Source organism: Triturus cristatus, chromosome 4_1 (assembly GCF_964204655.1).
Source record: "Triturus cristatus chromosome 4_1, aTriCri1.1, whole genome shotgun sequence".
Taxonomy (NCBI): domain Eukaryota; kingdom Metazoa; phylum Chordata; class Amphibia; order Caudata; family Salamandridae; genus Triturus; species Triturus cristatus.
In genome coordinates, this window is record NC_140585.1 from 1,015,425,597 (window position 1) to 1,015,497,685 (window position 72,089).

The 72,089-nt window shown below is 44.4% G+C and overlaps 1 protein-coding gene across 1 annotated transcript; it reads right to left on the reverse strand.

Annotated features, from left to right (window-relative positions):
- Positions 1-47,874: 47,874 nt before the first annotated feature.
- Positions 47,875-56,342, reverse strand: LOC146855987 (tetraspanin-7-like). Its single transcript, XM_085653942.1, has one exon. The coding sequence runs from the start codon at positions 56,098-56,100 to the stop codon at positions 55,027-55,029; it is 1,074 nt and encodes a 357-aa protein (XP_085510068.1). The 5' UTR covers positions 56,101-56,342; the 3' UTR covers positions 47,875-55,026.
- Between the last annotated feature and the right edge of the window lie 15,747 nt (positions 56,343-72,089).

Here is a 72,089-nt window from a genome sequence, read left to right on the forward strand (position 1 = left end):
ACATGGTTTCAGAAAATTACATAGCACAGAGTCTGCACTCACTGTTGTGACCAACAACATCAGGATGAATGTAGACGAAGGTCAGACCACGATACTGGTCTTACTGGATCTGACCACTGCATTCGACACCCTTTCTCCCTCAGTCTTAACATCCCGACTAAGGGAGTTGGGGGTGGAGGGGTCCGCCCTTAACCTTCTCTCCTCCTTTCTAGACCTTAGAGAGCAGAGGGTCAAAATGGGCAAATACCTCTCCCCTGTAAAGTCTCTGCAATGTGGGGTGCCACAAGGGTCGGCTCTAAGTCCGACCCTATTTAACATCTATGTGGCCCCACTCGCTAGACTAGTAAGATCTCAGGGGATGGAGGTAGTGTCGTATGCAGACGACACTCAGATCATGGTGTCCCTGTCACGGTCTGTCAGCGCCTCAGCGTCCGGGTTCAGGAGTTGCATGCAGTCGATTGCCGAGGTTGAATGGCGACAAGACTGAGGTGCTGATTTTCGGAAAGGACAGGGACGCCTGGTCGAGTGAATGGTGGCCGCCATCATTGGGAACCTGTCCGACCCCTTCACAGTCGGCAAGGAACCTGGGGGTCATCTTTGACACTGAGCTGGCCATGAACCTACAGATCAATAGAACTGTAGGTACCTGCTGGGGAGTTCTAAAAATCCTTCGCAGAATAGCTCACTATTTCTCTCCACAGGCAAGAAAACAAACAGTTGTAGCATTGGTTGGATCTCGCTTAGATTATTGCAATGCACTATACACTGAGATTAACAAGGGATTGGTACTTCGCCTACAAGTAACACAGAATGCAGCAGCGAGATTTGTTCTTGACCTTCCTTGCTCGGCCTCCGCCACATTAGCCAGGAAGAATCTTCATTGGCTACCCATTGAACAACGCATTTCTTTTAAAATTGTTTGCCTAGTCCATAAGGCTCTCACAGCAGGACCGACCGATGGACTGGGATCTCTGCTTTTTAAATATGTACCCAGCAGATGTCTCAGATCGTCACAACAGAACCTCCTTGTTATCCCCCTCACCAAAAAGACAAGATGGGGAGGTAGAGCCTTTGCATCAGTGGCCCCTCGACTGTGGAATGCCCTCCCCTTCGAGCTCAAGGCCCTATCATCTTTGCCCCTCTTTAAGGGAGCTCTCAAGACTTGGTTTTTTAGGAAAGCCTATTACTAAGCATTGTAGGGCTACTCAATATATTATGTCAGGCGCCTTGATGCCCACTGGGCTGAGTTCTGCGCGATATAAATTTATTTTCATTCATTCATTCATTCAATCTTATTTTCCAGACCATTGACATTCCAGGTCAGCAGTAACAAGCCTTGTTGTTGTGTAATCTGGTCTGTCTACTTTCCAGCCGCATCTACCTGCCCATGGAAGTGGACCTGCTCCCTATCGCTGTGGTGAGTACCCGGTAACTGTGTGTGTCAAAATCGACCCCTCCCCCTAGCCGTACTCCCTACCTTACCGTGCTGTGATCCTAAAACTGACCACCACCCCAATTCATGGTATGTGTGTTCCCAAACCAAAAACAACATTTAACAATGCAAGTCGCCTTGTGTGGGTGACACTGCTCCTGGCACTGTTCTTACTCTAGGCGCGGCTCCCTGCTTCGCTTTCCAACGCAGTGCCTGCAAGCCATACTGTGCCCCCAGCCAGCATCCACTGTCTAGTCCAATGGTCTGGGCCCCTAGGTGGGCGGAGGCCGCCCCCATTGGTGTGGGTCAGCACAGTCCTGTTAAGCGGTCTGGCAGACAAGGTTCCCCACCGTCATCGGGCTGACATCCGGCCACTTCTCCTCCTCATTGTCCGGTCCTGTTCCCGAGACCTCGGAGCCAATGTCGTCGTCTTCCACCACCAGCGATCCCCATCTGTTATTGTCAATGGCTTTTTGATGTTGCTGAACTTCTTGTACAGTTTTGATCCGTGCAGCCTGCATATGCTCCTCAGCTGGGGAGGCAGTATGTTTGTTGCTGTTCTTCGTCCTGGGAGGAACTTTGGTCCAGTTTACAGTATTCTGAGACCCAGCAGGCATCTCCGACCCCAGCCCCTGCTGTTCGAGCCAGTTCCCTACCTCCTGTGCCAGGTGAAAGCAGTGAGCCCTTTCCTTATGTATGATTCGCAGCTTGGCAGGGAAGAAGAGTGCATATTTCATATTGGGATGTCGGAGTACCTACTTGATCGGTACAAAGGACTCTCTTTGTTTCTGCAACAAATTAATATAGCACAGGTATATGCTGACTTCACTCCCTTCAAGAGTCCAAGGGTCATGTTTGCATGCCATCTGCAGGATGTTATCACAGTCCCTAAATTTCATCAGCCGGGCTATAATTGGTCTGGGAGCTGCTCCCAGTGGAGGTGCCAACCCCGGTAATCCTATGGGTTCTTTCCACTGGAAAGAATTGTGTGGGCTTTCTCTGCACCACCGTCTCTGCCAACCATTCTTCTACATAGAGGTCTGTGTTGGGGCCTTTGGCCTTCTCTGAGACCCCAGCCAGTCTGACATAGAGCTTTCTCGACCATCCCTCCTCATCTTCCAGGCTCTTGAGTTCTTTGGCTATGGTGGCGCATTTCTGCGTCAAATCTTTCACTGTTGGGCAGACCTCCTGAAGTTGTGCTTCAGAATCTTTCACACGCACTGTCAGTTTCTTGTGGTCATCCCTCAGAATCCCTACCTCATTCACCACTCCAGTTATTTGGGCCTCCAGCGCCACCTTGGCATCTTTAATCATCACCACTATCCATATTAGTCTCCAGCGAGTTGCTTGCACCTTCTGCTGACATCATGTCATCAGCACCCCTTGCCATCAGCTGATCCTGCGGTCACCCCTTAGCGGACTGGGGTTTCTCCATCACCATTTGGTATCTCCAGGTATTACCACAGCACCACTGCCATCCACTGAGGCTTCCTCTGCTCTCAAAATTTCCCAACATCCCAAGGCGTCTCTTCCACCAGTACGCCTCTTTCCAGTTCAACAGGGAAATAGAGCTCTTTCACCAGGCTCAACAATGGGAACCTCTATCCCCTGCTGTTGAAGAAGCCTGCAGGCCATGACCACAGAGGCAGACGTTCCCACTCAGGCACGGCATATCTCTGTCAGTGGGCTGTGTGGGGTCCATGTGGGCCCCTGGTACATCCCCAGAGCCACAGCGCACACCTATAAAATAGTCACTCTCACCACCCCTGTGGGAGGAATCCAAGCCAAGCTCTGCCTTCTTTATCTCTGGGCTAAAGGGGGTAACAGGGAGCAACAGTCAAGGGTCAGGGGCCGCACACTCCCTAACATGGATGGCCCAGCCCTGGTGCTCACTATTAGTGTCCCAGGGGCATTCGCTTCTGCCCCCACTCAAAGCACACCTCAGGTTGCTGGGGCAGGGCCAGGATCAGTGCATGCAGGCCACAACTCCCTCTGGCCTCCTGGAAGGGTCCCACAGGTCTCGCCCTCAGTCCGCATTAGCGTTGCTTCCTCCCAACAGTCAGCCGCACCACCGCTGCTGCTCTTCAGGCTCTCACGATTATGAGCAAGATATCTCCTGATCGTCGGGTCTGCCCGGATCACGGCTCCCGCTGCATGCTCTACAGGGCAGGAGGGGGGCGCTCCACTCCTGTCTCCCCCGGCCTAGCGCACAGCACATGACTCTTTGCAGCGTTCAGCTCTGGGCCATCATTATCCCTCTCTCTAACCGCCCCTGTTACAGGGCGTTATGTGCCATTTTGAGCCTGCATTGATCCAAAGCAGACTCTCCCCCACAGGTCCCAGGAGGCTTGGAATCTGCACCTATGCACCCCAGCGGGTAAACCACCACTGCAGGGAGCATGCCGCTCGCCCAGCATCTGGCAGGCAATTAAAGCAGGATTTGCGACTTTGGGTGCATTGCCGCTTATCGCATCCTACTCCTTGACCTCTCCAGTCTCAGTGTGTGTGTACTGTTGAAGTCCCCATACGTTCTATGAAGGGCACTTAATTATTTGCATTGTGGTGCTTCCCAAGCAAAATAGAATCCCCTCTGCCCTGACACCAGGCAAATTAAACTTATGAGAGGCAAAGAATGTAGAACACCCAGGAGTGAGCTATGTTTTGCACCCTCCTCCTTCTTGCTCCATGCCCTCAAGGGGGAAGGCAATTGAAAGGGACCTTCTGAGTATTCAAGATCTACCTCAGACAAGGAGGGGATTCCTGATGCAGTATACAGGGGACCCCTGATCAAGTTAATTGACAGCCACAATCGAAGAATGACTCTTCAGCATTGGATGCCTCATTCCTCCACCCAAGTGGGAGGAGTGACAATACTTTGTGTGGGTGCACTTATTCAAAATCACTCAATGTCAATCTGGAGAACTCTATGCTGATGTGCAGCAGACACATGGGTATTCCCCTTACGATCCCTCCAAAGCATACACTCCGGTCCCAGCCCTTGAGGCTGTCACAAAGGCCAGAATTCCTAATGCTAAGGCTTACATCTGCGATAGATAAAGTGGGCCAACTCCATCACTGCAACAAGTGTAGACTACAGCTTTGACTCTACACTACAAACACAAGCATACCTGCAATACAAAAATGAATACCCTCTATCTAATGAAGTCAGGTCTATTGATCAGGATGATTACATCATCTATACTGATGGTTCTGCACAGCCTGCCGTAGGGACAAAACACCAATACTCTGCAGCTTGCGCAGCTATTAAGGGTAGAATAGAGAATGGTGAATGCCACCCTCACCAGACCTACAATGCAGTCCCTATGTGAATGCACAGCGCAGCTTGTAGAACTCATGTCTCTAATTCTGGCAATGGAGAATACTGATTCCGGATTCCTCACACTGATTGTGTGTGATTCGTATTATTGTGTCCAGTTTTACAACGAGTATTTACACTACTGAAGCCAAAATGGATTCAGCGATTCCAAGGAGTACACTATAAAGCATAAAATGCTTTGGTGACAGGTGGCAAAACTCAAAGAGTGTTTGCCACAGACTCATGTAATGCACACACTTAGTCATCAGCGTGTAGGAATAAACGTTGCAGGGAATTCCATGGCTGACGATGCCTCAAAAGCAACAGTGCAAACTCGCTACAATTACTCATTTAAGTACGAGGATAGATCAAGACCTCATGGTGGCTGTCAATGCTGGGCCTGTAAAGTACTGCTACCAGTTGAGTGCACAAAACATTCCGTTTGCTCAGATTCGCGGAGTAGGGGATCGAGTGATACCAAATTCAGATTGCAAGTTAGGATTGATTTTAGTAGCACACAAGGGCCAAGCATCTGTTCATGCAGGGGTGGCAAATACAATTTCATTATTTCAGCAACGCTATTGGTGGCCAGGTCTCTACAAAGAGAACAAGGACTTCGTCCTTAAATGCCACATCTGCCAGCAGATGAAGGGTTCCCCAGTGGTGCATCCACCACAGACGCCTCTACTGATCTCAGACAAGCCTCTCCCTTGTATTTACTTGGACCACTGCAGCCCCTTACAATAAGATGAGGCTTCCAAATAAATGTTGGTTGAAGTGGATTTCTGCTCTCGATTCCTATGGCTTTGGTCGCAGTGATCAGCTGACGCCTGAACTGTCATAAAAGATTTTCAGGTCTTTATCGGGAGATACACAGTAGCCACACTCCATTCAGACCATGGTCCGGCGTTCACCTCAAAGACTTACAGAGACATCATTGGAAAATTGGGTGTGACCTTCCAGAGAGAAACGCTGTTGAAAAAAGGAAGAAACAGGACTTAAAGCAGTGTTTAACAGCTAGGGTATTAGGTTCTCCCCTAGTTCTATCTCTGATGATTGGAACATTGACACAGTACATGAAATACTAGATGATCTGCAGCATTCAACAGTTTTAATAATAATGAGATGTATGAGGACATGGCTAATTATGATGATCTGTTCTGTCTTCAACATTATGGTTACCATTTCCTCATCAAGCAAGTACTCCGCATGCTGTATTTAATTATACACAATGGGAACACTACCCTACACCACCAAAGGGTAGCTCAAATGAATTTGCACAGACATTTGCATATTTTTTAGGTCATAATATAGCTAACCCAGAGTCTTATTTTTACAAATTAACATTCTCAAGGGCTTAGAAATGTATGCTCACTAGCACAAAGCTGATCTATTCTGCATCAGTCATTTCCCAGTTGTCTGTACACAGGTTTGACTTTTGGAAAGACAATGTTGATTTAAAGGGGAAGTATAGATTGGCAGGATCAGAGAACCAATGCTTATTTAGAGCATGCCTTATACCACAGCAAATTATTTTCCTGAACAAAACTGAGCAGCAAATATCCTGTCTTGGCTTGGCTAGGATAAAAGATTTAAATAAACCAAACATTCCCACATTTGCACAGTTTGCAGACTGGCAACGGTTCACAAATTACATGGAGAAAACATTAGACATTATGCTTCGTAATGGCTCAATAATTCTTCAGACACCAAACAGAGGGGATGGCTAGTGTGGAAGATAGCTACTATTGGATGTCAGGCTCATTTTCTGGGTGAGACTGACAGGTTTAAGATCAGTAGACCCGACCAAAGATACGCGAAGCCACAACACTCAGTGATGGGAACAACTTCCAGTGTTGAGAAGTTGTGTCTTGATTGACTTTAAACCTCAAAATTGTCTCAGGTGAAAAAACGCTTATTTCTTCTTTCTGATCACATGAGATTACAGGACTTTTTAATTGGTCCTCGAAGACCATGTCAAAAGCGCTTTCTGTATGTAATATACACGAAGTGTGGAAAATTCCACAACAGAAAGCTGCTGAGAGATTGTGCGAAATTGACTGAGCAAATTTAGAAAGGACTCTATCCACCAGAACATACTCTCTGGGTAACAAAATGTCATCTGCAATTGGCTTCATTCAGATTGACATCTTCTGTACAACATGGGCAGTCGCAGCTTAGAGCTATAATGTTACTGAGTTCGACTCTGCAGACACTTCGAACTGGTCGAGTTCCATTGCGACACCTTAATGCCACTACCTTGTTTTTGTCATATAATCTTACTAAAGAACAGACAGTCATGGCAAAAAAGGACGCAACTTATACCATGTCACAGATAGAGAAGCTAGAGAAACTGCCATTCACTGTTGCTGAAACACCTTCCGCAGATTGGATAATTCACGGATTCATTTCTCTGCCCATTTCAACTTTTCACTTCCAATACTGCTTACAACACCATCAAGTGGGCATATATGAGGAGCTAGGAGAGGGGTATGTACATGAGTCATGGAACTTACCATTCAAGTTCCGATGTCAGAATAGGGAGACTGATTTTTTTTTTGCTGGACTGACTGCAAGTGTACCTTGGCATTCATTAGTTTGCTGGGAAGTTTTGTTTCATGGCGCATGTAATGTGTCCAAGGCAAACTTTTCATGTTACTAGAAAGATACCCCAGCTGCTGTGATCTATCCAGTTTTCAGATTACTATTGAATGCGAGTTACTTGACACTGAATGATCAAGGCTGCTGTGGGATGAGACCGGGTGTTGCCTATCTGGTAACAATCTCTGCAGTTGTGACTTGCTGTACATAAGTACTGTTTCAACCTGCCCACACAGTTAGGGATGCATGATTTGACCTTCGATAAAGCTTCCAAATGTGCACTATGATGCTTTAAGCAGACTGAAAGCCTATTGCTCCAGAAAGATGTGGCCTTAACATTTGCAAGGGAGACATTTGATCTTCAAGTTACAAGGCCCTCTTCTGAGAAACAGTCGCTACTCAACACTAACTCCCCACACCATTTTGGGGAGCTTGTACACCGCATTTTTAACGTGTTTAATACGGTGGGAGTGGTGCACTTTCTAAAATTAATTAGCTCTGGGTTGATTAGCACCTTCCAGACAATCTTATGAGTTATTCCATCATTCATGCACTCATTTTTGGAGGCTTACCGCTTGTCTGGTTCCTAGGTGTCGGGACTGTGCTTTTAATTTTTGTGCCCCGTAATGGATGCCCCACTACAAGGTCAAATGAGGATAGCACTACCACACTTGCTACTGTCGTGAATGCATGATACACTGCTTTGGTGCACTCTCACTTCACGAATGGAACAACCATTGGTTCTTGTACTTTCTGCCTGTTTGGCTACACTGCATTCAGCCCATTTTCCACTGTCTGCTGTGCACTTTCGAGTGTGCCTTGGACATATGCTTGGGATCGCAATTGGTTCAATCACCAGACAGTGTCCTACTGGTGGGCCCAATAACAGCTCACTTGTACTGTTGTCCCTCGCCATTGCTTCTGAATGCATATTATGAGCCCTCCTGGGATGCTTCGGCTCCTGGTGATCTGGATCCTGGCTCTTCATCAGCTCCGGCTGTACCTCCCTTAGCAGACTCTGAGGGGGATGAACTGGAAAAACTTTGCTCGATAGACATTATGCATTGGGTGTCTCTGGGATCATCGTCTGCGGTTGCTGGGGACAGCAATGTCTCATCTACTACTCGGAAAACATAAACAATCTGGAAGTTTCGAGTTGTGGGAACTTTTTTTAATTTGGACTTATTTTTTACATCCTAAAGTTGTTTTTAAATTGTTTAAATTTTTTTTATTGTCTTATACACATGAGTGTTTGAGAAATCGGATTGGCTAATTGCTTTCATTTGTAGGACATTGACTGACAAATTTTAACAGCTACTTTACTTTGGACTTGGTAGAGAGTAGCGGGGGCTCTGTCATTGTATAACTTGTTTATTAATATCACTGCCTTGTTAACTAAGGTGTTTCACAAGGTTTATTTTGGGGGCAGTGGAGGATGGCATACACTTAGCAGATCATTTATATTGCTTAAACATGTTACAAAACCATAGAGCCCTCCTTGGGTTTCAAACCCTGCCAACCATTGATTCAAGCACACTGAGTTCCTTCTACAGAGGATATGTGATAGAAGTGTTAGACATAAGAAGTAATGGTAAAGCAACAGCTGGCCCCTTGAAAAGGCAAATGCTGACCTATTGGCTTTGCCAGTGCTTATTTGCATTGGTGCTTCGGTGTCACAATGCATGCATGAATACCGGCCATTTTGGAACTGTATCGTATCGGTGGCAATTTTGGCTTTTTTGTACTGTTCCAACAAGGCAGACAGCCATTTTAAAACAGTAAAGTAAAAATAAAATAAAATAACATGTACGGGAGTGCATAAATGACAGGACAGCGACTGGCCACACTATGCAGCTTCTTGGCCCTCTGGGAAAAAAGTGGACTAGGACAGGGATGGGTTTGGAGCAGGACAGGCAAGGGTGGGGTGCAACGGAAAGTAACAGATGAGCCAGGAGAAACCGGGGTAGCCAGATTTTGTGGGGGGCACTATTTTTCAGATGTTCACATCCACTATATGCCATGCTCTGATGTTAAAACTCATGAGAAGGCTTGTAAGTCAATACTAGTTGGAACTAGGGGTGCAACAGATGCTGCAGCATCCCCGGACCTCGAGGCAGATCAGAAATATAGAAAACAATGAAGACTTTCAGGTTTTTTCAGCAACATTAGCTGCTTCCTTCTTTTGCTCCTCACCTTAGGGCTGAGAGGGGCGTTCTTTGGTGTTCCCGGAACATCACCAATTTAAGTGCTTCATTTTGGGCTGACCTGCCCTTCTCTTCAAATCTACTTGAGTAAAGAAAAGATATTATAAACACACACGGTTTCTTGAACATGTGATGAAAGAGTCTTTGCTTCTTCTCATAACACCTTGATGTGACATTCTAAGAATCTCCGTATCTGCATTGACGGTCCAATAGACGTACCACATGTGGTGCAAAACAGAACCACACAACAGAATTTCTGACTCCTGTTGTGCCCTGAAGAAATCCATTTGTATATGGACCAAATGCGTTGACTGTCTTTTTTTGATTATATATGTGAAGAAATCACCAGAAAAAGACAACAAAGGAGAAGATAAATCACCTTATCGACTTGATCAATCATTCTTATTTGTCATATATGTTTTGCACCTCTGTTGTTTATATTCATAAATTTTCCCCAGTTGAGGGTGGCATCTTTTGGCAGAGGATACTCATAGGGAGTGCACACAGCAGAAGGTACACTTTGGGAATTGTAAATAAACATCGAGGAAGATTACTGTATAGGTGCGGCACACCTTTCGGGTTCTCTGCCACCCTTCTTATAACATTAGCTGCTTGTTCAAATGCAGTAAAGCTCCATAGTGATTGTGGAGACCCCAGAGAACAACTTCTAGCAAACCATTGCACATTTGCTTGTCATTTATGTTTAAGTTTACTTTACGTAGCTTCAAAGAGATAGCATTTGATGACAAAGTTTTGTCACTCTTGTGATCAGGTCCTATACAAGATGGAACAATGAGGTATGCTAAATGCACCAATGTAAAAATGAAGCTCAGTAGGACCTTTTAATGTGGAAGGTGGTGGGAGACAAATTTCGAAGTTAGGCGAGAAAAAAAACATATATTTAAATCCACCCTGAATTTTATAAATAACTCCTTTTTTAGTAAACCTTGACACAATGTATTCTTCCATTTAAGAGTGTTAAATCATAATGCACCATTGAAGTATATTTTTACCAAACATATCTTGGACTACCACCTCCTTGCCTCCCACAAACACAAGTCCCTGATTATTGTTTTTGCCATTATCTGAACTTGCTTGTACAGTAACAACAAGAAATATTTAGAACCCCTTTAACTTTAGTGAGCTGATGACCCGGCCTGTTGTGTGTCGATTTAGATACTGTATATAGGGTTCCCGATTTATGTCCTTATATAGGCACAATTCGCATTGCCCATATTTAGACATAGAAATCCTACCCTTATTTAGGCATTATCCATGCTAACCAAATACAGGCATGGCCACCTATATCCGTTCATCTACGTCACAACGAGTTCTTGGAAAACCAGACTCTGCTTGGATATTGATTTCTCCAAGAACTCATTTATTATGCATGAACATCTATTCCTTAGGGGTTCATTCATGACGTTCTTCTGCCCGACTTTTACGTCAATACTGGCATTCCTAAACACCTTCAAGGTATAAATATACCTTCACTTACCATGACAAACCACGGTTCGGCTGCCTACTTGCGCGACGCGGCTCGCCATGGCAAGTTTGGAAGGAAGTCAAGTGCTCGCCTGACGCACTGACCAGACGCTGTCATCCTCCTCGCAGAGTATCCAGCTCCAGTGTTTCTGACTCCCCTTGAAAGGTGTTAGAGATCGAGACTTGGAAAGAGATTCCAACCTCACTCATTCTAAGGCAGGGGTCTCCAACCTTTTCTGTAGTGAGAGCTACTTCTGCTCAAGGAAAGTCTGCCCGAGCTACTAGCAAATTGTATAACTGCAAAATAGGGACTACACTAGGGCCACCCTAAGCAGGATTATCAGTAGTTACCACTCAAGTATTCCAAGTGCAGGTAACAGCAGAAATGTCAGGAAAATGTTCATTGATATAAAATGCCTCCACCTGACTTATGAAGTAACATTCAAATCTTATCATGCCCTATGACACAAAGGACATGAATAAAGCAGTAGGTCTCCCCAGCTCAGCTTGAATTATCATTCATCAGTTTCTTAAAATGCACATTTTTCTATCATAAACCACTTTCCACTGTGGGCGAACAAACTCAATTTTCCAGAAGAAAACCCATTTTTGAAAACAAAAACTGCCTTTAAAATATCTGTATTCAGATTTTAGGAAATGCACAGTCCCAAAACATCAGCTCGTCATTCATTACGTACTCCCATGTAAAAATGCCTCATATGGACAGACTACTTTGCATACCCAGGTATTACAGTTATATGTCATGGATGCTCACCACAGCACCACGGATGCCTGTATTATGCCAGTAATGCCCACCATTACACTACGGCCACAGTTGTGCCAAGGCTGAAATCCATAAGGATCAGGGCAGAGACCATATATCAGTAATGACCATTATTATGCTAGTAATAGGTTAATGTAGGCCAGTCATGCTCCTAGTCTGTAAATGATGGCTGCCAGTATACCACAGCTAGACCAAAAATACCCCAAATAGTCAAGGATGACCATTATTATGCCATTGAACCTATTATGCCAGGAACAAGCACAATTATGTCGGAGATAACACCCTTATGATGGGGGCTAACATACACATTTGGTGGTCTTGGACACCAGGCATAGCTTTCAGGAAGCAATAGTGTATATTATGGACACACATAAATGCTGATGAGTTTCTTAATTTTCTCCAGTCTGGATCATGCCCTCTTCTCCTCAGGTCTTGAGCTGATCATGCACCCAACCGACGCATTTTCACTCTGACTCCTGCAGTCCCGCACTTTGGTGGGTCAGCACTGACTACTGCTCAGGCTACTGCTGCAATGCTTCTTTTATGGTCCACTGTTCACACACATGTTGTGTTTGATACAGCAGGGACTACAACATGGTCCATCTCCTTGTGGCTTAGTTATATTGAGATTGGATACAGACTGTCATGTGACAGGCCCTATAGGCTGATACTGTGTGTTAGTATGAGTTACTGCCAAAGGTTCGGCTGGCTGTCATTTTAAGGGTCTTAAAATGAGCAGTGCTGCCTTTTTCAATGGGCATCTACTTTCTGAATTTGATACTAGGCTTGACTTAACCCGTGAGAGCTACTTTGAAGGTGCTGGCGAGCTACCAGTAGCTCCCGAGCTACTCATTGGAGACCCCTGTTCTAAGGTATGGAGCAAACTAGAACTTAGAGAAACTTTTGGCAACTCTTGGCAAAACTAAAACTATAGCTAGCTATACTTTAGAAAACAGCACCTACTTCTTACCTCGTACTACACTTAGGTTAGGTACACTGGAGTAGAACTATTTAGAAGCATCGGATGAGTATTCACATTTTAGCCTGTGTTATTTATGTAAGTATTTTATGAATATATGTCATAGCTACAAACCATGCTATTGCAGTATTATTTTATCTAACTGCTAAGCCTGTACGTATTGTACTTCGCATCCTGTTTTACGATTGTAGCAGTTCATATCTCTTGCATGAGAAATAAGACTGTTCAATAAACCCTTTTAATTGAAGCGCCCGTCTCTCTATTTCTGTGCAACTTTGTAGAAACGAAGCATGCACGATTGACTGAGTGAAACTGTTATCTATTGTTTCCACGAGTCTGAGATTGTTCCGACTCTAAGGGAAACAAAGTTGTCATGTTTATGCGGTTGTCAGAAACTAATCTCTTCTTGTTTATTCGAGAAGTTTCTAGTGACCTCTGAGTTAGCTGACACACACAAGTAATTAAGTTTAATGTACTCGATAGAGACATACTGACCTCAGTCCTATGTCAAAACTATAGTGTATATTATTCCAATGCGCAGAGCCTATCAGGGATATAGGAACTACACTACAGGCCAGCACCCTCCATTCAGAAAATTGTTCCAGCACCTCTACTAAAACTTAAAGACAGCTGAATCGCAGTGGCTGAAAAGGACTGTTCAAAAGCCCATTTCTTTATTAGTATATGAATGTGTGTGTATGTTGTGTGATGACAATAGCTTTCGCCACACAGCTAAAGCTGTCTGTAGGGAATTTACCCTAACCCATGTTTGAATCACAAGTAAATGAATCCGCCTAAGTTGTGAAAGATGGCAGGTTTTTAAAAGGAGTAGAAGTGGGTGGTGAGACAGAAACAGTAAAAGGAATTCACTAACTGAAATGGGTTCTTCTTGGCAGGAGAGGGCTGTTAAGTTAACAATATGCTGTGCACCCGTCAACATGTTCTGGAGGGGGTCGTGACATCCTTCCCATCCTCTTGTATGTATTGAGTCTCTTGTGTGATGACTCTTAGAACTGGTCTCTTGATGACTGACATGGCAGCCTTTGGTCTTAGAATATAGAGGTACAGAGAAGAAAGAGACATGCAGAGTATGGTTATATAGTTTGTGTATCTGTTGGTAGCTTGGTTGTTAGCCATGTAGTCAGAAGAAGAATGGGGTTTGAGATAAGAGACTCTAAAAAATGTCAGAAGTTGATGGGGCTTTCCAACATGACATGGCCCTATTCCAACGTGGAATATTGATAGGGTGCTTAATGCACTACATGGTACAGTAATTACCGTATACTTTTCCCATGTTGAATTTCAATAGGTTTGACCTGCCAAAACTTAACAGGAATGAGGTATTTAATGCACCCTGTACTTACCAGATGCACCAAACTTATAATTTCAACCCCAGTGAAAACAGAGGTTTGCATGGGGATTGGAAAACAATGACCCACTCGTAATCAGTGCCTTGATGTTTTTTAAGGACACATATACCTGGTCTAAATCTTGTGATAGAATTGATGACAGTGGAAGGAGCTCCTGCTGAGGTTTACCAATCTGTAGCTTGAATAGTTCGAATTACTGATAGATGCAGAAGGTTATGAAGTAAATTTGGTCAGAATGCAAATAAGACCGAATTGCGCTCTATGTCTGGCTGGGTTTTGGCAACTTATTCCTGATAGGATGGGAAATGATAATACTATCCAGAAACCTACATTTAGGCCAAATGGTCGACACTGAAGGCTATTTCTGGATGCTGTATATGCTGCAGGCTCTTCTTTATTAGAACTGGATGTATTGTAGAACTACATTGGAGACAATAAAATGACACTACACGTTTTGCTGCTTCTGGCCTTTGAAGATACTATTGCACAGAACAACTTCAAATTGTAGGTCAGTAGCTTGGTGAAGGCACAAACGAACAAAATTGTAGCATGACAAAATTAGGGTGACCAGACGCCCTGGTTTTCTCCGGATAGTCACGGTTTTCAGTCAACTGTCCCGGTATGCCGACACATTTCTTCATTTTGAATAAATGTCCCGGTTTTTGGGACAAAGGTCAGGTAATTGCGATTTTAAGGAGAATTGGGCACTTTAGAAGAATGAAAAATTAAGCAATGTATTCAATTTCCATCAGGCATCACAAGAGGAGTTTGGCTGCATGCTCTCAGCAGTGGGGAGACAGGTTGGGAAGAAGGGCAGGGGGCATAGATTGGCGGTCCTGACGAAAGATGATTTTAAGTAAATATAGCATTGTAAATGTGTTGCTTTATATGGAGTACGAGGCCTCTTTCACGGAGCAATTTGGAGGTGGTATATGAATAGAAGAGGCTCGACTCACTCGTTTTCTTTCCTGGACAAAGAAGGGAATTCACAATGAAATACCAGCGAAATACAAGTAAGGGAAGTGAGCTGAAATGCCTTTCAAGCTCACGGTTCCAAATGGATGCAAGATGCAAAGTTTAATATTTGGTTGTGATTGCCTGCAGCCTGGTGAATATGATTTTTATTTTTGCGCACTGAATTGGCATGAAATAATAATATGGAAGCAATGCGTGCAAGGACGTTAGAAGCTATGCTATGCAAATCATGCAATTAAATGAGCCGTATATGAACATGGGCATTTCTGGAAGCAAGTTTGTTATTTCCCGTGAGCAAGGCTTGATACCAGAGCTGAAACGCGTTGGAACAGATAATGTTTGCAGGCAACATGGATACTCTGTTTAATGAAGCGCTTTGAACTCCAAAGAACCAGGCGTCAATGGCTTTTCCTGCTTCAGAGAAAGGTGTGTTTGGATTTAATGCATGAAGTTCCGTGCCTGCCACATTGAAGCCGCTCTGCCAGAGTATGAGGCCCCTTTATATAGGCACTAAGCCAAATACCAAATAAAATCTCTCTCTCAGAAGAGGTGGATATTTTTTTCTGGGAAAGAAGACAAACGTTACGTCCCAGAAACCAAACCAACAGAACCCCTTCGAATAGAACAACTTAAACGAAGAAAGAGGAGACAAGCCAAACAGCGGAGAGACAAGAAAAACAGCACAAAAATCAAAGAAAAAATGGAGACGGTAAATAACACAAAATATGAAAACAACCAGACTATCATTAATTTGACTGACATCAAGCTCAACGAAACAGAAAAACAACTTTTGAGTCTAGGATTATCATATTGCCCACAGTCCAGTTTCAATTACGCAGACACAAGGGTAAACATTTATAAAAGCGTGAGAAAACTTAAATTGAAGAAACACTTTAAGTTAAATTAAAAAACAGATAGGGAACCCTTAACTCAGTCAATTGGCCCCTTGAATTTGTCACCTTCGATTAATCTCACGCCCTCCAATGCTCCTATATACAACAACTTATTGGATCTAGCAGAGGAAAGTAGAATTCCAACACTCTCCAGCGGACAGGGTACATCAACAAGAGAAACAACCCCATTCAAACCACGGTCAACATTTAACCCCATTACCACTAGAGACGCAATTGATATTTTCCAAGAGCACGTGATTTCTGACATCAAAAAACTAAACTTTGAGGTCAATCAGATTAACAGAAACAAAACTAACAACAGAAAAGAACTAAAGTACCATCTATTGATCAACAAATTAAAAACTAACAAAGATATTGTCATCAGAAACTCTGACAAAGGGGGAAACCTAGTAATTTGGAGTAGAAAAGCATACATAGAAGAAGCTAACAAGCAATTAATGGACAGAGAATGTTACCTTCGTTGTGATCAAACATCGATCAAAACAATGCAGAATAACTACTATAGTAAATTACTAGCTTGGAAATCTGCAGGTCTAATCACAACACCGGAATACAAATTTCTACGTAATGATCATCCAATTACTCCCATATTATATTTTATTCCAAAAGTACATAATGACCCTTTCAAACCTCCAGGTAGACCGATAATTTCGGCCCGAGGCAGTCTATTGGAAGCAACATCACGATATGTGGATTATTTTCTTCAGGACCACGTCCAACGACTACCGTCCTATATCAGAGACACTGGAGACTTTTTGTCTAAGATTCAAGATCTGCAATGGAAGGAGGACTATTTACTAATTGCATTAGATGTAACGTCACTCTATACCTCTATTAACCATCAGGACGGACTCAGGGCCCTGGGTCTCTACCTAATAAGAGGATCCATCGAACAGGAACAACATAGCAAAATGATTATCAATATGGTCGAATTTTGTCTAAAGAACAATATATTTTTGTTTCAGAGTACACATTACCAGCAACAACGAGGTTTGGCTATGGGGGCCAGCTTCTCTCCAAGCTATGCATGCCTACATATTGTCAGGATTGCCGATATCAGACCCAAGATGGCGGCACGCTACCGCGCATGCGCGAAGAAGTCAGGCAGGTAGAAAAGCCTGACTTCCTGTGAAGATGAGGCTTCGCGTTCTAGTGTTGCCCCGCATCCAAATTCGGACTTCCTGTTGTTTCGAAAGACTTTACGGAGTTATCCTGCAGTGGTTTTGGTACAACCACGTCTTCGTCTCCTGGTTATTTCTTTCAGCTTCAGACCGAACTTCCATACATTGTCCGGAGCTCTGGACTGCCTCGTGTTCCCCTTTTTTTTTGGCCCCTCGCTCTAGGTGTAGCCGGACAATCCCCTGCCCCATTTGCCCTTTGGCAAAGCTGGTTGTGGCGTGCTTCGCCCGCCGTCCGGAATTTGTCCCGTCGGGCGGCTGGGTTTCGTGACACCGGTATTGGCCACTGTGAGCTTCAAGAAGTTCCGTGGTTCCACTGCATCTGGAGGGGGCTCCCATTTTCCACCAGTTATTTTTGTTTTCTTTCTTCCTGGGAACTATGTAGTGCCTGTGAAATAGGTACTGTGTAGTGCTTCTGGATTTGGTGCTACAACCTATTTGAAGCTCATCTAAGACCTGAGTCATCGCATGAGTCTACTCTTGGTGTTACGGTAAGAGCGCTGTAGGAGAGCAATATATATAGTATACCCTGCTTCTGTTCCTTGCCTTAATGTTGTATCTATTTTGTAGGAACAGTCTGTCGCTTGGAGAATTAACCTGGTCCACATTACCTGTATTCACTCACCTGTGATACTCCTGTTTGATGCCCAAGTCTACTGTCACACCCAGAGGCCCATTCCTGTGTACCCCTGATCCGAGGTTATAATTAAGGTTCTAGGTAATATCATTCAATTAGTTAATCCCCGGTCTCTATCTAGATTTGCTTATTAGTACACTACTCATTGTTTCTTTCCATTTCAGAGAGCTAAGGTCCTCCCATCGGCTTGTTTGTCCAGTGGTGGCTGAAATCCAGGGATTGTTTCCCCTTTCTGTTTCCCTTGTTTTGTTTCCCTTCTTTCCCCTGTTACCAGTGCACTCTAGTGTCTGATAGAGGCACTTGGTGATAGTGGAAGGTTGAGGCACTACCTACAGAGTCCTGGAATTCCGTGACGCTCCTGCAGAAATCTCTTCCGGTAAGATTCTTACAGAACGCGAAGCCCAAGTGGTGTGTTCTGCCCGGGAGCCATGGACCTTCAGAAGGTGACGTTGGCAGATGTGGCCAACATGATAGGTAATTTACAGGCAGAAACTCAGGCGTTAGCCACTCGAGTGAATGCTTTACAGAGGGAGAGACAGATGGGTTCTGGGGGAGGAGGTTCTAGGGATCAAACCCCAGTGATACATGTAACAACACCCTCGTCCATACCTCTAGCCCCACCTGAACGGTTTTCGGGCGAGTCAACCAGGTTTGCGGCATTCATTAGCCAGTGCCAACTACATTTTACATGCAAAGCCCATTGTTTCCCTACAGACCAGGTGAAAGTCGCTTTTGTGATTTCCTATTTAGGGGGATCGGCAGCTAATTGGGCAATACCTTTAATAGAAAGAGACGACCCCTTGTTGCAAGATTATGGAGCCTTCAAAGGAGAGTTTAAGAAATTGTTTGACAAGCATACATTTACCCACTCAGCAGATACCGAATTACTCTCTCTTAAACAAGGAACTACAGATCTTACTTCATACATTACCACTTTTCAAAGATTAGTGGTAGAGGCAGGTTGGCCAGAAGAGAAACGCAGTGCTCTGTTTTACAAGGGGCTTAGAGAAGAAATCAAAGATGCTTTAGCCCAAATAGTAGATCCACCTGAGACCTGTAAAGAGCTTATTGATTTAGTGGTGAAAATGGATCATCGTATTCAAGAGCGTAAGACAGAAAAGGTCAGACCGGAAGTTCGAGTCATAACAGCACGAGATAGGAGAATAGAAGCTAGTCCAGCAGCCGACGACAGAGAACCTATGCAGATAGGTATTGTAAGAGGACCATTAGCTCCGGAGGAGAGGCGTCGAAGACGTGAAAACAGGCTTTGTTTATATTGTGGTAAGGCAGGGCACTTTCTCAGAACATGTCCCACAAAACCCATACAGAATAAGAAGGCAGAAAACTAGGAAGCCCGAGGCCCTGTGAGGCAAGGACCCCGGGTTATTCAGGTTTAAGTGTCTCCTCTTCTGACCCTGATAAAACCACTTCTAGTCATTTCTTTACCTTGGCAGACCTCTCTTGGGAACAAGGGAAGGCCCAGGTTTTAATAATGATTGATTTAGGAGCCTCAGGCAATTTTATGGATAGCACATGGGCACAGGAACATCACATATGAAGAAGAAGAAAGGAATACCTTGAGAAGGTGACTACTATTGATGGTAGTGCATTAAAATCAGGGCCTTTCACACACCAGACAGTGTCCGTACAAGTCACCATTAAACCAGGTCATCAAGAACTGCTAGAATTCGATCTGATTAAATCCCCTCAGTTCCCTGTTTTATTGGGTTTACCTTGGCTGAGGTTACATAACCTATATATTCAAAAAAGGAGTTAGAGAGGGAAAATGTATACCAGGTCACCCTCCACTCAATCTGTACTACAACAAAACAGACCTGGTAACAGCAAGGCACACCTTTAAATTGATCAATTTCATAGGCTCATTAATAGGGTAATGTAAGAATCTATTACTCCTTCATTGGTAGTTCTAATCATGAACTATCGTTAAATCCCTGGTGCCATACAACTTAATATTTATTAATTCCCAAACAGTAGAAATACCCAACCATGTGTAAAGTCACTCAACCAACATCTATGGTACACAAACACAAAAAGTGATGAAAAAATGAGAAAGTATCTCACGTGCGCACCACCAAGGGAGCTGCTGGCAGGTTCTCACCAGTTTGCTCACGATTTCATCATCGATATCTTCATCATTGGAAATAATAATGTCCCAAACAAAGGAAAGTGTGAAAAAAAATTTAAATGAATAGTTTTGTGCAAACCAAGACCCGTGAAATCTTAAGTAAAATTAGGTATGGCTCACATATACAATTCCATTTTCTTTATTCCATTGTGTGAGTCATCCCAAAATTAAAAGCACGGTCATGTCATGTAACCACATTTAGGACTGGCCAACATGTTTCATTGTCTTATCAAATTTACGGCAAATTCGTCAGGGCATGAGAGGTCTGCATTCACTTTCCCTGAACCTTTTTCTTTTCCTTTTCAAAAGAAGAGTGACTGCAAATATGCAAAGATAAAAAAAGGAACATGGCTGGTAAATTCATGAGAGACACCATCCCTCCCACTTCATGACTAAAAAACAACACACTTATAACACCGGCCAATAGCCCTCAGTGTCGGTTACCTAATGAGAGCCACGGGCCCGCATACCAGCTCTCAATTAGTTCAGGGATTTGGAGTTGATTGTTCTTCATCTCCCAATTTTAAGCACATCCGTTGCCTACACCCTTTCTCTAAAGAGACAGATAGATCCAGTTAGTAAATTCATACGCTGTATTGAAATCATCTACTCATATCTATCGTGATCCAAATAAAGTGTATGACGCTGGTTCTCATAAGTGACACCTACAATATTAACTCCGTTCTTTATATTGCATACCCATTTACAATACCGCAATATCAGCATCACAGCGTATAACACCAACTCACAATTTCCTCGTGCTTCATTTATAAAAAAGGGGGCTTATTCTAGTGATACGACCGCTTTTATCAGCATGTTGACAAATTGGTCCTACTCTACTCTCACCGTAGGGTTTCTTCGTCCGCGTGGAAACTCGTTCCAGGATCGAAGAAACGAGGTGTGTGGCTCCAATTTAAACCGGCGGCGAATGCTAGCAGTCTTCCGGGTTTCAGTTCAGAGCGAGGCTCTGTATCAGGAAAGGCAAGCCACAACTAACAACAATAGCTATTTCGGCGGCCATCTTGAAACGGCTTTTCTCATACCAGTTTTCAATGAATAAGCTCAGCGCATTCCATCTCTAAAACATTCATAATGCTGCGCATAGTATAACCATAAGAAAGCCTATACTCAAAGACCATCAATAGCTCATTCCCAAAATTTCAAGGTTACCTACTATATACATTTTTAAAAAAGCGTATTTGAAACTCATAACAAATACAGACTAGAAAGAATTTTTATTAATATCTTCTCATTTTAAATTGAAAACCTTGAATTGTTCATACCATAGAAAAACCAGGGGAGAAAAATTGTTTTTGTCCCTCCAAGACATAATGCCTCAAAAGTGAATGAAGACAGCCTAGATCGACTTAGTTGTCCTTCTATGTATACAAAGTCAGTACATAAAAAAAAACCAATACATGGAAAAACACAGCAGGGTCTCGGTATTTATTTAGAGATCTTATTCCATTCAATTTGGTCATTAAGACCAATTTGATCTGCCTTTTCTAAATAAATCCAACGTGCCTCTTTCAATGCAAGTATTCTCTCAATCTGACTCGAGTCACCCATCTCTTTTTCCAATACAACCCATCTCACTGCCTTAAAATTGTGTTGGCTATCTTTATAGTGTTGGACCAACCTCGTAGTTAATTTCCCATTCTTAATGGTACTGAGATGCTCCTGAATCCTCACTTTAATTTTTCTTGTTGTGAGGCCAATGTAGTGAAGCCCACAAGGACATGTTAATCTGTAAATGATGTTGGTTGAATTACAGTTACTGAATTTATTCAGAAACCAGGTTCGTCCATTTTGTAACTGGACGCTTGTTGTCTTCTCAGTGAGTTCACATACTGAGCACCCACCACATGGGTAGTGCCCAGACGGAATGGAGGTGTTTTTTACTTGTAATGAGGGCCTCGTATGGACAAGCCTGTCCTTAAGATTTTGTGCTCTTTTGAACGCAAATCTAGGTGCGGGCATTTGATACTCATTAGTAGACAGCAAAGACCAATGTTTCCTAAACGCTTGACGGATTTTAGTTGCCAGGGAGTCGAAAGTCAAAACTATGGGTAAGCAATCGTCTCCACCTTTTATATTCCTTTCCAATAGAGCCTCCCGAGGAGTATTCTGAGCTCTCTTACGAGCTCTATTGACAATCCTTCTCGGATATGCTCGTTGAACCAATTTCTCAGTGAGGCTCTCGGACTGTTGCAAAAAGTCAGCAGTGGAGGAACAATTTCTGCGAAAACGCAGAAACTGGCCTACAGGGAGATTATCCCGCAATGCTCTGGGGTGAAAAGATTGATAGTGAAGCAACACATTTTTGTTAGTGGGTTTCTGATGAACACTAGAACTTAACTTGTCATCAGTTACCCTGATGTCTAAATCTAGATAAGTCACCATTTCAGTACTCATACTCCACGTGAATTTTAAACAATCATCACAGTCATTTAGCCAATTCAGGAATTCACAAAGGTGACTCCAGGTTCCTGTCCATATGCATAAAATATCATCAATATACTGCTTCCAGAGGCTGATATGCCTCTGGAAGGGATTTGATGGATGATATAAATTATGCTCTTCAAACTGACCTACATAAATGCAGGCCAGACTCGGTGCAAAAGTAGCACCCATTGAAGTACCGGATACCTGTAAAAACAGATCATTCTTGTAGGAAAAATAGTTGCGTGTTAACGCAATTTCAATGCACTGCATCACAAAGGATTGTGGAGTATCGTAAAACCAATCCTGACCCCCAAGAGCACGTGCTGCTGCCACCAGCGTAGCATCTTGGGGGATACTGGTGTACAGTGACTCGATGTCAATAGTGACTAACAATTGTTGTGACGCATCGAAATCCAAATCTTGTATAATATTCAGGATGTCCGTAGTGTCCTGGACATAAGATAACTGTTTGAGTACAGACTCTCTAAGAAAAAAATCAGCAAACTGTGATAGTGGTTCAAGCACTGATGAAATCCCAGAAACTATGGGGCGCCCTGGTGGAGGATGTAGTTTCTTATGAATTTTTGGCAAGATGTAAAATGCCGAAATTCTGGGTTTGGTATTAACCAAAAATTCTGCCTCCTTAGTTGTAATCCAGTTCTTCTCTCTGGCTTTTCCTACCATTGTTGTGATTATCCCTAGAAGTTCGATTGTGGGATCTCTGACCAAGGGTTGATAGTTCTTTTTATCGTCTAGTAGCCTCAACACCTCTCTCTCATAGTCCATGGTGTTCATAAGGACTATGACCCCACCCTTATCTGCCGATTTTATTGTAAGAGTGGTATTCTCTTGTAGAGATTTAACTGCCTGCCAATCACCCTTACTCATATTATTAAATGTTTGCTTCTGCTGTGTTTCCTCAAGTAGCCTGATTTCATCCAAGACCTTTCTCTCAAAAACAACAACTTCTGGGCCAACTGCATGAATTGGAGGGCAAAAATGTGAAGGGCGATGAAGATTAGTTGAGAAAACTGAGGGGGGATCAGAGTCCTTATGAGCAAAAAACGTTCGTATCTTTATCTTTCTCATTGCTTCTTGCAGTTCCAATCTGCATTTAAATGAGTCGTGGCAAGGAGTGGGAACATATCCCAAACCTTTGTTAAGCACTCTCAGTTTGTCTGGAGTTAGATGGTGATCTGATAGATTTACTACAATATTGTTTATGTCGGCATCCTGCCCCTGCTCCTGGTTACACGAGGGGAGAAGGATTGCCATGTCTGTGGCTGATTCTGGCGTGCTCGACCTCGACCCCTCGAACCTCCCCTGTTTCCTCTTTGAGTTTAGGCTAAAAAAGAGCATAATAATCCCCCCAAGTCTTGATTTGACTGCACTTGGGGATTGAATCTTACCCTCCCTTGTTCAGGTGCCTGTGCCCCTTCTTCTTCCTCACTGGAGGTGTTGTCAAATGTCCAGTTTTGGGGGGTGCGTCTGGTTTGTACTCGGCCTCCCCTCTGATACCTATTCTGTGGCACCTGTCCACTTCCTTGCTGGTAATATTCAGGTTACATAACCCCCTTATTAACTGGAGGCAGGCAACTATGCAGTTTAGGCCTGAGTGCTGTGAGGCTCATCTCATGGCATCTAGTCAGATGGAAGACGTGGTTGTACCTCTGAGGAAGGGAGTACATTACCTCTGGAATATCGTGATTTGAGGGCCATATTCGATGCAAAAAAGGCTACGAGCCTTCCTCCTCATAGACCCTATGACTGTAGGATTGATCTACAGGCAGGAGCCAAAATACCCTGCAGTCTGGTTTACTCCCTCACTGAGAAGGAAAACCTCTATCTGCGAGAATATCTAGACACTATGTTAGCAATGGGTTTTGTTCGTCCTTCTAGATCGCCTGCTTCCTCATCATTGTTTTTCATACCAAAACGTGAGGGTGGCCTTCGATGTTGCATTGACTATAGATCATTAAACAAGATCACTATTAAGAATAGATATCCTCTCCCGCTCATCTCCTCTCTCCTTGACAGAGTAAAGAACGCCCAAGTCTTTACTAAATTGGACCTGCGGGGGGCGTATCATTTGATGCAAGTAATGGAAGGAGATGAGTGGAAGACCGCCTTCTGTACAAAGTATGGTCTATTTGAGTATCTCGTAATGCCCTTTGGGCTTTGCAACGCCCCTTCGTCATTTCAGTTTTTTTATTAACGAGGTCCTCAAAGATGACTTTGTCATAGCCTATATAGATGACTTATTGATCTTCTCTCCTTCTCTACAAGAACATATACCTCATGTACGTAAGGTATTGGAACGTTTACAAGACAACCATTTATATTGTAAATTAGAGAAGTGTACATTCCATGTGCAAAAAGTTGCCTTTTTGGGTTTTATCATCTCACCCCAGGGTTTAAGCATGGATCCCCAGAAGGTAGAAGCTATCTCTCGTTGGCCGGCCCCCCAGAAAGTGAAGGAGATTCAAAGTTTTCTTGGGTTTGCCAATTTTTATAGGCGTTTTATAAAAGGATTTTCAGGACTAGTGGCACCCATAACAAGGTTACTGAAGAAGGGGGTTCCTTTTCTGTGGACAGGAGAAGCTAATGAAGCCTTCTCCACCCTGAAGAAAGCCTTCACTCAGGCTCCTGTACTGCATCACCCTGATCCTGTGTACCCATTTATTTTGGAAGCCGATGCTTCTCAAGTGGCAGTGGGCGGTGTTCTTTCCCAGGCAGACCCATTGACAGGGGAATTACATCCAGTAGCGTTCTTCTCACACAAACTAACACCAGCTGAGTTTTACTACGCAATTGGGGACAAGGAATTACTGGCCATTAAGAGGGCTTTTGAGGAATGGCGGCAATACCTGTTGGGTGCACGTCACACAGTTACGGTGTTCACAGACCATCGTAATCTACAGTTCTTGAAGTCTGCCAAGGCCTTATCCATGAGACAATTACGTTGGACTCAATTCTTTAGCGAGTACGATTTCACCATTCAGTATCGTGCAGGGAGTAAAAACGGTAAGGCTGACGCCTTGTCCCGATTAGGGCTTACTCACCCGGAAGAACAGGTTGAACCACCCCTCATACTACCCAGGGATAGGTTTGTTGGAGGGACCATTTCGGAAGAGGAGTTTTTGGAAAAGGTAAAGGCAGACCAATTGTCAGAACATTTGCAAGAATTAGTCGGTTCACACGACCTCATAGATAAAGCAGGCTTTGTTTATGTGCAAGGAGGGCTTGTTCTTCCAACTCCAGAATTACAGAGACACGCGTTGGAGTGGTGTCATTCACACCCCTTAGCGGGACATCCAGGTATTAAAAAGACCATAGACTCATTACGAAGGTGTTTCTGGTGGCCTACCCTGTTAAAAGACGCTGAGCATTACGTAAAGACATGCCATATCTGCGCTCAAAGCAAGGTGTCTCATCAACGTCCTGTAGGTTTACTTCAGCCCTTGCCTACGCCTCCTCGCCCATGGCACACGGTATCCCTGGATTTCATTGTAGAATTACCACTCACTACTAAAGGACATAACACATTATTGGTGGTAGTTGATCTATTCACGAAAACAGCTCATTTCATACCTCTATAGGGTCTGCCTACTTCCAAAGAACTGGCATCTATTTTCTTACAACATGTGGTCCGTTTGCATGGATTTCCCTCTGTGTTAATTTCAGACAGGGGTGCCCAGTTTTTTTCACGTTTTTGGAGACATCTGTGTTCCCTTCTTCAAATAGATGTAAGACTGTCTTCTAGTCATCACCCACAGACAGATGGACAAACTGAGAGGGTTAACCAGTGTTTCGAGCAATACATAAGGAGTCAGGCTTTACATTCACTCACTGAATGGGATAGAATGGTATGGGTGGCAGAAATCGCTTACAATAGCAATCATCACACGTCCACCAAATATACACCTTTCTTTTGTTCATATGGATATCATCCTAAAATCTTGCCCTCCATAACATATTCGGATTGTATTGCTCCTGCAGCAACTGAGTTCATTCAGAACATTCAGAACATACACAGACTTACACAGGAGAACCTAGATCAGGCAAAGGCCAATTACAAGAAAGGGGCTGATTTACATAGGCGTGCTGAACCTTTGTATAAACTAGAAGATGAGGTCTGGTTGTCATCCAAGTACATACCCCTGCGAGGCCCCTGCAAGTTTAAACCTAAGTTTATTGGACCCTACAAAATCATAAAGGTGATTATTCCAGTGGCCATGAAATTGAACCTTTCTGCATCCTTTAAGGTACATCCCGTTTTCCACGTTTCCCTGCTAAAACCTGTTGAACCTGGCACCCGTCTCCCTACGACCCCGGCTCCGGTATTTCTGGATGACGATAAGGAATATGAAGTGGAAGCCATCATAGACTCTAGAAGAGTTAGACGTCGTTTGCAATATTTGATTCATTGGAAGGGTTTTGGTATTGAGGAGCGCACTTGGGAACCTGCCGGTCACGTACATGCCCCAAGATTAGTTCGTCTGTTTCACAGAAGATATCCTGACAAGCCCAAACCAGTGGGGAGCTCTCTGGGGGGGGGGTGTACTGTCAGGATTGCCGATATCAGACCCAAGATGGCGGCACGCTACCGCGCATGCGCGAAGAAGTCAGGCAGGTAGAAAAGCCTGACTTCCTGTGAAGACGAGGCTTCGCGTTCCATGTTGCCCCGCATCCGAATTCGGACTTCCTGTTGTTTCGAAATACTTTCCGGTAGTTATCCTGCAGTGGTTTGGTACAACCACGTCTTCGTCTCCTTGTTATTTCTTTCAGCTTCAGACCGAACTTCCATACATTGTCCGGAGCTCTGGACTGCCTCGTGTTCCCCCTTTTTTTTGGCCCCTCGCTCTAGGTGTAGCCGGACAATTCCCTGCCCCATTTGCCCTTTGGCAAAGCTGGTTGTGGCTTGCTTCGCCCGCCGTCCGGATTTTGTCCTGTCGGCCGGCTGGGTTTCGTGACACCGGTATTGGCCACTGTGAGCTTCAAGAAGTTCCGTGGTTCCGCTGCATCTGGAGGGGGCTCCCATTTCCCACCAGTTCTTTTTGCTTTCTCTCTTCCTGGGAACTATGTAGTGCCTGTGAAATAGGTACTGTGTAGTGCTTCTGGATTTGGTGCTACGACCTATTTGAAGCTCATCTAAGACCTGAGTCATCGCTGAAGTCTACTCTTGGTGTTACGGTAACAGCGCTGTAGGAGAGCGATATATATAGTATACCCTGCTTCTGTTCCTTGCCTTAATGTTGTATCTATTTTGTAGGAACAGACTGTCGCTTGGAGAATTAACCTGGTCCACATTACCTGTATTCACTCACCTGTGATACTCCTGTTTGATGCCCAAGTCTACTGTCACACCCAGAGGCCCATTCCTGTGTACCCCTGATCCGAGGTTATAATTAAGGTTCTAGGTACTTTCATTCAATTAGTTAATCCCCGGTCTCTATCTAGATTTGCTTATTAGTACACTACTCATTGTTTCTTTCCATTTCAGAGAGCTAAGGTCTTCCCATCGGCTTGTGAAGTGGTGGCTGAAATCCAGGGATTGTTTCCCCTTTCTGTTTCCCTTGTTTTGTTTCCCTTCTTTCCCCTGTTACCAGTGCACTCTAGTGTCTGATAGAGGCACTTGGTGATAGTGGAAGGTTGAGGCACTACCTACAGAGTCCTGGAATTCCGTTACGCTCCTGCAGAAATCTCTTCCGGTAAGATTCTTACACATATGGGGTGGTTGGAGGAGCTGGTCCTCCATAAACACTTTGAGGAAATTTTGCGTAACAATGTGAAATGTTGGTATAGATTTATAGATGACCTCTTTGTGGTTTGGCAAGGCTCGGAAAGATCAGCCCAGGAGTTTCTAAACTGCCTAAATGTTAACAATCTAAATTTACATTTCACATCCACCATCAGTCGAGAAAGAATTACATTTCTGGATGTGGAGATTTACATTAAAGAATGTAAGTTAGAGACAACACTGCATAGGAAATCAACGGCAGGAAACTCTGTCCTACATGCGTGTAGCTCTCATCCGGCGCATTTGATCTACAGCATCCCCTACGGGGAGATGCTTAGACTGAGAAGGATTTGTAGCAATCAGGATGAGTTGAAAAAAGTACAGACAAACAGCAAACTTAGGTTCCTAGCTAGGGGCTATACATCAGCATGTATAGATGCAGCCATTAAAAAGTGCAATTATCCCTAGAACAAGCCTCCTAGAACGGAAAGTAGACAAAAGCAAACAAGTCACACAAGCGGTTGACGACACTACATTCAGTATGATTTTTGACTACAACAAACAACACAGAAAGATAAAAAATATCATTAAAAGAAATTGGCCTCTCCTATTAGGAGACCCTGTGATAGGACACTTACTGCCCAAACAAGCGTCCGTCACATTCAGCAGGGCACCTTCAATGAAGGACTCTCTGGTGTACAATGATGTAGGTACACCAGCAACTGGCTCCTGGTTATCTCAGAGGAAGGGATTCCATAAATGTAAAGTGTGTAGAGCATGCCAGTTTGGGGTAAGCAAAACCAGTTACCAGACACCCTTCAATGAAGAGAACAAATCCATCACCAAAGCCTTAACGCAGTGGTTCCCAAACTTTTTTGACCCGTGGCTCCCTTGACCTAATTGGCAGTTGGCCGTGGCTCCCCACCATTTTTTCCGGGTGGGCGGGTGGGAGTGGGGTGGGAGGGGGATGTAAGTCCGACCTCGGGAGTACTTCCTGTTGTCTTCCTTAAATTAATTGGGATGCAATGAAGGTATTATAATCATATTTGTAACAAAATACAAAGATAACAGCTGTTTAATAAAAATTTGTTAAGTGTGAAGCGATACAAGATTAATAGCCAAATATGTTTCCATGCAACTTTTTTTAACCACACAATAGTTCAAAAATTTCTATATAATAAAATATCTTTTCAATGGACAGGTAAAACAACAGAGTCTGAAATTTACCTTACAAATCCTAGTGAGATGGATGTGCTTGTTTTTCCTTACATAACTCCTGAAATCTTGGAGTTATTTTTGAGATCGCAACACGCATTTCTTTTTCAAGGTTAATTTTTGCCCTATATTTAGACTTGATCACTGCAACTGCTGAGAAACCAGCTTCACAAAGGTACGAAGTAGCAAAAGGGATCAAAACATGCAGGGCTCTCTTGCTTATCATTGGATATTCATCACCAGCTTGGCAGCAGAACTCAAGCAGTGATTGAGACTGGAACCTTACTTTCAATGTTGAGTCACCTGAAACATCAATAAGCTGTTCTGCTTCCTCATTGCTGAAATGCTGAGGTATTTCAGCATTGAAGGGGTCTCTCACCCATTTTATTGGCTCCACTTCATCCTCTGGAAAATATTTATCAAGGTAAAAACGCAGTTGAGACAAATACAGAACAAAAACGGTGCCCAGTTCCGCCTTTAACGCCATCTCATTCTCCTGCAGATACTGGTCCAATGAAGGAAAACATGTATAGTCACCTTTGCTTATACTACTTTTCCAAAGGATCACTTTCTTCTTAAAGCCTGAAACTTTGTCTGACAGTTGCAAGATGTTAGTATTATTGCCTTGCAAGGACTTGTTCAGTGCATTCAGTTTTTCAAATAGATCAGAAAGAAAAGCCATTTGTATTAGAAAGTCTGCATCAATAAACTTGTCAGCAAAACAATGTTCATCATCATGTAGATACGAGTATATTTCATTCCTCAGTTCATACACCCTAAGCAGGGAGTTACCTAGAGACAGCCACCGAGAACTGCTGTAGAACAAGAGACATGAGTGTTCCGCACCCATGTCCTCACACAGTTTAGCAAAAAATCTTGCTTTCAATGGTCTTGTTTTAATATAATTTACCACTCTGATGACAATTTTCAGAATACCATGCAGTTCTTCACTGAGGTTTCCTGCTGCCAGTGCTTCTCTGTGAATTATGCAGTGTGTCCAAACAGCATTAGGAGCTTTAGATCGTATGCGAGCTTGAAGTCCTTGGTAGCATCCTGCCATGGAACGGCCCCCATCTGTACAAACTCCAACACATCTCTCCCAGTCAATTTGATTCTGTTGCATAAAATCATCCACAACCGCAAACAAGTCTTGGCCTGTGGTTCCACCTTTGATTTCTTTACAGAACAACAAATCCTCAACAATTTGTTTTTCGTATAGAAACCTGACATAGCAAATAAGGTGGGTGTCTTTGTGGTTGTCTGTTGCCTCATCCAGCTGGAGTGCAAATTCTTTGCCTCTTAGATTACAGATGAGCTGCTCGTTAATATCTTCAGCCATATCATTTATCCTCCGGCTGATAGTATTATTAGAAAGAGGCACTTTCAGCAGCTGTTTACCCGCATCATCGCCGAGCATGATTGTTACCATCTCAACAGCAGCAGGCAAAATCAGCTCTTCTGCAATTGTGTGGGGTTTTTTACTCTGTGCAACTAGATAGGCCACTTTATATGAAGACAGGAGGGCGTTACTATTAATTTTGGTTTGTTTTGAGAAAGTGGACTTTTGTAGTTTGGCTTCTGCAACTTTTCTTACAAAAAATTCCCTTGGCTTTCCGACCACATTTGGGTGAAGACTTTCAAGATGTCGCTTAAGTTTACTTGGAAGCATGGATTCCAGAGCCAAAACTTTTAAACAGATTGCACATTGAGGACAGTCCTCGTTATTAACCTGGACACATGTGAAACCATAATCCAAATACCTGTCATCGTACTTTCTGTACTTGGCCTTTCGTTTCCCGTCCTCTTTTTTGTCAGAAGAACCTGCAACTTCACTTTGCTCAGACGAACTTGACATTAGAAATCTCTTCATTGTCAATCAGAAAGATGGGAATCAGTTCCTCTTGTCTTAATTATTCGGATTGAGAAGAATATACAAAATACATAAAGAAAGGTCTTTCTATCTGTAAAGTCCCTGGGCGTCGTTTCTTTTCCTTTGCTGAAGTATTTCCAGGTTTCTTCCAGGTCGCGCAGAGGGTTGATATGCCTGCTGCACAGAACATTTACCATGCAGATCACCAAGCAAAATTCATTTTGCCAGTTCCATCATGATTCTACCATACACTCAAATGAGAGAGATATTTGTGGGTACTAAAAGCAGAGGTTAGTCTTGCCGAATCTTCTGCCCATCCTACATTTTACACCCGTATCACCAGCATTATTTTTACTGTAAAAACGGCGCACGTTAAAAATCGGACATAAAATGTAAGCCAAGCCAAGGCCTTCTTCTCTCTGAGAGAAGTCATTGGCTTGGCTTACATTTTATGTCAGATTTTTAACGTGCGTCGTTTTTACAGTAAAAATAATGCTGGTGAAATGCCGATCACTGTTTGGGAACCACGGCCTTAAAGGTGACAAAAGGGGCAAAAGGTGAAGGTGGCAAGAGGAAAAGCCAAAGGCACAGAAAGGCAAAACTGAAAAGAGGTGCAAATCGCAAGAGACAGAGGTGAAAAAGAAGGCTAAAAGAGAGAAGCAGATGTGGGTCTCAGATTTAGTGCAGCAGCAGCTGGGGTCAAAAGGGCGAGGCCGGGACAGAGAGCCAGGCACAGCTGAGGCAGGCAGGGCCAGCAGGACTAGGCAGGGACACTTTAGGAACCACGGACCTATTGGTATTGTAAATGACAATGCCTTTTATTATTGCAGGTTTTTTGAACACATAAATAAAAGGCATTGTCATTTACAATGCCAATAGCTCAAAATCTCACAATTGCGAGACGTATTGCATTGCATTGTCTCAAGCAAAGTGAGTTACATATACATTCTGCCTCTCTCCATAAAATTGGCTGCAGTTTTTGAACAATAGAAGTACTGTGGGGGAGAGAAACCGCAGACACACCCCACAACTGTTAGTCACAGAGCCAAGCAGAGCTGAAGGCACATTCTTTGTAAGAACCGAGAAGGATGGCCACTGTCTTAAGGCGAGACCTCGAGTGTTGTGCTTGGAAAAGGGCCCTGCTCTCAGTTTCTCCTGCACATTCTAGCTTCATCCAACAAACCATAGAAAAAGATTTGGCAAATTGACACAGTTTAAAAAAAAAAAAGAAAACAGGGTAGCTTTACTGAATGGACAGTAGTGAATGAACGGCAAAATCTCAAACCTGACATGGTGGTTGAGTGGCACACTTTACAAATTAAAGAATTAAAGGTTTCTGAAGGTCCTGGAAAATTAGGCAGACGCCTGAGGTATTTATCTACCAACAGTAACAACCCCCCTCGCAAAGGAGCTATTTATTTTTCCTTTTGGAATTCTAAAAGCATCTTGCCAAGTCGGAAGTCTTCACAGCCCAGGCTTTATGTACATGCATGCAGGCTGTGTTTTTGTAGTTGCGGGCATTTTATAATCCTGTTTCGCCAAAATCAGGCTACATGCCCTGTCTCGGAGCACGGCACACATAGCGTGTTTCACTGCTGACATGTAAACACTGCCCGTTTCCTTTTGTGCTTTCTGATACTCGACAATACAGCTCCATCATGTAGAATGTACGTAATGTGTAAGCATCTCAGCAGGCTGCTGCGGAAGCCAATTATCTGCTCTGCCAGCCGGAGGTTAAATGCTATAATAGCAGCTGCCAGCCAGTATTGAGGCCTGGAGAGGAGGGTTGGCGCAGGGCTGTCATACATGTAGATTGGCCATTAACCTTACTTTGTAGTACTAGAGTCGAATATTTCGTGTAATGAATTCCAGCCCTCCTCTCCTATTCTAGGCATTTCTTATCATGGACACCTTCGCAAAGTAAGGCATTTATGTCAAACCACTTGTCTCACAAGAATAAATGCATTTCATGCTATTTAAGCGATTGCTTCTATTCCAGTCACGTCATTGCTGCTTTGATAAGACCGAACCTTAATTGGAAAATGTTACGGTTTTAAAGTTGAATGTCTATTTCCTTCTCGGGTTACTGTCACCACTGCAAGACAAACGCTATGTGTGTTTCTTTCTACATGATTACAATGCCTTTGCAAAGATTAGGCAGTAAATACTGGACACTGGAGATAGCAAATCAGAAATGTTTCCGTAATTAAATTGCGTCATATACTTATCTAATGACTCTTAGCTGATGTGGACTTCATTTACATTCTTCGCTTTGTTTATTTTTAATAATATTGTAGTGTGATTTTTGGGAACTGATCTCACTCGACAGTTACAATGCATGGACAATCGCGCAGCTAGTTGATGCATATGTTTATCTGGTAGATAAAATAGGGTTTGAAGGGCGTTTTCATACAGCCCGGCCTGCCCCTTCTAAAAGTTACGGCAGTCGGAGTGCAAAGTTATATCTGCCCCAGGCCTCAATCTGCCATACCAAGATCCATAAGACATCTTTCAACTCCTTGTTATGGCAGTTGGAGACTGCAAATGTATATCTATCCAAGGCCTCAACCTGCCATATTGAGAACCATTAAACACAAGACATCTTTCAACTCTCTAGCTGCGAAGCGCTCTGACACCTTCGCTTCGGTAAAGTCCGCGCTATATAAAAACGCATTAAAGAAATAAATAAGTCTCAACAGGACCCACAGGAATCCCTCCCAAGACAGTCCCAACAACTTCACTTACCTGATGTTGGAAGAGGGTCCTACAAGAAGACGGCGGGCGGCAGTAGACGGCGGGCGGCAGAAGACGGCAGCATTAACTTCCTGCAAACGACCGAGCTGCGTATGAGTAATGGAGACTGCATACGACGCGTATACGTACGCACGCACGCACGCAATGGCGGCAGTGCGCCTCTTGGGACAAACCATGTCCCCAGTTTTTGCAGGTGAGTTCACATAGTGGTCGCGGCGCCCCTGGCTCCTCATTACGGCGCACCGGGGTGCCGCGGCGCACACTTTGGGAACCACGGCCTTAACGTGTAAAAGTGAGTTTGTTGTCTATGTGTTGGAGTGCCCATGTGGCCTACAATATGTGGGTAGTACTATACTGCAGGGCCACAAAAGGGTACTCCAACACATAAGAGCCATTAAAAACCACGACCAATCATACCCAGTGGCGAGGCACTTTGAGGAAAAACACAATGGAAACCCGATTGGTCTAAAGTATTTTCTCATTGATGCCATCGCACATAACAAGAGAGGAGGTAACAGAGAAAAGGCACTAAGACGCTTAGAGACCCGATACATCTTGGATCTAGATACCAAGGCCCCAAGGGGCCTGAACGCTACAGAGGAGCTCTACACTTGCCTTTAAGGAATCATTGGCACTAATTTTAGCAAAAACTGCCAGCTTTTTAACAACAGTCACAAGGTCACTTGACCAGAGATAAAAGCCGCCCAACCCCAAATAAAATTTATTTTAAACACAATTATTCACAATTTAAGACGGGGTATCGATTACGATAATAGCACTCGAGCACTTTACACTGTTATCAAGTAAATACTTTTTAGCACTACGTGCAATGGATAGGATTACGTGAGGGGTTTTGACACCTTAGAGCCCGTAACAGAACAATCAAGGTAGACACAAGGGGCGTGAGAGCTACATAAGATAACAATGAAAGTTTCAACTAGGTTGGCCTTAAACCAGGTATTGAGAACTGAACGCCACATTTTAACCCCCAAAGGATACCCTAGAAAAATTAACAGCACAACCGAGTGTCAGGACAAAAAACAAAGACAAGGCAATATACCTTAAAACCAAGCAGGGACAATTTTAGATACTAAATGAAGAAATAAAAACGGGGACACCCATTAAAAAGGGTACCCCATACATTAACCTAGAACTAGACACAGCCAGACCCAAGCACTACTGCCGAAGTCCATGCAAGTTGCTAGGTATATTAAGTTATTCACAGTAAGGGTTTTTTATATTTATATTTATATAAATATATGTAAAACTGTTTTTAACTTTAACAGATAACCAACTGTGAATGTGTATCTAATTATTTATTTATTTACCTATTTATTTATTTATTCGGGTAATTATTTATTAATTGCTGCTATGTTTTTAAAGTACTTGCCTATAAGTCCATAAGGTCGCAAGTCTGTCCGCTATGTCTATTATGTACCTTATCCATTGCACTGTCACTTTAAAGAAAAAGAAAAACATGGTGAAAAAAATGTAAAAAACTTATTTAAACTTACCTGTCACCTGAGAGCGCGTCATGTGATCAAGGGCCGTGGGGCTCGAAACACGTCATGATGGCTGGTGTTAGAGGAGTCTGAATAAACACCTTTTTGCACTGATAACGTGGTCCATGCTCCGTCACTCAGATCGGCGGCAGTCAAATGCAAGCGGAGTGTGCCAATATACATATATATATATATATATATATATATATATATATATATATATATATATATATAACGAGGCCGCACTGAAGGGTCGGGGGCTCCTTAGAATTGGAGAAATTTGTTTGGATGTTTAATCGGGAGCATGACCCACTACAGTCACGCAACCTATGAGGCAATGCCACTAGTGCGATTAGCGTGACTGTTTGGAAGAAAGTTGGAGGGGTGGACATCCCGCTCTGACCATCCAGAGGAACAAACGTTTTGAGGGGGTGTACGTTTATTGTGAGCACTGGCAAATAATTCAACACATGGCAATGAGGACAGTATATCCATTACAAGCAATGCAGGTACGATGTAAATAACAGCAGAACATCTGTTTTAAAGAGAATTTATTTAAATTCCTTGCGGAACTTACCATAACTTGTACAATGCATTGTGGGACTTGTATTTCCATCTGGAGGTCATGTGACATTACGTATTTTAACCAGCACGATGCACTTTGCCTTTGATTAACTTTCCCACCTGTGACCAAGGCGAGAGCTGAAACGCGTAAGGAAAGGCAAAGGAGTGCTGCTGCCACTGCAAATAAATTGTTTTATCTCTGGAAAGAGCCTTGGTGTTTTTCCTTGTCGTGCTGACGTTGGTGGGCTGCTCCATGACCACTATGTAACGAGGCCGCCCTGAAGGGTCGGGGGCTCCTTAGAATTGGAGAAATTTGTTTGGATGTTAAATCGGGAGCATGACCCACTACAGTCACGCAACCTATGAGGTAATGCCACTAGTGCGAAAAGCATGACTGTTTGAAAGGGAGTCGGAAGGGTGGACATCCCGCTCTGACCATCCAGAGGAACAAACGTTTTGAGGGGGTGTACGTTTATTGTGAGCACTGGCAAATAATTCAACACATGGCAATGAGGACAGTATATCCATTACAAGCAATGCAGGTACGATGTAAATAACAGCAGAACATCTGTGTTAAAGAGAATTTATTGAAATTCCTTGCGGAACTTACCATAACTTGTACAATGCATTGTGGGGCTTGTATTTCCATCTGGAGTTCATGTGACATTACGTATTTTAACCAGCACGATGCACTTTGCCTTTGATTAACTTTCCCACCTGTGACCAAGGCGAGAGCTGAAACGCGTAAGGAAAGGAGAAGTAGTGCTGCTGCCACTGCAAATAAATCGTTTTATCTCTGGAAAGGGCCTTGGTGTTTTTCCTAGTCTTGCTGACGTTGGTGGGCTGCTCCATGCCCACTATGTAACGAGGCCGCCCTGAAGGGTCGGGGGCTCCTTAGAATTGGAGAACTTTATATATATATATATATATATATACACACATATATATACATATATATCCTACTGGCGGTTAGAACCTAGTTTCCATAGGGAAAGCATTTTTTGATTTGCTAATACCTTTGGCGTCGTTTGACGAATGTTTGCGAAATTCTCCAACAAAAAGGTCTATCCAGGTCAGCTCCTATTCTGAAAGTTTGGGGGTGAGTCGTCAAGCGGGGGGCTGAGAAAAAAGGGGGTCCCAAAAAGTGTTTTCTCTATGTTAATTTCCGTGGGAAATTTTATTACAGGCTACAGCCCGAACTGTTGCACAGGAACGCCTATTCTGCATATCATTAGCATTAGTTGTCGCTCTCAATTGGTGACGATGTTTTTTTTGAGGAAGCTATCGCCGGAAAACTGGCGATATCGGCCGTTTTCACCAGGTTGAGAATGGGATAATTCTTTTGCTGCGGTAAAGTGCCGATAACTCAGCGATAAGTTCTTGAGAATACACCCCATCGGTTTTTTTAATTTCTTCATCCGGATTCGTGCACCCAGCCGCTTTTTAAAAAAAAAATAGGATTAATTTTTTGGCCCTGGGGCTTTTTGTGGGATCCCCTGAGCAGGCCTAGGGGGTCAGGGTGTTTGTATCATGCCCACTTTTCTTGTTTTTTCATCTTTTTTCTAGTGATTCACATGTAGCTACAACAAAGTCCTAATAAACACCAGGGCTCATTTTAGAGTCACCCTATAACCCAACAGTTGGGACTTATCGCCGAGTTATCGTCAGTTTAGCGCAGCAAAAGTGGCAAAAGAATTATTGCCCCATTCTCAAGTTGGTGCACACTGCCACATTGCCCACAGGCTGACGGTACCAACACAGCGGACAATCAACATTGTTACGCAGACAAAGCTGCTGGCTGTGCTGTACCTGTTGGCCTCTGGTATCTTCCAACTAACAACTGCGAGAGTCGGAGGAGTCTCACAGCCAGCCCTATTAAACTTCCACACACGTATTGGATGCATTTCTACAAAAGCAACTTAGGGCCCCTGCATCCGCACCACCCGCTTGTCCCAATTCGTAGTATTCCTCCACAACCAGCTACAACCCCAGCCATTGCTTCATGCCTCTGTGCTCCAGATCCAAGATTGTAGTCACTGAAATGGGGGTGCGCCAGGTCATGAAGTGAGTGACATTGCCATTGGGGAACATCAACTTGTGGATCGAAATAACTGTAGATCGTCCTGGAAATCCCAAAAGTCCGTATTCAGAAACCTGTTGGATAAATTAAGATAATGGTCAAGCGTTAGTATGGTCACAAACGTAATATGGTACAATGTATTGCACTTGTACAAACCGGAATGCTTACAGGTATGATCAATCCTGCACAAAAAGACAGCTTGATACACATGCATGTTCACTTCACCTAAACTGCGCAGAAACAACTGGAGACCAAGCAAGGGAAACACGCCATAGCAGGCTTCCTGCACGTGTTGGGGGCAACTGACTGCACACATGTACTATCGGTGCACCCAATCACCGCAACAGAAACTACACGCATTCCAACAATATGCAGGCAAAACTGCATATTGTCGTCGCAAACTTCTCAGTCAGTGTGCATGATTCTTACATCTATCGCAAGCATCCCAGCCCTGGTCCCCAGACCAGTCCGCCGCCCAGCGATGACTGCCTGACCCTACACACCCAGACCTCAATGCTCACCTGCCGCCACCGGTGTGTCTCCAAGGGGGCCCACCACGTGCCAGAGCAACCTCCTCAGCCGTCGCTGGATTCCGCAGCACAGGCCCCCAGCGCATCCTGCTGCACCGCGCTGAGGAGTCATGTTTGGCATACACGCGGTCCAGCCGAGCTCACAATTCAAATCGGGTCTTGATTGCCAGGATAGCGTATCGAGGCCACGCATCATCGCAGGCTGCACACCTGCTCAGCTCTGGTGGCACTAACTCAGTGCAGCTCAAGTCATCGCCACGTGGCTGGAGGCCCGTGTCGGCCAAAATGCCTCGGCTGCCACCAACTCTGTGCACCTCAAGTCATCCTCACGTGAATGGAGGCCAGGGTCCGGCAAAGTGCTTCGGATGCCACCATCTCTGTGCACCTCAACTCATCGCAACGTTGCGGGAGGCCCGTGTCGGTCAAAGTGCCTCGGCTGCCACCAACATAATAAGCACACGGATACACCAAGATAGAGAGTGGAAATGGCATCGAGCACGAGCGCCCGGCCCTTTTTATTGGCAGGGTCACATGTCCTGTGATGCCTGTGCTGCATGGGTGTGGGGTGGGTGTAAAGCATGTTATCAAAAGAGGGACTGGCGGGCTTTTATTGAAGAAGGTCCAGCATACATGCCCATTTAGTCATATTGAAAAGAAAGAGTATGCAGTTCCTACGAGAGGCGGGGGAGTGTGAGTGCAAGGAAGAGATCATAAGAAAGGGGAATTCCTCTATTCGGAACTAGGGTCCTCACACACCCAGCAAGCTAGGTGTCATGCTTCATCATATGGACCTGCTCCTCGTCGGGCCGGCGCTGCAATGCCCGACGGGCACCCTAAAAAGGGGCTCTTTGGCGGAGATCTTCAGTTCCTGGCCGTATGATGCAGTGTGTGTGAGAGGAACCTAGTGGTGTAGATGTGAGTGCAGGTGAGTGGGTTAAAACAAGTTGGAGAGTCCAGAAATATAATTTTATTAAGAGTGGCTCTCCACCTGATTAAAAATGAAAACAGAGTGGCAGCAGGCTGATATTATGATTCAGCTTGGCTAAGCTCTTCTGTGGTGGTCGACATGTTTCTTGCCCGGTGGTCCTATTGATCCGTGGCAATTCCTCAGGACCTAATGAACTGTCAAAATAATCTACACAAAGTGGTAAGTACAACTGTTACCTGCCACCTGTTATATGGACAACGATCTCGCCACTCGACCCGGGTCGAGTGGCGCGAGGGTAGGTTGATAGACCTTTCCGGCAACAACCGTCAAGACACCAGAATCTTGGTGTCCCGGTGACGCCACGGCCACGGATAGGAGCAGTGTATCACACCAGAATAGGTTCCCTTAGGCATATGGCGAGATCGTTGTCCATATAACAGGTGGCAGGTAACAGTTGTACTTACCACTTTGTGTAGATTATTTTGACAGTTCATTAGGTCCTGAGGAATTGCCACGGATCAATAGGACCACCGGGCAAGAAACATGTCGACCACCACAGAAGAGCTTAGCCAAGCTGAATCATAATATCAGCCTGCTGCCACTCTGTTTTCATTTTTAATCAGGTGGAGAGCCACTCTTAATAAAATTATATTTCTGGACTCTCCAACTTGTTTTAACCCACTCACCTGCACTCACATCTACACCACTAGGTTCCTCTCACACACACTGCATCATACGCCAGGAACTGAAGATCTCCGCCAAAGAGCCCCTTTTTAGGGTGCCCGTCGGGCATTGCAGCGCCGGCCCGACGAGGAGCAGGTCCATATGATGAAGCATGACACCTAGCTTGCTGGGTGTGTGAGGACCCTAGTTCCGAATAGAGGAATTCCCCTTTCTTACGATCTCTTCCTTGCACTCACACTCCCCCGCCTCTCGTAGGAACTGCATACTCTTTCTTTTCAATGTGGGTGTAAAGCAGCCATGAGGGAGTGGCTGTGGCATGCTGACAAGTAGACCAGTGATCAGCAGATCACCACAGGGAAGACCTGGGACATGTAGCGTTGTAGTTCCCTCCCTGTAAGCGTAAGCGGAGTGGGCTGGCTGAAATGCGCATCCTTCACGACTTTACCAATATGGCGGTTTGAATCTGCACACCCAGCGAGATAGGGACACGATGGGTGCATATCTCCACTTTTTCTAAAAAATATATATTTGTTAATATTTAAGAAAACAGAAGACATAATATTTTAATAACAAACAAAAAAAATACAAAACTATTTTGGGATATTAAAGTTACAAAATATCACTAAAAAAATTCTAAATTACTGAAAAAAAACATAGCTTTAATGAACATTATAATTCGAAATTAGCATTTAAAAAACCTTTGAAATTCACTGAAAAAACCATAGGTTTCAGGCACGTTATAGTTAGAAATTAGCATTTAAAAAACCTTAGCAATTCACTGAAAAAAAACACAGGTTTCAGGGACGTTATAGTTAGTTGGACATTTCACTCGTACAAAACCAGAGAAATTCCCCTGTTATAGTTAGTTCAGCTAACTATAACTTGCGCCCCCGCAATGCACTGCTGATGACATCACATATTACATCATTCATGACATGGTCTGTGACATCACTGATGACATCACTGATAACATTAAGTGACATCACTGATGACATCACTGATGACATCATCCACGTGAAAATCTGATCCACTTCCTCACACTCTAATATAACCTTTGATACACCCACTGTAAAATACAGACTACCATTTTCGAAATCATTGACACACCAATACCAGTTACTACATATGCACTCACTGTTTCCTAGGTCTCCAAACATATCCACTCATTCACCCATACAATCACTCATACATGCAGTCACTCATCAATAGAACACTATCATATGCACTCATAAACCTATAGACACTCACACACCACCACTCATCCAGAGTTACTCTCACACCTAGTCAGTCATGCAAAGAATCAATCACACTTCCATTTACTGATATATACAGTAATACACACACCACATCACTTATTCAAACAGAAACAAATGCATACTTACTCTCTTCTACGATCACTGATACAAGTACACAATCATCCATACAGCCACTCTCACAATCGCTGACTCTCACGTATAGTCATTTATATACTTCAACTTTCACATACACTGCCTTTTACGTATGTAGTTACGTGGACATGTACCACTGAGACATCCATTCACTCACCAACACACCCATACACACACTTACCCACCCATACAGCTGTTTCCACATGCACTCTTGAACCCATACACAGTGAATTAACCACTCAAACATGTATGCACAGACTCACACACCTCCCACCCACCCACACATACACCCAGGCACCCATACAAATACTCAGGCAACCAATCGATAACCCATATAGACACTCATGTAGCTACTGACCAACCCATGCAGCAGCTTATACAACAACACACAGACTGATACAGACATTCACGCAGTTTAGTCACTAACCCATGCATTTAGTAAGACACGTTTAATCACTCACTTAAACAGTCAGTCACGCACCTACTAAATCCTCCATTCAGACACTTATACACCCACTCATTCTTCAATACACCTTGGCATATATATAATACATATTTAAACTTTAAAGAAAAAGTCACTGGATGATATCATCAGTGATGTCATCAGTGATGTCATTTGAGATGTCATCAGTGATATCACTGACCATGTCATGAATGATGTAATATGTGGCACATATATATTGTGTGTGTGCGCGCACATATTTAAAAGTCTACCATATATATGTATATATAGGTATATATTTAAAAGGCTAAGCAAAAAACGGGGACAGGCCAGATATAGAAGAGTAAAGGCTTTAGTCCACCTTTTATTTCTGGCGTGTCCTGGTTTTTGGTTCTCAAAATCTGGTCACCCTAGACAAAATGCATGTTTGTTCTTAATGTAAGGACAGCAGGAGTTACAAACAAACGTTTGCATTGCCAATAGGTCTCATCTTTGGGATTTATTAGCTTTGCCAATAGGCTAATAAACAGCAAAAAAAAGCCTTCGCATCCAGCTACGTCTTTTTGTAGGTGAGTGCACCAAGCATACTCACGCCTACAAAACAACACAAACATTTTGTTTCCTTTTGCTCACTGATCCGAGTGGTGGAGGGAAAGAACACGGTGGGGAAAGCGACACAAGGGTGGAATCAAGGAAGGCAGGGAAGCAGCAGGAGGGTGGATGAGTAACACAGAGGGCAGGCAGTGCGCAGATGGAGAAGCAACAGGGAGGACGGGGGAAGCAAACGGAGATAGAGCAGCGTGGAGGTGTTGGAAGCAAATGAACAAGAGATAGCACAACTTGCACTTAAAGTGCATGGTAGAATGGCTCCAAGGGCAAAACTGTATAAAAGTAAAAGCATATGTAAGAGCAGCTTGAAGGACAAAATTGTGGGAAATTATATTTTTATAATAGTATGTGAACAAATGTGCTGAGAGAAGAGGGCAACCATGCTGAATGTTAAAAAAGGATGTACTCTCATGAAAGGCTTAAGAAAAGCATGGTACACGTTTTTTTGAAATTATGATAGTACTAAGAAACAATATGTGCATGTACAAGTATAGGAAAAGCTCTAAATACAATGGTTTAAAACTGACAGTGCGCGGGAGAGCAAGAATGTGTATAAAATTGTAAATACACTGAGAGGGGCTGAAAGGAAAATGGTGTTGAAGGTATAACTTTCATAATGCTATGAAAAGAAATGTGGTTGGAGAAGTGGGAATACACAGAAACCAGGAGAAACGCATGTACTCTTATGGAGTCTTTCTGAAAAAGAAAGTTCCTAAGAAGCAGACACTTGTGGGAGGATAAAAAGAACCAGAGAGATAATACACAGTCTGTGCTACACGGGAAAGACGAAGACTGGATGAATGGGCGAAAACAAATAACAAGCATTTGCAATGCAATAGGACTCGCATTTACACGAGACCAATTGTATTGTAAACGGGAGTGCGTGCGGGCAAGAAGGCACAAACATAAGTATGGGGAGACACAGGGGGCGAGAAGTCACGGACTGCGGTGGGGGGAGGCACGGGAAGAAAATAGTGTTCGAAGTAAAGGGGCCAGTAGCCATGAAAGGATACAAATGAGGAGGGACTAACAAGCCTAAAACCAATCGGAAGGCAGCATTTAGGACCTAAGCCAATGAAAAAGATGGGTGGAGAGTGGGCAGAGCTTCCACGCCATACTGAATACTGCATGCCTCGCAAAGCGAGCAGCGCCTACGCGCTACCACTATAGGCTCGACCTAAAAACAGTGAATAGAAAGCAAGAAAATAAGAGTGACAGAACAAAAAGCAATAGGTATAGTTGCTTTCCACATCAGCTATCTACATGTCCCCAAAAAGCCTTTCACAAAAAGACAGCTGCACTGTCAGGCAGGCTTCGACCTAAAAATGTCCCTGCCATTAATAACAATGATCCCATAGGAGTGGCCAGCTGCATTCTGTGCATGAGATCCCCAGCTAGCGCAACCATAGTTTTATCGGTACAGTGAAGGAAGCTCAGTTGCTGGTAGCAGCTGTAAGAATACATAGAGAGGCTTTAGGCTTTTGAAACGGGGGTTTTGTATGTAGACGGGAGGTTGAGATTTGTATGGTTAGCCTCACTATGAGTCACCCACCTACCCAGGATTCAGAGGAATTATGTGGTATGGGGTGAAAGCACTGCTGGTTCTATATATTCAATGTGTGAGTATATATATCCAATGGATGTTCATGCAAAAATGTATTTACAATTTCAAGGCTTTTCTTTCAGTATATGAAGGCGAATGCAACCAATAGTCATTTTGTCACGAATATTGTCATAAAAAATCTAATTACTTTTCTGCAACCACTGATTCCGGTTTCTAGATTTGGTTTCTTGGAATACATTTTGCACTCGACTCTTAGCTACCTGTGAATATTTCCATCTGTGTACTTTCTATCATTGTCTCTAGTCTTAGCTGGTATAGCAAGAATGCATCTGCTGATGAAAGCTATGTGTAACCTGCAGATTAAAGGTGTGCACCGGCAGGGCCAACTCACCCTTTAATCAGTCAGGATCAATCAAGGGAGCATCAATGAATTGACCATTAGTTATTCCTGTTATATGAAAGTACTCTGAAGTCACAAAATTAGCACAAGCACTACGAAAAATATGTAATTATCTGATGTGCACTTTCAACTTTTAAAATCTTTGGTGGACGAGGAAGGCTCCCATTTGCTAACTGGCTTTCGTTTTCCTCTCTAGCTGCTTCTAAGATTCAAATTTAATAGTTGTCTATTTGTTATTTATACTTGCCATTTGCACCATTGGGTAATCAGGGGTATGACTTTTAAAATGTTTGAATTAGAAACCTAAGTCTGATTGAGTTGTGTGGAGGTGTGTGGTCAGTAGCATTAAAAGGTCCTTAACTTACGGGAAGAGAACGGAGTGCTGAAATAAACTGTTTACGTAGTTCATCGGTTGGTACAGATATCATTGCACAATAAATGTATACGTAGCTGGCAGTAGCAAGTGCTGTTAGATGCCTTATTAGTCAGTTATTTGCATATTTGGATGAGTCTGGTGTGTGTTAGTCAGTTCTTTGGCAATGTTGCAAGGTGATGTGGAGTAGGTGCTGATGGCCTGTGCAACTGTGAGTAAGTATAACAGCCCACTATTTGCCATGTCTTGATGTTTTGCTTGTTGGTACTGAGTTTTGTTTTAGGTGTTCCTTTAGAGGCTGTGTTAGTGCTGAGTGCTCTTAGGCCACCATGACAGCCATTAATAGCATGTCTGAGTTGTGTTGGATGCATATGGTTTGTTCTCTTCTGGAAGCAGTGTTGGACTAACCTGTGGTACATCTAAATGAAAGATATAGACTTAATGACAGGGAACAACTGTCAAGTATATTAACACTGCTTTGAAACATTAGAGAAGGCAAATACGTTCTCGACCTGCAAAACCAACCTGCTAAGCAGGAGTTCCATAACCCACTGCCCTCTGGGAATGTGGCTGCCCATGGTTGCATGTCACAATATGAGGGATAAAACGCACTCCTGATATAATATTATATCCACAGAGTCGCCTTCAACAAAATTGTGAGGGTTAGTCTACATAAGGAAGTATAGATTTACTGTTCTAACAAATACGTATCTTGACCACAATTCATAAAGGTAAGTAGATGCGGACATAAAAACAGTACATCTTTTCTTCCCTGTATCAAAACTTGGCTTTTTTTCTCAACTCTCCAGGCTGTTTACTTTCATCTGTATTTCATAGTGCTGGGACACCTTTTTCTGGGAATCAGCAGTGCTTCATACATTTCATACAGTAACAAAATTACTTACTGACTAAATTCATTTTGAGGCCATGGGGCAAGTAGGACTTACAGGACCACAACCATGATGGTTGAGTCTTTTATTCACTGCTGGCCCAGGGCCTTGTTTCCTATGGCACTACAACATCAAACACACAAAAGGTGGGAGGATGCCTGTTATCACTAGCAATAACTCGGGGTAGCATTCCAACCCATCATTCTTTTGTCCATCAAAACCTCTCTGAACCTGAACACAAGCAACAAGACAAGTTTTACCCAGATTGGGGCTCTTCTGTCTGGTGTAGTTTGGTTCCGCAGCACAGTAAGCAAGGGACCCACATCCGGGCATACCCATGGCCAATTAGAGTGGTACATCAAACACACAAAAGGTGATGGGAGGATGATTGTAATAAGTCTAACCACTGCAATAGCTTGGGGGTAGCATTCTAACCCATTGTTCTTTTGCCCAGCATGCCACCTCAGATTAGACCAAGCCATATGCAAATAAGTATTGACCCTTCTCCAATGGGAATAGTTTGCCCAAACTGCCAAGCCAGGTCCTCTCTGAACCCGCACTCAAGCAAACCAAGACCGGTTTTGCCCTGATTGGGGCTCTTCAGTGGGGTGTAGCTTGGTTCCATGGGACAGTGAGCAAGGGACCCACATCTGAACATACCCTTGGCCACTTAGGGCGGTACATCAAACACATAAAAGGTGATGGCAGGATGCTTGCAATACATCTAACCACTGCCAATCACTAGGGGTAGCATTCTAACCCATCAATCTTTTGTCTTATATAATCCTCTGCAGTTACCATGTGTATTTTCATTGTGAATAACCAATTGTTGGCCTGGCATTAACACCCTCTATCAGAGACTATCGTCATCTGCAAGAAGAAGGGAACATGTTGGTTTATGTCCACAAAAAGTCTATTTTAAAAAGCTAAAGTCCTTCCTAACACTCCCTACTGAAAACTTAGGGGTTGATTTAATTGTTGGACGACGAAGTAATCTCCATTGCCTGGCGAAGGACTTAATGACCACTAAGTTGGCAGCCGTTCCTAAAACATTGGCAGAAACCACCGTCAAGTCAATGCTGTTTACAGTTAGGTGCAGGGCTCTGTCAACATAAGAGAGCACTGCACCTAAATGTTTCTTTTTCCAAAAAGAAAATCCGGAAGCAGGATTCTCTCTTTGAAAATTTAAATAAAATGCTATCCTCGCCATGGGAATTCTCTCCCATGGCGAGGGCGAGCATTTAGCAGTTATCACTGCCTCTTAGCAATGGGCAGTGAAACTAAACTCTAATGCCGTCCACTTAAATTAGATGGGTGGCATTAAAAGTCTGCCTCTGATGGTCCTTACTCCGCAGGGCCATCCGAGGGGTTTAATCCCGGCAGAGAGGGAGCAGTCTCCCCGTGCTTAAAGCTAAGATCCGCCCACATTTATATTTGGCAGACAGCCCATTAACATGGTGGTATAGATACTCTGTTGCGACGGAGTATCTATAACGCCAAGAAATAAAACGGTGCCTTAGTTACAGAGTGACAACATTTAATGAATGGCTGCATTAGCGTGCATCGTGTGTATGTGACTGCAGAAAATGTTTTTCTACTGAGCATCGCAATAGGCAGTGCGGCCACAATTATTTCCTTGCCATAAAACTGAAAGTGATTGGTGGTATACATTTTGAAAATCGGTAGGCTTCTTTCTGTGCAAAACTATTAAGTCGAAAACATATTTGGTAGGTCAACAAATTGGTTATAAGGAAGTCTCTCCTAGTCAAATAACAAATAGTTTTTACTGCAATCACCCATTATGACAAAGTGATACAAGAAACGTATTAAAAGTATCAAAGTTTTATTCCTTAGAAATGACTCAAATATTCAGAATGGACCAATTCATGAACAATTACTCTCGTAAAAGAGAACATTGCACTGATGTAGTTACATATTGCATCACCTTATTGCATACTGACCATGCAGAAAAAATATATTTTCTACTGCTTTTTAGGTATTGCAGCAAATGCGCAGATGCTCGATAACTTCAACCAACAGTTTTCAAGAAAACATGTTAGAATGTGACAGCACACATGAAAAATAATTTTGCATATTTAATGTACTTTGCATCTCTGCAAAAGTACAGGCTGTTTGCCTCTAGGTCCCATGCCACAGATAGGGTACACTTTCCTGGCCTGCGCAGTTGCCTTTAACTGAATGCGCTCTATCACAATGAATGCTCTGTTCCCAGTTGTGATTTAAATGTGTTTTGGTCAGTCCTGTACTGTAATAATATTTATGTGGATTCAAATATAGTTTAAAAGGAAAATCATCTCTTTGTGTTTTCAAATTAATGATTTCTATATGTGTGTGTATAAAAGTGATTAAGTACAATTTTCAATAGCTTTCTAAACACATTTAATGTCATTAATCTGTATTTCAAAAAGGGCAGAGATTCTCCTGCAGGCGGGTGCAGTGAATGGCCACACCTGCCTGCAGGGAGATGCCTGAAGGTTTCATACGACCCTCCCCCTTCCAAAGGGTGCCTTGACTGTCAGCCACTCTATGTGTCGTTCAATCAGGGCTCGCCCTCCCAGCCTCTTTAAATTTGTGTCACATCTATAATACGACTTAAGTGCAAAGGAAAAATATATCATTTGCATGGGCCCTGTCCCCAATGAGGGCATGCCCAATCAGAGTTTGTGTAAGCACACATGTATCACCAGCACAGTCTTTATAACAGAAGGGGCTGCACAACTATCTGCACAACTATCTGCGGTCCTTTCTCTAATACTAAAGTGGCCCGCAAGCACATAAGGAGGGCAAACACACCGTCGATATTATGGATAATACATTCCTAGATGTTCCGTTAAACGAGGTAAGAGTAACATCTATTATTGACAATACTTAAGACTAAAAAACATGCAATATTATACACCATATGAAAAAAGTTTCAAGATCACATATAAGTGTACACATAAGCACTCTCGTAACTGTCCTTCTCTGAGATGTGACACTACAAGGACTCATTTTTAAAACAGTTGCCCCATGTATATCATGCACTGACAAATTAAAATACATGTGAAGAAGTTGCAGGTATAAAAGACCATAAACATACTAGTCACAATTTTTAACACAAAAATATTTGTTGCACAAATACGTATATCAAAAATGTTCTCTGCATTAATGCCCACTTGCCTTAAATACAGAAGTGTTCAACTTAGAGTCTGGAGGGCTGAATCCATTCTGTATTTTCAGGATAACCATGTAAGTTACATTTAAAGAAAAAAGAAAAATATATAAAGCTAGCATGGGCACAGCCATCCTGGATCTACACTGGGCACTCCTGCTTTAATTCATACCAAAATATCTACATATTAATGATGCAGAACATGCCTGCCAAAATATGATCCTTATTATTCTATGGCCACGTTCATTTACGATTCTAAATCCAGTGCCCATTTATAGAGCCGCAAATTCTTAACTTTGGAACTGCACACTTCCGTGGATTTCAGATATTCTGGTAGGTGGAAATTAAATATGTTGTAAACATTTCTGCAGAAGAAGCTTTTGCGAATGAAATTACGACAGGACACAGAGCACATACTCAAATGTCACAAAACAACTTGAACATATTTTACACACTCCTTTGAGCAAAGAGACGAGCTGATCAAATTCAGAGATTGGCCACAGTTTAATCCCAAACAAAGGAGTCCATTGAATGTGTCCTTGAGCTAATAATACCAAGCAGCTAAACAGGTAATGCGTTTCCACATGCAACCAACTGTTGTAAATCCCTAAGAATGTAATCCATTAGAAAACACATCACACGCACACCTTATCTAGCTGGTGTACTCTCTAGAAAACACTGTGAAGACATCCCTGTTTCTCAGTCAAAATGAGCATACCTATTGCTTCTGCCGTGATGCTGTGGGCAGCACATGGACATGAAACGACCACAAGGAAAATTATGCCAATATAAAAAGATTGATTGTGATTTCGAAACTGAGCCCCCTTCTTGTCCCTCAATGTCTATTATTTGACCTCTAACAAAGTCAAATACAACAGGGGCTTGGGGCGACATCTTTAAAAGAAACGACTTTGCACACTCCCCATCAGTCTAATAATCAAGTCTAGAGCAATCACAAAATGAAGCATTTGATCATTTTCCGGCAGTACGATGTTGGCAAAATGCTCCAAACACAGGGCCACTGGAATTATGCACCTGGGGTAAACAAATTATGAAGCAGGGTTGACTACATTTTGCTGCAAGGAAAGGAAATTTATGCAGTTTTGTGTGGCACATTTTTTGTCATTATTATCTAGCTATTTTGACATTTTAACACACATTGTAACTGATGTGATCCCAGTGCTAAACAATATACAGAAAGGTTTCTTGGCAGTGAAAAAAACCCACATTCAACTGATCCTTTTTAATATGTTATTCAGAATCACAGAATGCTTTTGTCATGCATGGAAGCACAGGAACGTCATTTTATTAACCCTGTTCTTTCAATCTCCCAGAGTAGAATAGATTGTGTGATACGTAAAACAATGCATTCAGCAAAAAAACAGAAGCATACATGTTTTGGTTTTATAGTGAAAATATTCCTCTTTTATCCTGTTTTCCCGAAACAAATTTTAAAAATATGCCGTCAGTTGAATGTATTCTGTGTCCATGTCTATGGACCTTTTGAATTACCTCTTTCCCATAACAAAAAAGCCATGAAAACAATAGTTTATGTATTATCTGTTTTCGCTAGGAGGTATTTGAAGATTCAAAGCATCAGACCTAAATAACTGTGTGGGATTTTCTAAACTGAGAGTCATCTTGAAATAGCTAATGCTTTCAGAACAGTGCCCGCGGGGCAGCATAAACATGCACAACTAAGGAAATAAAACATGCTCATAACAAATAAGAAATCATTATATCAACCATCCAAATTACATCTAAATATAAAAGGATGTATTCATGCTGCCGACGAAGCCTTCCCCCTCCTTCAATTGGGAGCATTAATACTATCTGTGCTATATTTTAAACTCTTTGGTACTGGGATACAGCCATCAAAAGATTAAAAGTGACCTGCTAACATTTGCTATTAAGCAGGCTTGGCAGTTCATGGAACTTTCTCGTCTAGGGATGTAAAGGATTTCTGGAAATTAGTAGTGGGTGGGTTTATAAATAATTTGTCATCAAGATGTCCACCTATTACAGCTAGCGTTTTGGACTGTTATGTGGGGACACTATGCAGACCCAAGTGAGGAGTACCATTTAGTCGCAGAATTAGGTTACCCACAAGAGTGTTTTTAGAGCAGCTGTTCATAGCCAGTTATATTGCAATCATGCTCAAACAATTTAGATCTATCTGGGCTATGATGCCAGGTGGCATTCCAAATACAGGGCCTGATTCAAAAAGGTAACTTAGCTTTTTGAGTAATTTATACTTTGAGTAAGTTTACTGCTTTTTGGCTAATCATAAATTCCAAATGTAAATGTACACGCTGTGGGCTGTTCACAAAGGTAACTTACACTTTTGAGTAATTTCCACATAGATTTTGTGGATAACTAAAAGCAGTAAATATACACAAAAGTGTAAGAGTAAATTATAGACGTAAATTACTCAAAAGTGTTAGTTACCTTTGTGAATAGCCCCTATAGTTTGCGATTAGACCCCAGGCCCTTCAAAGTGATTGATACATGTAAGTTACACTTTTAGAGTAAAATTACGTTCAGATTTTGTGAATAGCCAAAAAGCAGTAAACTTATTCAAAAGTGTAAATACTCAAAAGTATAAGTTACCTACATGTTAAATTTGAACGTATGAGCTGATTTCTCTGTCCATATTTTACTCATAGAGCTACATCAGATACTATTCCTGTAAACTGGATTAACTAATTAATATGCCCAATGTTTAAAAACAGTAATTTAAGATCCAACATCATATCAGCTTATTTCCTTGCTGGATTGGTCTTCAAAGATATTTTATAGTGTAATACTAAAGGTGTTGAAAGAATAGACTGCACACAATAATTTGTTCCCTAATAACAACTGGGTTTTCTCCTTGGGCAAAGTACATTGCATCCCATCTGTACACACTGTTATATTGTGTACAAATCTAAGTACATTTGCACCCTTGCAGTTTGCTTACTTGATTTTAAATCCACATTTGATTCAGTGAACAGTCACATATTATGGGACAGGTTTGTTACCATGGGCCTTCATGCAGGTTTGCTCTCACTGCTTGTAGCCTTAGATTTGAGAGCATGGGCTCAGGTTTATGGGGGAAACACTGGTGAGAGTACGGCGAGAACAGAAATTCAGAAGGGGTTCAGCCAAGGTTGGGTCCTTGCCCTCTTTATTCTCCCCATTCTTGAGTGATCTTCTCACTTATCTGGAGAGTTGAAAATGATGATAGCCCACTAACATTAATAGGAGGTTAATAAATATATTGTCATATGATGATGAACTAGTGATATCCGATAGCATGGCAGCCGGCCCTCAGGGACAGATGCATTGGCCCATTATTGTAACAAAAACAGTTTAACTATCAATGTTGAGAAAACCTATACAATGAATACAGGGCACAAGAAACCTACTGTATGACTGGAAATAAAAACAGTCTATGTTTCAGAAAGTCCCTTATAATAAATGCCTAGGATAAATGATTAATCTTACAAGAAATTCTAAATGTGAAGGTGCTTGAGCAAAAGGTAGCTAGAATGGCTTATTGACTTGCCCCTGCCAGTGGGTGTTGAAGCACTTTGCCTAAGGTTTGGTTTATCCTCCTTGCAATAAAAAGCATAATGAAAAAACAGACTAAACTACTTTCCAAGACCACGGACTTGTAAAAAATTAACTCTACACCGCCATTAAGGGCCCTGGCAGCATCATACAACAACGACAGCCAAGTTAGACTTAGGGCACAACCTTACCTTAACTGCACAATAGGGAAAGCTTGCCTGACCAAAATCTTGGCAGTAAGGATGCTGGCATTACAAATCAAAGACTTTAATCCTAACTGGCCGCTGCTTTCTAAAGTAGTTAAGTGTAGACTCTGCGGCTACAAATCGGAAACTCTTTTACATCTACTCTGCAGCTTTCCGATGTTGCTCGACTCCCCCCGATCCTTATTAAAGCCACTCTTCTTAATTCATGGTATAAGAACCTGCAATCATGCAATGAACTGGATTTTTAGCACCATGGTCCCTCTTGAATTGGCAAGAATAGGCACATTTTTCAAAGCAGTTTAGGACTTCCTTAAAAACTCACAACAAAGCACTGAGATGATCAAGAACCGTTAACTCTTAGCTCTTGGATCACGGACATTAATAAATTGTAGAGTTTGACCACGCTGTAATTGAGTTTTTTCTTAGTTGAAACATTTAATCCATTTTATGGTGGATTTTTAACTCATTGTTATTCATTATTTCCATGAAAGGGAAGAAGGTAGAGAGAAAGCGTGTATACCAAGAGTTTTCTTTTTTCGGGCATAAAATGCCATCTACACTATATGGTCTTGTAAGAAACCATTGTACCCTTCTGCCTTTGTATAACAAGTTTCTTCTTTTTAAATATTTTTCATTGTCATGGTTTTAAGTAATCTGCACAATAAACTTTGGATTGACTTGACTACTCTTTGAAATTGAAGTGTATAGTACTAAGTATTACGTTTCTTGCATCATTATCAAGGCAGGAGAGCAGGTCTGTTGTTGCCGAATACCTGTGATGTCTGAGCATTTGAACTAACATCTGCTATATGTGGGAGGCATAACATAATAACTTATTAGCTACATGTGATTGGAATTTCAACCCCATAATTCTAGACTGAAAGGAAGTGGTAGTAGTTGATAAAAAATGACAAACATCAATTTACATTTCTTTTACTGCTAACAGAGAATTAATTTAAAGTAAAAGGTCATTACTCAAGCTGTACAAAGACAAGGTTAATTCTGGTGCAATTATATCTTAAATTCATCAAGTCTTACTTTGTGTAGGTTGCTTGTGCTATTTCAGATGGGATTGTTATTAAAATGGTGGGAACTTAGGGCTGACCATCCATATTAATGAATTTGTGCATGTAGAATCCCTGTCATGATGCATCATATCCTACTGTTATGCAGTTTCTTTGCTAACCTCAAAGAAATTCCAGAAACCTTTGTTAGTTTGCGTGGATAGTAGAACGGTGTGGCAGGCATATAATTATTTATTTGGCTTAGGGCCTGAGATGGTGGTAACAAGAATTGCATTATTTTAAGGAATCTAGAAATTAAGTTTAAGAACAATGCAACCAATGTTTCATTAAAAATAAATATTGTATGTTAATGACCGTTTAAATGCGTTAAGATATTTATATTTACCTCTGAGTCTAAATAGGCAAAATTAATTATTCATTTTTGCAAGGTAATAGTCACTGTGTTCTACCACATGAGCCCTTTTTTGTTAACTTTTGGTCTGCCTGGATATAAACATGTAACATGTTTTAAGCTGGCAATTATGCGGCAAATGATGAATTAAGAGAATCCATAAATACCCATAAAACAACAAGGCTGCATATTCATCTAATTCCAGTGGCCATGCGTATATTAAATATGGGCAGAGCACAGCAAAAATTTGGAGGAGAAAACAAAAAAAGGTTGTGTGCACAGAGATTACTAACTGGTACATCTTTCTGCTTTGGAGAGGGCTTTCAAAATTAGGGCACCTTGTGTGAGCTAGCTACCATACCCCACAAAGGGGAATAAGAATCCTTATGTATGCTATCTCTCTGTCCTAAAGGTTCCAAAAATGGGTATATAAGGTGTTGGGTCTAAAGTCAAGGTTTTAAAAAAAATCATAATTCAAAGAGGCACATGGTCAACTGTCAAATAGAAAACAGACGGTTCGATGTCTTAAATCAATCAAAGCCAAAATGAATAGCCAAGGGCAAGTCTGTGCTCCAAGGTGAGACACTAACGCTCAATGAGACTTGTTTTATCTGCTTGAGACACACGCTTATTGCGTGGGAAGTATTTGGCATGGTGGAAAGTGCATTTTGCCCTCCATGCCTATCTAGCGCCCCCTGGCGGAGGAGCCCCGGCAGCTCGGATCCTGGAGGCCAGTAGGCAGGCCAGCACAATGCCCACCACCTGGACAAACGCCAGTCCCAGGGCGGTCGTGGCGATGTAGAACATGTTGTCGCTGACGAAGTCGTGCACCTTCCTAAAGCAGCCCTCGCGGTGGATACCGCCCAAAGCAGCTCCCTCGTCTGGCGGGGGCAGCGGGCTGTGGCGACAACTACGCCGCCTGCGGCAGCAGCTGGCCGGCACCGAGCCGTTGCCAGCCCCCGCGGAGCCTCCCAGCGCCTGCTGCTGCTCCCGGGCCCAGGCCGTGCCCTGCCAGTCTCCGTAGCTGTCCACTCCGCAGCAGCGCAGCGCCCGCTGTAGGGCATCCAGCGCCTCGGCGCGCTCCTCGTGCTCGTCGTAGGTGCGCAGCGCCTCCCGCAGGCCTCCGCGGAAGCCCTCGGCTATGTCCCGGCGGTAAAAGAGCGCAGACAGCCCAGCGCCCGCCCCGGCCGCCAGCGCCGCCGCCTGGAAGAGTCCGAAGGCGCGGAGCAGGCGGCGGCGCTCGGTGACTGCGGCGTAGCAGCCCAGGGCTCCCCAGAGCAGTAGCGCCACCCCGGCGGCCAGCAGGATAGCGGGTGCGTTGGGGTAGCTGTTGGTAGAGAGCAGCAGGTAACCCGAGAGCGAAAGGTGCGCCCAGAGCCCGGCGCTCAGCAGGCCCAGACCCGCAGCCCAAAATACGAAGCTGAAGGCCATGAGGGAGAGCTTGAGCAGAGCCACGGCGCCCCCTGCCTTACGCTGAGGCCCGCGGGGGAGGGTGGGCAGCGCCTGGGGACAGGCTTCAGGGTCGCTCTGCCGCGGGGTCCTCTTGGCTAGCTGCTCGGGGTAGGCGGGGAGCCCGCTGAGGGAGTCCGTCCTGCGCAGGGTGTACTGTGGCAGCCCCGGCGCGTAACAAGCTGCTACGCTGGACCTGCGCGGGGACGGGGCCCGCCTGTTCCTGCGCTCCCCGGGCAGCTCTAGTGATTCCCGCCTGGGCAGCCCTGGCAGCGAGGCAGTGTGCGCCGAGAAGTCACTGTCCATGGTCCCAGCAGGTCCGGCGGCGAGTAGTGAACTGCCTCCAGGCGGGGAGGACAGCGGTGCCTCAGGGTTCCCTTCTTCCTTTGGTTCTCGCACTCGGGGCCTCAGTGCTCCCCATTAATGTTTCAATCCTTATGCAGGTGGAAACTTGGAAAATGCAGCTCCATCTGGGTTTCAAGCGATCCTTGCCAACATGCCTGCTCGATCACTACACTGTCCCCACCAGCTTGCCAGAAAGTGCTTCTCAGAGTGTTTCCATCCAGCCAGACGGTGGACTTCCCCAGGAAAGCTATTCCCCGCACTGCTGCGCGAAAACAAACCAATATGGGTTTTTCGAATAGGACCTCGGTCCCGTGCAAGATTTATGATGTAATAAATGAAGTGGTGTGTAGAAATCAATGCTTCCCCTTCAGGGGAGGCAGCAGCAGGTTGGGCGGATAGTAAAGGTCTGCTGCTAGGAGATGAAGATTTATGTGTGCCAAGAACCTGCAGACCGCAGCGAGGGCTGAGGCGACTGTCATACCACCGCTGTTATTTAATATTACAACTGAGAGCAGCCAAGGGGAGCCTCGGAAATTAGTGATTTAAAGTGCAATCGTGCGGAGTGAAGCAAGCCGTGAAAACCAGGCTAGAGAGAACTACAGGAGCATTAGTGCACATTTGTGAACACTGCATGCTCTACGCTACCCATATAAGGGTGGTATATGCAATACGCTTGCCAATAACGTACCAATGCAATACATTATCTCAGTGATAATCTGTTGGGATATGTTTTAGATTAAAATGTCAACTCTATATAGGGATAGAATGAAGAAAGGGCGGGGTCTCCAATAAACTTTATATGTACGTTTATTAAGTCCAGGTTCAGGAGCCCATGTTCTGAATGTCCTGGCTCCAAGGAATCCAAGCTGTGTATGAATAGACTATAGCTGGATACCATGGAGAAGGACTGCAGAAAACAGCACATATGAACATAACAAGTGAGCGTGCTCGCACGCTGAAAACGATGCATGATAACTAATGTAATGATCATAAAGGAAGGGCAAAGTAGTACACAACATCATCTTCCCTCTTAAAAACAAAATAACGTATAATTACATTTTTTAATGAACATAAAAAATCTTTGTACTTTACTGGCATGGGTACATTGTGTGCAGTTCTACCACTACCGACTGAATTAGAAGTATCAACATTAAAAGAGGGTTCACTGTCAGAACTGTCTCCTATATTATTTGTCAACATAGGATTAATGTTATCCACAGCAGTAGCAGAATCAAACTTTGTAGAGGCAGTATCTTGAGCTACAGTTGTAGTACTAAACATTACAGAGGGAACGATTTGAGTAGAATTTACAGAATTTACCTCTAAAGTGAACCAAAGATTGTTTTGTTCTCCTTCATTCACAATGCCTTTGTGTGTTAATATTTTGCAAGCTTGTTCAGGTGTCACTTTAACAAGTGCCCTTTTTCTCCACTGAACCCTTCCAACTAACAGAACTAAACCAATTGTAACTGATTATTTGTACAGGATCAGAGAAAACTGAAAGACCTTTTTTTTTTACTTTGCTAAGATGTTTGATCAACACCCAATCAGAAACTTTGAAGTAAACAGATTTAACATCATGACTTTTGTCACAATGCTCTTTGTGGGTTGCTGCAACTCTTTCTTTAACTTTTTCAGAAATTTTGCATTCACAATCATTGTCTTTGGAAATAAGGTCTTTATTCTAATCAGGACAAACTTGAGACCTAGGTTTCCTTATTTTTAAGTAAGGAAAACGGGGAAACCTCAGTAGTAGAGTGTGGAGTGGTATGATAAGCCCATGCTTAAAAAAAATGAATTCCGGAACCCTGCTGGCCATAGCAGATTAAATATCCTCTTTGAGAAATCTGTTCATTCTCTCAACTAGACCATTTGAGGTGGAGGAGTATAATGCTACCCTCAAATGTCTGATATGATGACTGAGAATAAAGTCTAATTTGTGAGGAACAAAATATGTTCCATTATCGGTTACCAAATCTTTTGGAGCTCCGTCTGCATCAAAGATTTTGCTTAATAATTTTATGACGGTGGAAGTACAGGTGTTGGGAACAAATTAAAAAAAACATTTTGAGAAGTAATCAATTAAAACAATTACATATTGTTTGTCTGAAGACAGTATTTCAAACGGACCAGCGAAGTCTAGGGCAACTTTTGACCAGACTTCATTAGGAAATGGAACAGCTTGTATGGGTGTTTGGTGAGTGTTTCAATGTTTGTCTGAAAGAAAACGTGCTGCATGTAGATACTCCGTTAGCTACCTGAGTATCTAACGATGGCCACAAAAATTATTGTTTGAAATTCTTACAGATAGCTCCCACACCTAAGTGTCCTTGATGGGCAGATTCAATAAGTTTAATTCTATTATTAGATGGTGGGATAGCCACATCATTATGAAAAAGAACCCCATCAACAATAGACAATTCACTTTCAGTTTGTGCAAAGGATCTGCGAGAAGCTGGTAGTGACTTTACTCTGGCCAACCATTATTTACAAGTTCCATAACAGCAGACAAAGTTTTGTCACTCTTCAAGGCAGGTAACCATTCTTCACGAGACATCATGCCTGAAGGGTTCACTATGTCATCTAATGTAGCTACAACAGACTCCACTTCTTTTACATCAAGTGTAAGAACAACCCTTGATAGATGATGTGAACACTCATCCATGACCGTAGAAATGTCCACAGAATTCACTTTAGGCATTTTTCTAGTGCTTCTGCATACTCATTAAAAATGTCCCATTTTTTAACAATTATTGCATTTCTTACCAGACGCTGGACAAGAGGCATAATTGCTAAGATGTGCTTTGGAACCACATCTAAAGCAATATGTCCTAGTTTTTTTTTACTTTTTTGTGAGTTTTGTCCCTAAATGATAAAGCATTAACAACATCATCATTTTGTACTGAATTCAAAGCATGCACAACAGGTTCAGAACCAACATATTTGCTGGAGATGACTGAACGCTCAATGGCTTTAGCCATAACGATCACTTATATTAATGTAGGATCATGAAAGCTAAGTAGACGTTCCTGATTTCTTTAAAATTTCAACCAAAGACAACTAGATCTCTGATGACTTTGTCAAAGGTAGCTCCAAAGTTGCACTTGGCTGCGAGAATCCTGAGTGCAGAGTCAAACTCCTCAATGGATTCCTCTTGCGATTGTTTCCTGTTGTTGAAAATAAAATTTTCAAGTAGAACACTGGGTTGTTCTGTAAATTATCTTTTTAGTCTATTCATAGCATCCAAATACTCATTCTAACCGTCACCATCACCAGGCTGTGTTAAAACAGGAAGATTATCAAATACTTGCTGCCCTTCAGATCCCAAGTTACTGTAAAATATGGCTTTTTTTCTTTTTGCAGAAAATGTTTCTGCGTTTATAGCATGTAATTTTCAAAACAATTAAACCATTTTCCCCATGTAGTAAGGCATGGCTATTCACAAACATTTGCCATGGGGCCATAAAGTATGGTCTGTAGTGTGACAGAGGGCTGCACCAATGCCAGCAGGGTGGCGGTAGCAGGTCTGGGTGGGTCAGGGATTGTGTAAGGAGGTCTAATAACATGTTAAATAGGGGGGCGTGGCTTGCTAAGCCAAGATGGTGGACGCACTTTAAGAGTGCTCTGGGACCCCTCTGCCATCCGCCCGAAATCCTTACCTGAATCGAGCCATCCAGCGGTGTACTTTGCTGTGCGTGTGGCGGATCAGCTCTGGCTGCACCCCCAGGACTTTTGGAGCTTCACTGAGCCGTCCTTCTGCTGAGAACCGGGGCATCGCGCCTCACCTGCAAAATGGCGGCACTTCTCCAGTGATTACGGCACTGGATGCCCCTGAGGTGCCCTTCCCGGATCCGTGTGTGCTGCTGTGAGTGAGGAGAGCGCCTTGGCTGCGTGTCCTGGGGAGGAGCGGCTGCCGGCCCGACGGACTCTTCCCCTTGCTGCCTGACGTTCCCTCGTCGGTGCTGGCGGGGGCGGACCTGTGTGTGAGGAGCTTCGGCGGCCCAGATGCGACTCACGGCCAGAGACCCTCCCAACGGCGCTGCGGCGGCCTCGACTGCCACATCGGGCAGCATGGGTGAGAAATAAGGGCCGCACTCCCACTGAGAAAGGGAGATCAGCGGTGGACTCTGAGGCCGCTGTTCCGGTGCCTATGGAGCGGATGAGTCCTGGTGGGGGTCCGGGATGGCTGCTGGGGGCCCCCTCATGTGCCTCTTCTCCCTGCCTCCTGGATTTTTTTTTCACCCGCGCCGGCGCTGGCAGAGGTGTGCCAAGTGCATGGCGCCTGAGCAGCTGGGCCCTGAATTGTCCCCCTGCGATCCTTCCAAGGGGGCGGCCGCAACGTCGGCTGCCGCATCGCACAGAGGAGGAGGCCGTAGCCTCTTTGGCGCTGGAGGGACTTGGGAGTGTCCCGGAGTCACCGAGCAGGGGGTGGCAGTGTGAGTGAGTCCGGGCGGCGGCGGTGGGGGCCTGGGACGGTGGCCGCCCCCCAACATCTATACCCAATCTCAGCGGATACCCCCGGCTGTCATCTCGGATGCTTGAAATTCCATTGGGCGACAAAAAAGATTAGAACAAACGAGGGAACACACGATGTACCACTAGGAACATGGAACCAATGGAGATGAGGCTGGCCTCGTACGGCCGTGTGTTATGCTTGTGATCCTGCCTGACTGGGGAGGACCTGGGCGGGCCCCCCATTGCCGGTGGTGGAGGGAGGCGCTGGGGCAGCGCGGCACCCCCGTGAGCCGGGGTGCTCTGGTGGATGCTCTCGGCCGCATTTACCAAGCGGCAGGGGGTCTTGAGTGGGTCCCTTGCTGGCCCTGGTTGGCCCTGACCTCTCCCATCTGCGGACTGTGCGGGGGCAGGGACGACCGGGAGTCTCTCCTAGTTACGGTGCTTGGCCTGGGTTCCCCCCCACGGCTGTGCCAACGTCCGGCGACTCACCACCCGGGGATGTTGGCCGCGCACACCGAGCGGCGCCCAGTGGTGTTTGAAGATCTCTGGTGGGGGTTCACCCTGTCTTTCCCACTGGGCTGGGGCGTGGGACGCTCCCCCGCCCTGGCTGGTGTCTTCGCCTGCTGCATTGTTGGCCTGGAGGGGGTGAGGCCTCCTGCTGAGTTATCGAGGTGTGGCCCCGCCGGGGTGCTGAGGCCTTCGTGAGCCTGGTGCTAGACTCTGTTCTCTCCTCCCTCCTGCTCTCCATTGCCTTGTCGATCCGCCACGTCTGGAGCCGGGGCTCGGCCGCACATATCGGGTGGCAGCAAGCTGGATCGTGCCCCGTCCGAACTCTGGTAGTGCTGCCTGCCTAAATCCGGCCTACCCACCTGCATCTGCCGGTCCCCTGCTGAGGGATCCATCTCTGGCCCCCCGGGTGCCATCATGGGCAGAGCGGATAGGTCAGCAAAGCCCCCTGTCACCCAGACAAAAATGGACCGTTTCACCACCTCAGATGGCGGGGCGACCGGAGGAGCCGCAGAGCATGAGCCTCCCTCATCCACGGATCTGTCCAATATTCTACAGGCCATCCAGACTTCACAAACCTTGGTCGAAGGCAAGATTGCGGAGGTTCGCGTGGACATGACGCTCATCCGGCAAGACCTCCGGAACGTCACGGCCCGGATTAAGGAAACTGAGAGCCAGATCTCCACCGTTGAGGACGATGTCCAACAACTCAAGGGGCAGGTGGCTAGTCTCCAGTCGCATACCCAAGAACTGCATCGCCAGGCAGAGGACGCGGAAAACAGGTCCGGGCGCAACAACCTCCGCCTGGTGGGCTTCCCGGAGGGGGCGGGGTCACGTGGCAGAGTTCCTGGGAGCTGGTTAAGATCCTGGCTCCCCGAGGGCTCTCTTTCTCCATGATTCGCGATTGAGCGGGCCCACCGGTCTCTCGATCCCAAACCGCTATCAGGCGCGCCCCCCCGACCGGTCATAATGAGGGTCCTTAACTTTAGAGATCGTGATGCCATCCTGTCTGAAGCTCGCAAACAGCAGTGGCTCCACCACGAAAACCACACAATCATGATCTTCCCGGACTCCACCCATGAGGTCAGGGTCAATGCCGCTCCTTTGGCGAAGTTAAACAAAAGCTAAGGGAACTCAACATCCAGTACAGGCTACTTTTCCCGGCACACCTACGTGTGGTGTTTGCCAACAAGATCATGTTCTTTGATAATCCTACGGAGGCTTGGGCTTGAGCAACGGAGGAGCGCCCTCTGCGCATTGCTGACCAGTCATCCCTTGTGGGGGGGTGGACGGGGAGCCTATTCGACCCACACACTTAACTCCCCAGCCTCAGCGTCACCATTCACGCAGATGTCGTGGTCAGAGGCGAGCCAGGTCGGACTCCCCACCGGGCCAATCCTCACGACAGCCCGCACAGCCCTCTGATGAATCCCTGGCCGGGGGGTGCTTCGGCTCCTGTGGAGGCCTGGACCGGGGTGGTGCCTCGCCGCGGCCTTCTCCGATTGAGCTTCTGGACACAGATCTCTCCCGCAGCCCGATGCTCCTGAAAGACCCTGCCTGAGGGGGTCTCTGCCTGCCGGGCTTGGCTCCGCGGCCGAAGACTGTACTCACAAATCTGAGAAATATTTCTTCCTTCCAGATGGACTCGTCCAAGCATATCCTGCTAAGAGGAGGGGTCCTCCACGCTTTCCCATTTCCAAGCGCTGTAGTTTGGGTGTTCTTTCACTAGTTTACTGTTGGGGCGACAGATGCTTCCATTTCTAAAGTGTAGGGTGGGGGGTGTGGGGGCTTTCAAATTTTTCTTGTTTTTGGTTTTGTCCACCAGCACTCACACAGCACTCTAATCGGCGCATATTGGGACAAGCAGTATCCACCCCAGACATCTTGTTCAGTCCGGTGATGTCTGTCTCGACTGCCACATCCCCCTGCGTGGACTCACTTACACGCAATTACAGTCGTTATGCCTGACACACCATCGTTAAGCACCGCTCTGTTGGAACGTTAACAGTCTCTTGGATCGTTTCAAACGTATGGCTGTCTTACGTCACATGCAGCGTTTAGGGGTGGACATTTTGTTGGTGCAAGAAACACACCTGCTGGGGAACCATTTCCCCATTTTGGCGCGATACGGGTATGATAGAGCTTGGCATTCGGGGTTCACTCGTGGCTCCCGTGGGGTGGTGATTCTGGTGAAGCACTCCGGACGACCCTCGATGCCCAGGGCACCTTGGTGGCCCTTAGTGGCACGCTGAAGGGTCATCCTCTGAACCTCGTATCGCTCTATTCTCCCCCCTCCATGCTGACAGGCGACCCTAGCCAAATCTGCCGACCTTATGGCATCCCTGCCTCTGGGTCCCACCTTCCTTGGGGGTGACTTTAATGCAGTCTCCGCACCTGATCTTGACATAACTGGTTTCCCTAGATGGCCGCCGTGCACCGGGCCAAAAACCCAAGAGACCCCACTTGCAAAACCAGGTGGGTTTGAGATAGGCAATGTTGATGTCGCATCACTACTTTTTGGGCCCTTGCCTGTCGCGGCTACTTGGGCCTCCCACACAAGTGAGGCACCATTTTTACCGGGAGACCCAGGGGAACGCTGGAAGGTGTGAAATTTGAGTGAGCCCGGTGATGCCACAACTTTCCCACACAATAAAGTGTGGAAAAGTGTTTTTTTCAGCTAAAATTGAGGTTTGCAGGTGATTCTGGATAAGGAAACGTTGGGGGATCCACGCAAGCCATACCTCCCTGGAAGCCCCCGGGTGTCTAGTTTTCAGAAATGTATGGGTTTGGTAGGATTCCCTAGATGGCCGCCGTGCACCGGGCCAAAAACCCAAGAAACCCCCCTTGCAAAACCAGGTGGTTTTGAGATAGGCAATGTTGATGTCGCATCACTACGTTTTGGGCCCTTGCCTGTCACGGGTACTTGGGCCTCCCACACAAGTGAGGCACCATTTTTACCGGGAGACCCAGGGGAATGCTAGGAGGTGGGAAATTTGAGTGAGCCCGGTGATGCCACAAGTTTCCCACACAAAAAAGTGTGAAAAAAGTGATTTTTTTCAGCTAAAATTGAGGTTTGCAGGGGATTCTGCGTAAGGAAACGTTGGGGGATCCACGCAAGCCATACCTCCCTGGAAGCCCCCGGGTGTCTAGTTTTCAGAAATGTATGGGTTTGGTAGGTTTCCCTAGATGGCCGCCGTGCACCGGGCCAAAATCCCAAGAGACCCCCCTTGCAAAACCAGGTGGTTTTGAGATAGGCAATGTTGATGTCGCATCACTACGTTTTGGGCCCTTGCCTGTCGCGGGTACTTGGGCCTCCCACACAAGTGAGGCACCATTTTTACCGGGAGACCCAGGGGAACGCTGGGAGGTGTGAAATTTGGGTGAGCCCGGTGATGCCACAACTTTCCCACACAAAAAAAGTGTGAAAAAAGTAATTTTTTCAGCTAAAATTGAGGTTTGCAGGGGATTCTGGGTAAGGAAACGTTGGGGGATCCACGCAAGCCATACTTCCCTGGAAGCCCCCGGGTGTCTAGTTTTCAGAAATGTATGGGTTTGGTAGGTTTCCCTAGATGGCCGCCGTGCACCGGGCCAAAAACCCAAGAGACCCCCCTTGCAAAACCAGGTGGTTTTGAGATAGGCAATGTTGATGTCGCATCACTACGTTTTGGGCCCTTGCCTGTCGCGGGTACTTGGGCCTCCCACACAAGTGAGGCACCATTTTTACCGGGAGACCCAGGGGAACGCTGGGAGGTGGGAAATTTGAGTGAGCCCGGTGATGCCACAACTTTCCCACACAATAAAGTGTGAAAAAAGTGATTTTTTCAGCTAAAATTGAGGTTTGCAGGGGATTCTGGGTAAGGAAACGTTGGGGGATCCACGCATGCCATACCTCCCTGGAAGCCCCCGGGTGTCTAGTTTTCAGAAATGTATGGGTTTGGTAGGTTTCCCTAGATGTCCGCCGTGCACCGGGCCAAAAACCCAAGAAACCCCCCTTGCAAAACCAGGTGGTTTTGAGATAGGCAATGTTGATGTCGCATCACTACGTTTTGGGCCCTTGCCTGTCCCGGGTACTTGGGCCTCCCACACAAGTGAGGCACCATTTTTACCGGGAGACCCAGGGGAACGCTGGGAGGTGTGAAATTTGAGTGAGCCCGGTGATGCCACAACTTTCCCACACAAAAAAGTGTGAAAAAAGTGATTTTTTCAGCTAAAATTGAGGTTTGCAGGAGATTCTGGGTAAGGAAACTTTGGGGGATCCCCGTAAGCCATACCTCCCTGGAAGCCCCCGGGTGTCTAGTTTTCAGAAATGTATGGGTTTGGTAGGTTTCCCTAGATGGCCGCCGAGCACGGGCCAAAAAGACAGTTGACCCCCTTGCAAAACCAGAACGTTTTGACATTGTTTCTACAACGTGAGAATTTCGGCACAATATTGCATGGACAATGTGACAGATATTTTGAGGTTTGCAGGACATTGAGGATAAAAAACCTTTTTGGAATTCACAAGAGAGACATCACCATGAACTCCCATGGGTTTACGACAATATCTACAGTTGGTGGGTTATTTTTACATGGAACATACACCTTGGCAGAGAAACTAAAAAGACAAAGAATCCTGCACAGCCACCTATTCCTCAAACGCACACACATACTGGTTGGATTTGGCACGAGGGCGAGTGATGGTTCAGTATATTCAATTTTATTAACAAGAGATTTCACAAAAATGAAATGTACTGTCAATAATTCAATGGAGAAAAAACTGAACCAATGACTCGCAGCTCGTGAGCTGTAAAGCCACGGCAAGGCACCAACCGCTTTACAGGCCATTCACACACCTTTCATACGTGATACACACAAGACCATTCGCACCACCAGGCACAAAAACAAATTACATTACAAAATTCACAAAAGGGACAAGGTACACCCTGCTTCAGAAAGGCAAATATTACTGCACAGCCATCTAATCCTCAAGCACACACACATACTGGTTGGATTTGGCACGAGGGTGAGTGATGGTTCAGAATATACAATTGTATTAGCAAGTGATTTCACAAAAATGAAATGCACTGTTAATAATTGAAAGGGCGAGAAACTGAACCATTGACTCACAGCTCGTGAGCTGTAAAGCCACGACAAGGCACCAACCTCTTTACAGGCCATTCATACACCTTTCATACGCGTGAGACATACAAAACCATTCACACCGTCAGCCGCGGGCCCATCACATAACAAAACTCACACCAGCACACAGCGCCATTCAAGGGCCCATCACTTTCACACGCCCACATTCCTGACACAGCAACTACACAAGCAGATGGATTGCGTGGAGTGGCACTCAGCTAGCAGTGTGTGTAGTGACCAGCAGCAAGTCACTACTCACACACAGCCAGCCGAGTGCCAGTCCACGCACACCGCTAGCCGAGCACCAGTCCACGCACACCGCTAGCTAAACACCAGTCCACGCACACCGCTAGCCAAGCGCCAGTCCAGGCACACCACTAGCCAATCGCCAGTCCACGCACACCGCCAGCCAAGCACCAGTCCACGCACACCGCCAGCCAAGCACCAGTCCACACACACCGCCAGCCAAGCACCAGTCCACGCACACCGCCAGCCAAGCACCAGTCCACGCACACCACCAGCCAAGCACCAGTCCATGCACACCGCCAGCCAAGCACCAGTCCACGCACACCGCCAGCCAAGCACCAGTCCACGCACACCGCCAGCCAAGCACCAGTCCACGCACACCACCAGCCAAGCACCAGTCCATGCACACCGCCAGCCAAGCACCATTCCACGTACACCGCCAAAGAAGTGCCAGTCCACACACACTGCCAACATATTTAGGATTTTTTTAGACAAAAATAAAAACACAAACAAATCACAAATAGATACAAATCTACAAACACAAAATCAGAAACTAAACACATTGCACTAACGCCAACCTTGAAACAGAATCAAGTTTTTCAAAGAATACAAACCAATCAGTTAACTTTACCACTCATGAGTGCTCCCAAAAATTATTTTGCGTATGGTACGCTCTAAAACAAGCAGGGACACACAGCCCAGGTTTAGATGGACAGTCGGGGCAGTACATACGAATCTCCTTCCGCGTACCTCTTCGCCAACAGACTCTGCATCTCCTAGTGGGAAAATCTTTTGCCGGTGAGGGAGGGATGAAATCAGGAAAGTGGCGATCTTTCAATCGAACCACATCCTCCACCACTCCAAATCTAGGAACACTTGCCTGTTCCACAACAACAAGGCTAGCTATCACAGAGTGCTGAAACTGAAGAAATGTCAACTTTGACGCAGGAGAACACTCCTTGAACACAATAAAAGCATTGAACATTGCTAATTCGAAGAAATGGATGGAAAACTTCTTATACCAAACATAAGCCTTCCGAATAGCAGAGTAAGGTTCCAACCTCTGATCTACTCTGTCAACACCACCCATGTGCTTATTGTAGTCTAGAATGCACACAGGTTTGCGCACTTCAGCAACCTGACCCCAAACAGCCACAGGTGAAGTACTCTCATCATGGATGGTAGTCAGCATGTACACATCCCTCCTGTCCACAAATTTTACAGCTAGTAGTTCATCACTACGCAAGGAACTGCACTGCCCCCTCTGAAGTTTTTTGCAAACAAGCTCTTTCGGATAAGCTTTACGGTTAGAGCGGATTGTGCCACATGCAAAAGTGTCCACTTTATACAATTCCTTAAATAATTGCACAGTAGTATAGAAGTTATCAAGGTACAAATGGTGGCCTCTGTTAAACAGTCTCCTAGCAAGATCCCACACAATTTTCTCTGCAACTCCAAAAGTGGACGGACAACCTGGGGGGTCAATAGTAGAATCTCTACCAGTGTACACACGAAAATTAAAAACATATCCTGTCCTACTCTCAGACAACATATACAGCTTAATTCCATAGCGTGCCCTCTTGCTAGGGATGTACTGCCTAAAAACCAAACGGCCCTTGAACAAGACCAAAGACTCATCAATAGATATTTCTTTCCCTGGAGTATAGATCTCAGAAAATCGATCCACAAAGTGATCAAGAACGGGCCGAATCTTATAAAGACGGTCACAGTCAGGGTGATCTCGTGGCAACGCCATAGAATTATCAACAAAATGCAGCATACGTAGCAAAAGTAAATACCGATTACGAGTCATAACTGCAGGAAATATGGCAGTTGCCAACAAGGGGCTAGTAGACCAATATGAAGCCAAGGTTGGCTTCCTTACCACACCCATCAATAAAGTCAAACCCAAAAACTTTTTAATCTCTTCCAGATATGTGGGAGTCCACCTGGTAGCTCTAGACTGGGGCCTAAGTTTGTCGCTGTTGTTCCTCAAAAACTGTTCAGCATACAAATTCGTCTGCTCAACAATCTCACCCAAAAATACATCATCCATAAACAACTGAAAAAACTGTATAGGCAAAAAGTTTTCACAATTCACTGTACACCCTGCATCACCGCTAAAGGCAGGCAACACCGGCTGCACCATGTTTGGATCAACCCAAAGTCCAGCACTTCCAGTAGGAAGCCTAGCAGCCTCAGACTGCAATCCAGATGCCTCTTGCACCATCGGCACAGCAGTTTCCTCCTCTAAGACAGGCACTTCATCCGCACTGAGAGTTGCTTCATCCACACCAAGAGTACCTTCATCTGCACTGAGAGTACCTTCATCATCCGATGATTCCATGTTGAGTGAAAACTCACTGCCAGAATCTTCCCCTCCCTCCTCTCCCTCAGACGCACTGTCAGTCTCATAATCATGCTCAGAGGAAGATTCAAGAAGCATACCGACCACCTGTTGAGCAGTCATTCTACGGCTAGCCATATTGCTTACTAATAAAGGTAACTTGTCAAACAAGTCAACAACAACAAACTCTTTGTAAAATAAGTAATAAACAAAAAGCACCTTTATCAAAAACTCAAATATACTCCAAAACAATACCACTCACTTGCCAGAGGCAGCTAAACTACTCACCACCATCAACTCTGTACAGACACAGTATGGATCAACAATATCCCACTAAAAAAGAAAGAGAAAAGCAATTACACATAAGACTATGCAAAACACATCGCAAAGAATTTCATGCTCAAACCACTAACTAAATATGCCGCCATTATGACATCACTTACAAAAAAACAGCCACCGTCGAAAAGCTTTAGACTAGAATAAAAAGAAGAAAAAAAACTTTATTGTAACATATGCATATAATGCTCTAGACCATCACGTACTGCGCAAAATTTATTGCTTGAACCTCCCACTTTCAAAAAGGAAAGATCGATGGCCCAATCCTTTACAAGCAACGCGGCGAGAATCTGGAACTGAGCCGCAGCTCCAGACCACCCCCTCCCTCTTCCCAGTCCTTCAAAACTAACCTCAAAGTTCTCCTCCTGCAAAGGCACTTCCAAACTTAATTCACACCCTCTCTATTGTGTGAAGGAAGTCTTTACATTATAGGAAATTCTGTTCTCCATGCCCGTAGAAGTGCCTGCCCAGTGTGTTCCTGTGTTTTGCGTGTCTGCCATTTATTGCACTTTTATACCTCTACTTGTACTTTGTACTCTTTTCTAAGTTGACACCACTACAGTACACCTGCTTGTGCTAAGACATCAAGCCTTCTAAGGTCTAGTGGGGCCTTCTACGGTCTAGCATGGGAATGTGCTCCCTCAGTACAGTGGTGTGGTGGACTGGTCATGAATGCTGAACCCGGTTCCCCATTTCCAAATTCAACAGCTCCGGCCATAGTGCCACATCCCCACTGAACGCCATACTTGCCCACTGAGAGAAACTCGCACTGCCTTCAGCTATAACCTAATTGTGCCCGCTATAAACACTTGGATGTGGCTCAATTCAAATTATGCACTTGATAAGAGTAATACGCTGCGTAAAAAAAAAAAAAACACTCCTAGGGAATACAAAGCATGTGAAATGTAAGCAGAAACAACATGGTTACCTAAACGATCTCTCACTAACTATTCAGAAATCAGCGAGTGGTTTCACCTGAAAAGTTATGGACATGACTAGAGGGCCCTGAAGGGAACCGTTTCACTGTCCATTGCTTACATCCTTACAAACATAAGCAGTATGGTAGACTACATCCATAAACACAGAACCATGGTGCACATTGTGTTTTCCAATTCACCCATCAACCAGGTATTGCAGTACCTCCAGAAATGGTACACTCTCCCACCCTGGAAACAACAATGCTGTTCAAAGGAAGACGAGAAAACGAAAGTAGCACTACACTGGCAAACTCTGATGCTGGTGTACTTGGATGCAAATAAAATCAATCTGGCCACTTTGCAACCCCTCTGTCTTACTTTATTTCGCCCCCCCCCCTGGGAACAACAATGCTGTTCAAAGTTAGACGAGAAAATGAAAGTAGAACTTCACTGGCAAACTCTGATGCTGGTGTACTTGGATGCAAATAAAAACAATCTGGCCACTTTGCAACCCCTCTGTCTTACTTTATTTCGCCCCCCCTGGGAACAACAATGCTGTTCAAAGTTAGACGAGAAAACGAACGTAGCACTTCACTGGCAAACTCAGATGCTGGTGTACTTGGATGCAAATAAAATCAATCTGGCCACTTTGCAACCCCTCTGTCTTACTTTATTTCGCCCCCCCTGGGAACAACAATACTGTTCAAAGGAAGACGAGAAAACAAAAGTAGCACTTCACTGGCAATCTCTGATGCTGGTGTACTTGGATGCAAATAAAATCAATCTGGCCACTTTGCAACCCCTCAGTCTTACTTTATTACGCCCCCCCTGGGAACAACAATACTGTTCAAAGGAAGACGAGAAAACGAAAGTAGCACTTCACTGGCAAACTCTGATGCTGGTGTACTTGGATGCAAATAAAATCAATCTGGCCACTTTGCAACCCCTCTGTCTCACTTTATTTCGCCCCCCCCCCCCCCGGAACAACAATGCTGTTCAAAGTTAGACGAGAAAACGAAAGTAGCACTTCACTGGCAAACTCTGATGCTGGTGTACTTGGATGCAAATAAAATCAATCTGGCCACTTTGCAACCCCTTTGTCTTACTTTATTTCGCCCCCCCTGGGAACAACAATACTGTTCAAAGGAAGACGAGAAAACAAAAGTAGCACTTCACTGGCAAACTCTGATGCTGGTGTACTTGGATGCAAATAAAATCAATCTGGCCACTTTGCAACCCCTCAGTCTTACTTTAGTACGCCCCCCCTGGGAACAACAATACTGTTCAAAGGAAGACGAGAAAACGAAAGTAGCACTTCACTGGCAAACTCTGATGCTGGTGTACTTGGATGCAAATAAAATCAATCTGGCCACTTTGCAACCCCTCTGTCTTACTTTATTTCGCCCCCCCCCCCGGAACAACAATGCTGTTCAAAGTTAGACGAGAAAACGAAAGTAGCACTTCACTGGCAAACTCTGATGCTGGTGTACTTGGATGCAAATAAAATCAATTTGGCCACTTTGCAACCCCTCTATCTTACTTTATTGCGCCACCCCCCCCCCCCCCCCCCCCCGGGAACAACCATGCTGTTCAAAGGAAGACGAGAAAACGAAAGTAGCACTTCACTGGCAAACTCTGATGCTGGTGTACTTGGATGCAAATAAAATCAATCTGGCCACATTGCAACCCCTCTGTCTTACTTTATTTCGCCCCCCCTGGGAACAACAATGCTGTTCAAAGTTAGACGAGAAAACGAAAGTAGCACTTCACTGGCAAACTCTGATGCTGGTGTACTTGGATGCAAATAAAATCAATCTGGCCACTTTGCAACCCCTCTGTCTTACTTTATTTCGCCCCCCCTGGGAACAACAATACTGTTCAAAGGAAGACGAGAAAACGAAAGTAGCACTTCACTGGCAAACTCTGATGCTGGTGTACTTGGATGCAAATAAAATCAATCTGGCCACTTTGCAACCTCTCTGTCTTACTTTATTTCGCCCCCCCCCCTGGGAACAACAATGCTG

Coding starts and splice junctions, on each gene's coding strand:
- LOC146855987 (XM_085653942.1), bottom strand. CDS start 56,100: ATGGACAGTGACTTCTCGGCGCACACTGCCTCGCTGCCAGGGCTGCCC.